At 36.3% G+C, this 61,995-nt stretch overlaps 5 protein-coding genes and 1 non-coding gene across 9 annotated transcripts; 1 reads left to right on the top strand and 5 right to left on the bottom strand.

The window, feature by feature from the left end:
- Nucleotides 1-15,251: 15,251 nt before the first annotated feature.
- On the bottom strand, nucleotides 15,252-25,811 carry LOC131645195 (F-box/FBD/LRR-repeat protein At5g44980-like). Of its 4 annotated transcripts, none has more exons than XM_058915860.1 (5): nucleotides 25,528-25,811; nucleotides 24,436-25,274; nucleotides 24,226-24,360; nucleotides 23,882-24,154; nucleotides 15,252-21,722 (listed from the first exon to the last, which is right to left on the bottom strand). In XM_058915860.1, the coding sequence occupies exons 2-4, from the start codon at nucleotides 25,261-25,263 to the stop codon at nucleotides 23,882-23,884; spliced, it is 1,236 nt and encodes a 411-aa protein (XP_058771843.1). In that variant the 5' UTR covers nucleotides 25,264-25,274; nucleotides 25,528-25,811; the 3' UTR covers nucleotides 15,252-21,722. The 4 variants fall into 4 exon arrangements, with proteins under 4 accessions (XP_058771843.1, XP_058771845.1, XP_058771842.1 ...); XM_058915862.1 differs by having other exon boundaries at nucleotides 15,254-21,331; XM_058915861.1 differs by lacking the exon at nucleotides 15,252-21,722 and adding an exon at nucleotides 21,756-22,271.
- Nucleotides 25,812-30,414: 4,603 nt separating this feature from the next.
- LOC131645194 (cleavage and polyadenylation specificity factor subunit 3-I-like) lies at nucleotides 30,415-33,956 on the bottom strand. Its single transcript, XM_058915858.1, has 2 exons — nucleotides 33,370-33,956; nucleotides 30,415-32,332 (listed from the first exon to the last, which is right to left on the bottom strand). Exons 1-2 carry the CDS (start codon nucleotides 33,805-33,807, stop codon nucleotides 30,662-30,664), a joined length of 2,109 nt encoding a protein of 702 aa, XP_058771841.1. The 5' UTR covers nucleotides 33,808-33,956; the 3' UTR covers nucleotides 30,415-30,661.
- Nucleotides 33,957-34,015: 59 nt separating this feature from the next.
- TRNAR-UCG (transfer RNA arginine (anticodon UCG)) lies at nucleotides 34,016-34,089 on the bottom strand. Its single transcript has one exon. It is a non-coding gene; the product is annotated as a tRNA-Arg (tRNA).
- A 5,127-nt stretch (nucleotides 34,090-39,216) lies between these two features.
- On the top strand, nucleotides 39,217-42,610 carry LOC131645192 (MLO-like protein 4). Its single transcript, XM_058915856.1, has 15 exons — nucleotides 39,217-39,548; nucleotides 39,636-39,693; nucleotides 39,789-40,015; nucleotides 40,121-40,237; nucleotides 40,325-40,388; nucleotides 40,476-40,567; nucleotides 40,667-40,741; nucleotides 40,813-40,898; nucleotides 40,998-41,047; nucleotides 41,139-41,179; nucleotides 41,281-41,451; nucleotides 41,553-41,588; nucleotides 41,689-41,756; nucleotides 41,865-41,925; nucleotides 42,012-42,610. Exons 1-15 carry the CDS (start codon nucleotides 39,423-39,425, stop codon nucleotides 42,372-42,374), a joined length of 1,635 nt encoding a protein of 544 aa, XP_058771839.1. The 5' UTR covers nucleotides 39,217-39,422; the 3' UTR covers nucleotides 42,375-42,610.
- Nucleotides 42,611-42,818: 208 nt separating this feature from the next.
- On the bottom strand, nucleotides 42,819-43,536 carry LOC131645193 (ferredoxin-1, chloroplastic). Its single transcript, XM_058915857.1, has one exon. The coding sequence runs from the start codon at nucleotides 43,424-43,426 to the stop codon at nucleotides 42,980-42,982; it is 447 nt and encodes a 148-aa protein (XP_058771840.1). The 5' UTR covers nucleotides 43,427-43,536; the 3' UTR covers nucleotides 42,819-42,979.
- A 10,278-nt stretch (nucleotides 43,537-53,814) lies between these two features.
- LOC131645191 (transmembrane 9 superfamily member 1) lies at nucleotides 53,815-60,207 on the bottom strand. Its single transcript, XM_058915855.1, has 12 exons — nucleotides 59,999-60,207; nucleotides 58,683-58,875; nucleotides 58,479-58,583; nucleotides 56,730-56,747; nucleotides 56,543-56,640; nucleotides 56,299-56,451; nucleotides 56,031-56,165; nucleotides 55,752-55,918; nucleotides 55,448-55,542; nucleotides 54,975-55,348; nucleotides 54,472-54,745; nucleotides 53,815-54,341 (listed from the first exon to the last, which is right to left on the bottom strand). Exons 1-12 carry the CDS (start codon nucleotides 60,068-60,070, stop codon nucleotides 54,274-54,276), a joined length of 1,752 nt encoding a protein of 583 aa, XP_058771838.1. The 5' UTR covers nucleotides 60,071-60,207; the 3' UTR covers nucleotides 53,815-54,273.
- Nucleotides 60,208-61,995: the final 1,788 nt, after the last annotated feature.

The following is a 61,995-nucleotide window of genomic DNA, read 5'->3' as shown; positions in this document are numbered from 1 at the left end:
TTCCGTCCACTTATATGGTTCACAAATTCTCGATCCAATACAAACTTTCTTCAATACTCATCCCCACATCGTTGTTTACTAGATAATTCCAATCTTTCACTTTGTGACACTCGCTTGCATAAAACGTACCACACTGATTGTTAATCTCATCTAATTCTAACTCAACCATCCCTCTTACCAAGCTACACAAGCTAATGGGCGACTATCTTCACGATAAAATATAGATATTCTTTCTACACTATTAAGACAACAAGACAAATCTATAACATCCAACACGAGTTTCGTCTACTATTAACAATAGATTGAGGGTGATCAGTTCCCCAATTTGCCAATTAGTATCCGACAACCTTAGTGGAGTATAAATCGTTGTTACATCAAAATAACGTCCTTTCCGAATTTCCACTTAAATCCGATAACACGACGTAATTCAATGATTCACTTTAGGTTTTTACAATTCCTACAACATCTTACCTTATCAATCGATCTTGTCAATGAGACACCGACGTCCAAACATAATACAAAAGTCTAATTCATAATCACTTAGCATCACACAATTTTTTTTTTTGAACCGAAGTCATCCTCACGATAAACTGGCGATAGAAATTCCATACAGTCCTTCTTTTATACACACCGCCACTTGGAATCAAACCAATCCCTGCAACAAAACAAACAAGTACGGACAGTGTTTCACACACGTGTCGTGTACTAAAGACTAAAACACTGTCAGCATTCAACTGTCGCACAACTCAACAGACTCGACAACTTGGCCGGACGGACCGACCTGCTCTGATACCACTAATGTAACACCCCATTTCTACCCGACAAATATATATAAATCAGAGTTTTCAAAAATTTCTCAATAAACAAATGAGGCGTCACATAATAAAAACAAAACAAGTCAACTCGTCGCATAAAGCGGATACATAGCACCTTTGAAACAGAATAACTTATTTTATTAAAACACAGCGGAATCGCTTAAGAATGTATTCAATAAAATATCCTCAGTTAACTTATCATTTTGTTCAACCAAGATAACACAATTAAACAACAACATCATGAATGACATAAATCGTTCCCCCCAGAGTGCTACGTATCAGAGCGACAACCGACTCGAGTAACGGCAACTAAATCTTCATACTTGAATACCTGCACGTTACCAATATAAAGGCAACGGCGAAACAAGAGAAAAGGGTGAGATATCAAATCATATAAGTGGGCATATGATAAATTGCATGCTAGGATTCAGACATATAAAATCATCACATCACAAGTATCAATAGCTACTATACACATCATATTTCTACAGTTCATTAATCTCACATACTTTTCATCACACAACAAGTCATAATCATGTAAATAGTATCATCTAATAAATTTCACATATTCAAGTAAGCACAAAATTCAATAGTATAATACTCAAAAGATTCAATACTATTATCCCAAATATATACACAATCCATCATTATCACATATTCACACGTTTAACCAATTATATATCCAAACATCACCAATTTCAATTATCACATCTCATGTACACATGACAATCACATAAATGCATATATTCAAAAATCACTTAACCTCAATGTGACTCAATGCAAGACATGTGACTCTATGCATGTGGTACCCAATGTGGACCCAAAGTTCCACCGCTTCCGATTCATATAGAATCTAGCCACGCTTCAGATCCGGACAAGATCAAAGCCACCAAATGTAAACATATAGTTTACCGCTTCCGATTCACTTTAGAATCTAAGCCTCGCTTATGTTTCAAAGCAAACCACCTTTGTTTCAAGGCATCCATGATATGAATGTATGTACAATGTTAATCAAACATATGCAATTAAGATCATCTCTACCATCTTAATATTTAGCATATCACAATAATTCAACTCGATGAATTATCCACCAATTGTACACAACATTCACAACACATACATATCATTCACATATAAAAGGTCAATTAATCAATTACGATTTACAAAGTCCAATTAACACTAGTAACCATACTATCTCATGTTAATTCTCATTTTGCAATTATATATGAACATACACATTTAAAATCAAGCAATTAATCATTAAAATTAATGCTATCCAACTAACCACAGAGAATCAATACTAGCACAATGTTGCACCCCAAAATTTGCCCTCTTTATTTGAGCTATAAGTTAATAATGACGTTTATTTCGTCATTCAAAAATTGAAGAAAAATAATAAAGAGTTTTCATGGGTTCAAGAAGAAAGGCGTGAAAAATGGTTTAAACAGTGGAAATACGAGAAAAAATTCGCAAGTCATATTTGGAAGGTGATATGAGCTTAGTTCCCGCGTTATCTTGACTGTTTCAACGATGTCTACAACTTTCGTGTTCGGCTCGGAAGCTAATTCTTTGAAGAAGGTCGTCAAATTTGCAAATTACTTGAGGTTTCGCAGTGAAAAACGGTGCTGAATGTAGGGTTTTCGGACAATAAAAAATTCATATCTCACAATCCGCTCGTCGGATTCGCTTGAAAATTTAACTGGAGCTCCGTGTCATCATTACCAAGATTTTATATGTTCGGACCGAAGACCAATTATGCACCAAAAATTCCCAGCATTTTGAAGAACGCCTTGATTTTTCAGTGAAAAATGTGTTTTCGAGCATGTCGCGCCGAGTTCGAAAATTCATAACTTCTTCGATTTTTATCGTATGAAGTCCATTCCGGCGGCATTCTCTCAGAAATTTCGTTAGCTTCGATTCTTCGTCACACATGCCTGTTCAGATTCTGAGCCGAAGATAGGTTTTTATCGAGTTCTTTGAGCGGTACTCACAAAATTTCGCACAGTCGCGCCAGATGAATCAACGTTTCTCGTCATTCAAACAGGCGTATTTTCTTCATCGCTTATCGGATTAAGGTGATTCTCGCGGCGACGGATCACAAATTTGGTCATCTTCATAATGGCATCGGTTTCGTTCCGGAATTCAGAGTCGAACCGAGTTTCCTTAAAAGCGAGCCAAATGAGACGCACCGAGGGCAATTTGGACATTTCGCGTTGACAATATATAAACATTTTGCTCTTCACAAATCAAGGGGGAGGACTCTCATAACTTCAATTCACCCAAAATAATCAAAAACACTTTCTCTCAATTCTCTCTCATTTCTCTCAAATCAAAACCACAAATTACACAAAACTTTCATCAATATTCATCAATCTTCTTCAAGAATAAAAAAAACATGGATTGAAAAGTGAAGATCGGATCGAAGTTTCTCCTCCTCTCTCCTATACACTTCGCGCGCGCCTCTCTCTCCCCTTGGGATTCACTTTTCGTCTTTGCTTCGCGTTTGCGTTCGTGTCGTGTTGGTGTTCGCGCGTCGGTTTAGATCTTCATCCGGTAAGCTTTCGGATCTTGAATTAAGTGCTTAATTGTTGATCATTATGTGAATTCAAATCTAGATTCATGCTTTGTTCTTGATTAATTGATGATGATGTTTGATTGCGGATGATGGATCTATGATAATTGATGATGATAATTGTTTGTTGATTGAATGATTCGTGTTGATCTTGATTATTTGATTGAATTCGAGATTTACCGGTGAATAGTTGTTGATGATATATTGATAATGCTCTATGAATTAAATATATGCACACAAAGTGTTTGATGATTTGATTAAGAGAATTGTGATGGTTTGATAATATTGAGTTGTTGTGAATTAAGGTGCATGTGGATGAATTTTAGAAGTAGGACTTGTTTGGTTCAATTTTAGAATGTGAATTTCAACTTAAGCATGATAATTGGTGTTGACATGAGAGGTTATAACCATGAGCATGATGCTGAATTTTTGAGGTTGATTCTTGTTGTTGTTGTGCTTGATGATAATGATTGAAGTTGAATATACTTGGTGCACAAATGTGAGTTTAATGTGGAGAATTGTAGTGATTACACTCTTGAAAATCATGATTCTATGTTATCTTCGCTCTTGCCAATAATATACTTTGAGCCAATTGCCATGAGTCATTTCTTGGTGTTTATGTGTGACTTCTATGAGTTGTTGGGGCTGTTTTAAAGGTAGCATAATGCAGAATTTTCTTGGCTTTGTATTGGTGTTGCATTTCATTATTTTCAACTCATGAAAACATAGTTTTTTTGAAGGATTTTTGTCTAAACTTTATTGTGTTGTTTGTTTGTTAATTCTAAGTGATAGTAGAGCTTTCTTGTGTGTTAATAAATGCCTCTAAGTGCTGGAACTTGCTGCTACACCATGCTATTTTCTTTCTTTCCGAATTTTTCCATAACTCGCGCGGTGTGTCGGCTTTACTTCAAAATGTCATAACTCTTGAACCGTGTTGAATTTTTGCGAATGTGAATAATGTTTCTTGAGTAGAATAATGCTTCCGGAGCTGATGGTGAGGTTTATTCTCGGTTTCGGACGACTTTTTTTATCGTTTTCGCTACTGTCCCGTTTCGGAAATCGTGCTTCCGAGCCGATTTAATAAATTCCGACCGCATATTTGAGTTCTTTGGCACGTTTCTAGCTTACCATAAAATTTTGGTTTAATTCCGACAAGTTTAGTTTTTTATCATTTTTACCCGGTTTCGCCGTTTCGGTGTACCGTTGTGCATGTAAATACTTGTGTTGGCTTCCGTAGTTTTAGTGTACATATTTGATTTGCTCTTGAATACTATCTCATGTTTCTTCTTGTTTGCTTTTGTTATGTTTTCACTTTCTATTCTGTTATCCATTTCCGGTTCAGCTTATAATTCAATAACGCAATTCCGATTGCGGTGTCTTGTTATCTCTAACGTGTGTGCTAGTATGCAAGGCAACATGGAGGCTCTGGTCGATGCCCGCTCTCGTGTTCCGCTTTATTTGCGGGACACGACATTTATCCTCTCTCTGATTCGCGTTTCTACACGCATCCTTTATCATTATACTTGCTTGTCCGGATTTCTGTTTCCCTTGCAGGTGTATGGTATTCGTTGTGCCCGATGCACACGTTAGCGCGTGATTTATTTTCATCGCGCCGATTCTTGATTGCTTATGCGGATTTTAATCGGAGTGCTGACATGTTTGCTGTTGCTTTTGCTAGCTCGCTCGCGGGATCCTAGTTTACTCGCTCTCTTCGTTTTAGTTTACGGATCATCATCCGTTTGGTATTGATTCCGTTTCATTTTACTTCTTTCTGTACTTTATCGCTTTCTCGCATCATCCTTTAACATGAGAAGTAGGACCTAGACATGCATCTGGCCAAGCCCTCGAAAGAGGCTCTGTTTTTGTTGGTGTGTTTACATTTGTGCTTTGCGGCAGGGAGTCACGGTGTAATAAGTCCTATATGGCACTCCGTTAAGTCCTCATGGAAGGCATGCGGTCAAGGGTTCGTAATCAACCCCCGCCTAGTCTCATCGAGTCTGTTCAGTATGCGCACGCCTCGCGTTGCTCGCTTCCGAACGTGCAAAAGATCTTGTTATCGAGTATGTCAGGAAAAGGGTTCATGTAGCCGGACCCCGCCTTTCCTATAGCTCATGTCACTCGACGTTGATGCTCGGTGTACACACGCACCGTTTTCCTTTACGATCCGTGACGGCTTGGTTGCTGAGAGGGGTCATCCCTCTTGTCTATGGCCCGATCATTTTCGCGAGGTCTAATGCTTGGTTGACTTGGGTTGAGCTGCTCCCCTTGGCTATGGCGGGACCGCTTTTCTACCATTCGGTCAGTACCGTTGGTTTTGTTTGCTTTACGAGCGGATGCTCGTTTGTGTGATATTATTGTGTGCTTCCCCTTTTTTCGCGTAGGTTGCTAGTTTAGCTTAGAGTTGTACCCTTTGTATGATAACATTAGGTAGCAAGCTTTCCCCCTTAGCTTAGGTCTTCCTCATGCATTCTTTAAAACACAAACCACACTCTTTGATTTTCTTTTCTTAAGAGCTTGTTATTTCCGCTCCATTCCCAGCATAAGTCTCCAAAGGTCGAGCAGCGGAGTGTGAATGTAACTTGTTCACCTAAAAAACACAAAACAAACAAAATTAGTTAGCCGAGCTACGGTAGCTCTGATTCTGCAAAACAGATACGTAGGCAGCGGGGTAGGGCCCGTGCGAGCATAACACTTTCTTTTCCCTACATTCTGCATTCATTTTAGTCCAGATTAGCGTAGATTTGTTACACACCCATAGATTTAGACACAAGCGTGGATACCATCGAGTACGATGGGCGCGTGGGGTGCTAACACCTTCCCCTCGCGTAACCGACTCCCTTACCCTTTTCTCTGGTCGTGAGACCGTTGTTTTGTTTTGTGGTTTGCTGGCATTCCCTTCCTTTTCAGGATAAATATGTTAGTGGCGACTCTGTTAATTTTCGCGGTAGCGACAGCTGGCGACTCTGCTGGGGACGTCTTGACCTGTTGCTGGTCCGGACCTAGCGAGTCGATCCTAGCGCTTGTGTGTTTATCTTTGGGTGTTTTTTACTGCTTTGCATATTTATCTGTTTGCATTGCATTCTATGTGCGCTTTTACTTTTCTGCATCATATTCTGGACTGGCTGGATCTCTGTCTGTTGGGTGGGTGTTTCAAGAGGTAAAAGGCCCAATACCCAGGCTATGTGTGAACCATAGGAACCCTAGGATAGAGTGGGAGCATGGTTTGTCTCGAGGTGTACGTCTCGGGATGGATTATGTGACCACGAGCAGAGTAGTGGTTTCAAACGGAGGTATTATCGTCACCCGCTTCCGCGCTGTGATGATGCTTACCTTCGGGCGGACCGTATACTGCGTTTCATGACCTTACCTTGGCCTAGATTTACCCGTGAGTGGGGCGGGAATCAATGATCATTTAACAGGTACATTGTTGGTGACCGCTGTTCTTGTTCGTGGATTACCGCTGTTCTTGTTCGTGGGTTACCGCTGTTCTTGTTCGTGGGTTACCGCTGTTCTTATTCGTGGGTTACCGCTGTTCTCGTTCGAGTGTACTATTGGTTCCTGTTCGTGGGGTACTATGGTTCTTGTTCGAGTGGCAATCTGTGTTCTATTCCAGTGTGTTATTGACTATGGGCTTTGGTTATGTGGATTGACATTCTATGTTCCGTGTGGTATACCATTTTGGGGCCGAACCTTTGGCTTTGTATTATGTGTGTTACCGGCAGTCCAGAATGCCTGGTGGGCGGCAACAAGCCCCACCACTTTGCATCATTGCATATTTACTTTCCAAAAAAATGATGTACAAAAAATAACTAGCATACATGTTCCTTCCATTTCAAAGGAATCATATCTTTAAGCCTCGTGTCGAGCTTTTCCATCTCTTGCTTGCTAAAAAAAATCAAAACACGAGGATTCCTTGGAAATTGAATGAACATGGCATTGCACTCATATCATGCATCTCATACATTCCATGCATAACAGGTGTTCAGGATCGAGGATTTCTTATTCAGACTTGGTACTTTCTCCAGACTCAGAGACTTGATTTATCCTTATTGTGTGTTAAAAGATTAGTCATGAAGCAACTTTGTGGGGTGACCAAGAGGAAAGCTTAGTTGGGGTTCTTTTTGAAGACTTATCTTATGCTCATTTGCTTCTATGCTTGCTTTATTTGCAACTGGTTAAGCTCCGTATTGTGTGGATATCTACAGATTCTATGCTTGATGACGATGACACTAGGTGTGAGTTCTATTCTGGGGCACCTGGTCGTGATGTTATGATCTGCAAGTATTTGAAGTTGCTTGGGGCTCCCGAACGAGGGATAAGCAAGACATTGTCTATCTTGAGCATTGCACCATTTGCATTGCTCGAATCCCTAAAGCACTTACAAAATTCTATGTGACTTCGCCAGAATTCTCCGATTCAGAGTGGGGCACCTGATAGTGCTGTGTCTTCCAAGGATGTGGAGGAATTATTGAGGATCATCAGGAGGTCTGATTACAAGGTTGTTGAGCAGTTGGGTCAGACCCAGTCAAAGATTTCCATCTTGCAACTACTGATGTGTTCAGAAGGTCATAGGGATGCTCTCTTGAGAATCCTGAATGGTGCTTACGTCCCGCATGAAATATCTGTGAATCAGTTAGAGGCGATAGCCAATAATATCTCCGCTGGGAACGGTTTGGGATTTACGGATCGTGATCTTCCTCCAGAAGGGAGAAACCATAACAAGGCTTTGCATATTTCGATTGAGTGTAAGGGGACGACTTTGTCCCGTGTTTTGGTTGATACTGGGTCTTCTTTGAACGTGCTTCCCAAATCAGCTCTAATGAGAATCGACTATGCTGGTGTTGAGTTGAGGCCCAGTGAGTTGGTGGTACGCGCTTTTGATGGTTCAAAGAGGTCTGTGTTCGGAGAGGTAGATCTACCAATCCAGATTGGTCCTCAGATCTTTACTACAACCTTTTATGTGATGGATATTCAACCTGCTTACTGTTGTCTGTTGGGACGACCGTGGATTCACAAGGCTGGTGCTGTGACATCCACTCTTCATCAGAAGTTGAAGTATCCGGTTGACGGTAAAGTAGTGACAGTTTGTGGTGAAGAAGATTATATCGTGAGTCACTTGTCCTCTTTCCGGTATGTGGAGATCGAAGGTGAAATACATGAGACGCCTTTCCAAGCGTTTGAAGCTGTAAATGCTGTGAGAACTCCTCCTTATGAGATAACGAAGCCAGAAGCGATTATGTCTTCTCTGAAAGACGCTCAGGTTGTTGTTGAGACTGGAAAGGTGGAAGGCTGGGGGCAAGTAATTGATGTGCGTCCCAAATTTGACAAGAATGGTCTTGGTTTCAGTCCTGGAAAGCGTATTGCATCGCCAAAGCCTAATATCCTTAGCCCGATCAAGTTTGTGAGTGGTGGTGTCATTCAAGATGGCCAGGTTAATGCCATTGTCAATGGCGAGGAGGTGGATAGTGACTGTGATTTTGATAGCTGGATTCGTCCAAGTATTCCTGGGGAGATGCCTCGCAACTGGACAATTGAAGATGTCGTTCTAGTCACACAAGCTCAGGAGTAAATTTCTTGTTTTTTACTTTTCTTATCATGCAATAATTCCTACGCTATGCCCAAGGCGTAGTGAATCATTTGTAGGGCCATGCAGTTCGCATTTTCAAAGTTAATCATGAAATAAAAGGACGTTTTTGCATTCAAATATTTTGCTCCTTGTCTTTCTTTTTAACTTTTTCCTTTAAATGGCGATGTTTTTGCACACACTCGCACATAGCTTAATAAAAATAAAACTAAAATAAAAACATCAATCATGCAGATGTTCCACTACCACGGATTTCATTGGTAACAGTTCCGCTATTGCTTATTATGATTTTGACAATCCGATCTACCAAGCCGAGGAGGAAGCTTATGAAGATTGTGATCTCCCCGATGAGTTGGCCAGATTGTTGAAACAAGAAAAGAAAGCGATTCAGCCGCATCAGGAGGAAATTGAGATGGTAAATGTTGGCACTAAAGAGCAAGTCCGAGAAGTCAAGATAGGGGCTGCGCTTGAGAATAGTGTGAAGCAGAGGCTTATTACTATGTTGAAAGAGTATGCGGATATCTTTGCTTGGTCCTATGAGGATATGCCTGGTCTCGATACAGATATTGTGGTACATCGTCTACCTCTCAAGGAAGATAGTCCTCCTGTCAAACAGAAGCTTCGAAGGACTCGCCCAGACATGTCTGAGAAGATTAAGAAAGAGGTTGAGAAACAATTTGATGCTGGCTTTCTACAAGTGGTGAATTACCCGCCTTGGGTTGCGAATATTGTTCCTGTACCTAAGAAGGACGGAAAGGTCAGGATGTGTGTGGACTACAGAGATCTTAATAGGGCGAGTCCAAAGGATGATTTTCCTCTTCCTCACATTGATGTGTTGGTGGATAATACTGCTCCTTTCAAAGTGTTTTCCTTCATGGATGGCTTCTCTGGGTACAATCAGATCAAGATGGCACCAGAAGACATGGAGAAAACAACGTTTATCACACCGTGGGGAACTTTCTGCTATAAAGTCATGCCTTTTGGGTTGAAAAACGCAGGGGCAACGTATCAGCGCGCCATGGTGACTCTTTTTCACGACATGATTCACAAAGAGATTGAAGTGTATGTTGACGACATGATTGCAAAGTCTCACACTGAAGAAGAGCATTTGGTTCACTTGCAGAAGTTGTTTGAAAGGCTTCGGGAATTCAGACTAAGGTTGAATCCAAACAAATTCACTTTCGGAGTGCGATCCGGAAAGTTGTTGGGCTTTGTTGTTAGCGGAAAAGGTATTGAGGTCGATCCTGCGAAAATAAAAGCTATACAAGAGATGCCTGAGCCGAAGACAGAAAAAGAGGTTCGTGGTCTCTTAGGGAGATTGAACTACATTGCTAGATTCATCTCTCATCTTACGGCCACTTGTGAACCAATATTCAAGTTGCTAAGAAAAGATCAGACGGCCAGGTGGAATAATGATTGTCAAAAAGCATTCGAAAAAGTGAAAGAGTATCTGCAAGAACCTCCGATACTAATGCCTCCAGTTCCAGGAAGGCCTCTGATTATGTACCTCACAGTTCTTGAAAATTCAATGGGATGTGTGCTGGGTCAACATGACGAGTCTGGCCGAAAAGAGCATGCAATATACTACCTTAGCAAAAAGTTTACCGACTGTGAATCCCGATACTCACTGCTCGAGAAAACTTGCTGTGCTTTGGTGTGGGCTGCTCGCCGGCTGAGGCAGTATATGTTGGTTCACACCACCTTGTTGATTTCCAAGATGGATCCTATCAAGTATGTTTTTTAGAAGCCCGCTCTTTCCGGAAGAGTAGCCAGGTGGCAAATGATCTTGACTGAATATGATATCCAATATACTACTCAGAAAGCCATCAAAGGTAGTGTGTTGGCAGATTATCTTGCGCACCAGCCGGTCGAAGATTATGAACCGATGAAGTTTGAATTCCCCGATGAGGATGTGTTGTACATCAGAGATTGTAACATTCCCGGACCGGAGGAAGGACCCGAACCAGGATCGCGATGGACGCTCGTGTTCGATGGTGCCTCTAATGCACTCGGGAATGGTGTTGGAGCTGTAATTACTTCTCCATCAGGTTTTCATATTCCGTTTACAGCCAGAATCTGTTTTGATTGCACTAATAACATGGCTGAGTATGAAGCCTGCATTTATGGTATCGAAGCTGCGATCGATTTGCGAATCAAATACTTGAAAGTTTATGGGGATTCCAATCTTGTCATTAGCCAGATCAATGGAGATTGGGAAACTCGCCATCAGAATCTGATTCCATACAGGGAGCATGTGATGAGACTCATTCCTTACTTTGATGAGATCACATTCGAGCATATTTCTAGAGAAGAGAACAATCTTGCTGATGCTCTCGCTACTTTGGCTTCCATGTTCAAAGTGAAATGGGCCAATGAAGCGCCTAACATCACCATCAACAGATTGGACGAACCAGCATTTTGCTTTGAGGCTGATGTTGAGTTGGATGGTAATCCCTGGTATCATGATATCAAAAAGTTCCTCGAAACTCAAGAGTATCCTCCCGAAGCGTCGGTGACTGATAAGAAGTTTCTGAGAAGGTTTGCAGCTAAGTTTTACCTCAACGGTGGTGTATTGTACAAGAGGCATCATGACGGTGTGTTGCTCCGATGTGTTGTGAAGGAAGAAGCTTCGAAAATCATAGAGGAAATGCACGAAGGTGAGTTTTGTACCCATTCAAGTGGGCATACAATGGCTAAGAAGATCTTGAGGGCTGGTTACTATTGGTCCACTATGGAAACTGATTGTCATAACCATGTCAGAATTTGTCACAAGTGCCAGATTTATGCTGACAAAGTGCACATGCCGCCTGTGCCTTTGAATGTTTTGACTTCTCCGTGGCCTTTTGCAATGTGGGGCATTGATATGATTGGAGAGATTAAGCCTACTGCTTCTAATGGACATCGCTTCATTTTGGTTGCCATCGATTACTTCACCAAGTGGGTTGAAGCCGCATCTTATGCGAATGTCACCAAGCAAGTGATTACTCGCTTTATCAAGCACAACATAATATGCCGTTATGGGATTCCTGAGAAGATCATTACTGATAATGGATCAAATCTCAATAACAAGTTGATGAAGGAGCTTTGTGAGTCCTTCAAGATTAAGCATCACAATTCTTCTCCGTATCGTCCAAAGATGAATGGCGCTGTTGAAGCGGCCAACAAGAACATTAAGAAGATTGTGCAGAAGATGGTAGTGTCCTACCGAGATTGGCACGAGATGTTGCCTTTCGCCTTGCATGGCTATCGCATCTCTGTGCGTACATCGACTGGGGCAACTCCTTTCTCACTGGTTTATGGTATGGAAGCAGTATTGCCAGTTGAAGTTGAGATTCCTTCCTTGAGGATTATGAAAGACGTCGAGCTTGACGAGTCAGAATGGGTACAAAATCGGATGGATCAGTTGAACCTCATCGATGAAAAACGCTTAGCGGCTATCGGACATGGTCAGGTGTACCAAAAGAAGATGAGGAAAGCTTTTGACAAGCGGGTGCGACCCCAAAGCTACAAGCCAGGTGATCTGGTACTCAAAAGAATCATTCTCCCTCAAGGAGATCCTCGAGGCAAGTGGACTCCGACGTATGAAGGCCCCTTTGTTGTGCAGAAAGTATTCTCTGGCGGCGCCATGATGCTTGCAACAATGGATGGCGAGAATTTTCCGCACCCTGTGAACGCAGATGTGGTCAAAAAATACTTCGCATAGACCTGATAAAGAAGAAAAAAAAAAGAAAGAAAAAAAAGAAGAAAGAAAAAAAAGAAAATGAATCAGGCAAAAGAATGAAAAAGAAACAAATATACCCGCTAAGTTGAAAACCCGAAAGGGCGGCTTAGGCAAAAAAAAAGGACAAAAGCGAAGGACTACATCTCGCATGCCACCTTGGCAATCACTCTTCATACATGCTTAGGGCTCCCGACCGAGGGATAAGCAAGACTCCGTGTTCTTGAGTTTGCACCTGGCAGCTCAAATCCCTAAAGCATTTTCTAATTCCAATCGTCGTGTTTAGGGCTCCCGACCGAGGGATAAGCAAGACTCCGTGTTCTTAAGTTTGCACCTAGCAGCTCAAATCCCTAAAGCATGCACAACATCCAATCACTTTGTTTAGGGCTCCCGGCCGAGGGATAAGCAAGACTCCGTGTTCTTGAGTTTGCATCGCTGGCAACTCAAATCCCTAAAGGCGCTCACAAACCCCGTCGGGTCCACAAGTTCGGTGATGTCACACCAATCAGTTGTTAAATCGGGCAGTGATCAATCTTAATGAGTACGGTCTTCCAAAGCAAGGAGATGAGAACGTCGAGGTTATAAAAGTGATGGCGGGATCAAAACCAATGGATATCCATTTCACATTGTCATTTCTCTTGTACTCAATAAATGTGTGGTTACCTCTTACTAGGAACTACTTCTGAAATGTGTTCGCCCTTCTATGAGCATTCCTTTTGCAATTAATAAAGATCTTTTTATCTTCAAAAGTTGTTTTCTTTTACTGTTTTGTTTGCATAAAACGTCCCGAGTTTGTGGTAAACTTTGCGTATGAAAATTGCATTGCATTTACAATACATGATTAGAAATGATAAAACCTTTGAATCTACTTCGAAGTCTTGTGTAACCAGGATGGCAGGACAAGATACCATGCTATATCCTGGGGCACGTTCATTTGTTTGTCTCGCAGGTACGTCCTTGCAAGCGCTTCATATCAGCATATCGACGGACCAAATCATGAGAGCTTCTCACTCCCCAGCTGAGTGCATTCAGATGAGGTTTTCTTTGCTTCAAGATTCTCATATCCTCAGTAAAGCACATTTCAATGCAATTCCCGTGCTTCAGAAGCCTTATTCCCGGCGGAATACTTTCTCCCCAGTTGAGTCATGATAGAATGGTATCCGATTCCCCAGCAAGCTCTTAATGAGGTTCCTTGCCTGAAGGCCTCATTTTCCCCAGTAGAGGGCTTTCTCTCCCCAACAGATTGACCTGTTTTCCCCAGGAGAGGTATCTCATTCCCCAGTGGAGTTATCTTAACAAAAGGTTCTTATGTCAAGTTCCTTATCCCCAGCGAATCTCTCGTATACTCAGCAGCTCGCTTTGCAGAAATATTCATCTTTCCCACTGAGTCACTCCTCAGCAGAATCTGTGTCCTTCAAGGATTTCCCCAGCGGAATGCGTTCTACACAAGCAAGTCGGTTACTCCCCATCAGAGTTATCTCCATGACTTGCTCTTATCTCCACATCCCCATTGTGTTGAGAATTTGCTTCTCCAGTGAAGTGGCCAGGGTATTCCCCAAGCAATTAAGTGGGATGTTCTTATCTTCAAGCAGGATTTATTCCCCAAGCAGAGCTCGCGTCTAGATTTGATCATCTCCAGCAGATTTCTGGTCCATCTTTGCCAGCTCGCAGTTAGTGACATCTGGTCACTCATCTTGTCCTCCCCGCAGAGTTCCATGCTCTCTTCAGGACTGCTTCAGCAATTCAGTGCTCCTCCGCTGTTTCTACAAGCAGCGTCCGAATCACACATCATTTGCATAGCATTCTCAAAAGCGTGTAACGTCTTCCTTCGACGGAACGTTATTCCATAAACATTCATACATGCATCATGCATAAATCATATCATATTTGTTTCTTTCTACAGGAAAGTTATCAAGTTTCAAAATGCCTCCCAAAGAGCAACTCGCCTAATCATTACAGGCGCTTATCCTGATGTCCAAATCAGAAGAAGTTTGTCTCATTATCTTGACACCGTCAGATTACGTGAAGGCTTACTTATTCCCGATGTCCCCATATCGGTTGAAGATATTTGTTCCTATCCTGATTCCAGTTCAGTTGAAGGAACCGCCTCCGGATCTCCAAGATCTTCCTAAGTAGCAAGCCTACTGATGCCTTAGATCAGTTGGAAATATCTACGTCCTGACGATTTATTTTCGTTCAGAAGAAGAACTCATCTGCCCAGTCCTGATGCTTACTATCAGTTGAAGATGTTTTCTTTCCCGGCGCACACAGTTCGGAAGAGATATCCGTTCCTATTCCTGATAAATCAGACTTTCAGTTGAGGGAACCACCTCCGGATCTCGTCGATCTTACGAAGGAGCGAGCCACTGATACCCAGATCAGATGGAGATATCTGCCTGATTGACTTTTTTTAATCAGAAGAGGATTGTTCTACTTATTTTCTGGCATCGCGCCCAGATCAGTTTAAAGACTTCCTTTCCCGGCGTACACAGTTCGGAAGAGATATCTGTTCCTATTCCTGATAAATCAGACTTTCAGTTGAGGGAACCGCCTCCGGATCTCGTCGATCTTACAAAGGAGCAAGCCACTGATACCCAGATCAGATGGAGATATCTACCTGATTGACTTTGTCATTCAGAAGAGGATTGTTCTACTTATTTTCTAGCATCGAGCCTAGATCAGTTAAAGACTTCCTTTCCCGGCGTACACAGTTCGGAAGAGATATTGTTCCTATTCCTGATAAACCAGACTTTCGGTTGAGGGAACCGCCTCCGGATCTCGTCGATCTTACGAAGGAGCAAGCCGCTGATACCCAGATCAGTTGGAATATCTGCCTGATGATTTAATTGCATCAGATGGAGATGTCGCCTTGGTGCCCAGACCAGAGATATTTACTACCCGTTGATGCCCAGATCAGCCGGAATATCTCATTTCGATCCCTAGATCGACTTAGACATCTATCCCCGATTCCTGTTCGGAAGACATCTGCTACGCCTGATGCCCAGATCAGCCGAGATGTTACTTCTTTTGATGCCCAGATCAATTGAAGTCTTTTCCCCTGCCTGTGGGGTTATCTGTTCCTTCTTATCGCAAGTTGGAGCTTATTTAATTATTCAGGTCAATTGAAGTTTTTTCTCCCTGCTTGCGGGGTGGTACATTCCTTCTTATCACAAGACGGAATCTTTTATTGATCAAGAGCGCAAATTTTCGAGTTCATTCTGGTATTCAATCTCCTTCCACCTCAACGGTTCGAAACTTTCGTTTCTCGCTCGTCAGGTTCAAGAAGTTTGAATAGGGGCAGCTGTTGCACCCCAAAATTTGCCCTCTTTATTTGAGCTATAAGTTAATAATGACGTTTATTTCGTCATTCAAAAATTGAAGAAAAATAATAAAGAGTTTTCATGGGTTCAAGAAGAAAGGCGTGAAAAATGGTTTAAACAGTGGAAATACGAGAAAAAATTCGCAAGTCATATTTGGAAGGTGATATGAGCTTAGTTCCCGCGTTATCTTGACTGTTTCGACGATGTCTACAACTTTCGTGTTCGGCTCGGAAGCTAATTCTTTGAAGAAGGTCGTCAAATTTGCAAATTACTTGAGGTTTCGCAGTGAAAAACGGTGCTGAATGTAGGGTTTTCGGACAATAAAAAATTCATATCTCACAATCCGCTCGTCGGATTCGCTTGAAAATTTAACTGGAGCTCCGTGTCATCATTACCAAGATTTTATATGTTCGGACCGAAGACCAATTATGCACCAAAAATTCCCAGCATTTTGAAGAACGCCTTGATTTTTCAGTGAAAAGTGTGTTTTCGAGCATGTCGCGCCGAGTTCGAAAATTCATAACTTCTTCGATTTTTATCGTATGAAGTCCATTCCGGCGGCATTCTCTCAGAAATTTCGTTAGCTTCGATTCTTCGTCACACATGCCTGTTCAGATTCTGAGCCGAAGATAGGTTTTTATCGAGTTCTTTGAGCGGTACTCACAAAATTTCGCACAGTCGCGCCAGATGAATCAACGTTTCTCGTCATTCAAACAGGCGTATTTTCTTCATCGCTTATCGGATTAAGGTGATTCTCGCGGCGACGGATCACAAATTTGGTCATCTTCATAATGGCATCGGTTTCGTTCCGGAATTCAGAGCCGAACCGAGTTTCCTTAAAAGCGAGCCAAATGAGACGCACCGAGGGCAATTTGGACATTTCGCGTTGACAATATATAAACATTTTGCTCTTCACAAATCAAGGGGGAGGACTCTCATAACTTCAATTCACCCAAAATAATCAAAAACACTTTCTCTCAATTCTCTCTCATTTCTCTCAAATCAAAACCACAAATTACACAAAACTTTCATCAATATTCATCAATCTTCTTCAAGAATAAAAAACAACATGGATTGAAAAGTGAAGATCGGATCGAAGTTTCTCCTCCTCTCTCCTATACACTTCGCGCGCGCCTCTCTCTCCCCTTGGGATTCACTTTTCGTCTTTGCTTCGCGTTTGCGTTCGTGTCGTGTTGGTGTTCGCGCGTCGGTTTAGATCTTCATCCGGTAAGCTTTCGGATCTTGAATTAAGTGCTTAATTGTTGATCATTATGTGAATTCAAATCTAGATTCATGCTTTGTTCTTGATTAATTGATGATGATGTTTGATTGCGGATGATGGATCTATGATAATTGATGATGATAATTGTTTGTTGATTGAATGATTCGTGTTGATCTTGATTATTTGATTGAATTCGAGATTTACCGGTGAATAGTTGTTGATGATATATTGATAATGCTCTATGAATTAAATATATGCACACAAAGTGTTTGATGATTTGATTAAGAGAATTGTGATGGTTTGATAATATTGAGTTGTTGTGAATTAAGGTGCATGTGGATGAATTTTAGAAGTAGGACTTGTTTGGTTCAATTTTAGAATGTGAATTTCAACTTAAGCATGATAATTGGTGTTGACATGAGAGGTTATAACCATGAGCATGATGCTGAATTTTTGAGGTTGATTCTTGTTGTTGTTGTGCTTGATGATAATGATTGAAGTTGAATATACTTGGTGCACAAATGTGAGTTTAATGTGGAGAATTGTAGTGATTACACTCTTGAAAATCATGATTCTATGTTATCTTCGCTCTTGCCAATAATATACTTTGAGCCAATTGCCATGAGTCATTTCTTGGTGTTTATGTGTGACTTCTATGAGTTGTTGGGGCTGTTTTAAAGGTAGCATAATGCAGAATTTTCTTGGCTTTGTATTGGTGTTGCATTTCATTATTTTCAACTCATGAAAACATAGTTTTTTTGAAGGATTTTTGTCTAAACTTTATTGTGTTGTTTGTTTGTTAATTCTAAGTGATAGTAGAGCTTTCTTGTGTGTTAATAAATGCCTCTAAGTGCTGGAACTTGCTGCTACACCATGCTATTTTCTTTCTTTCCGAATTTTTCCATAACTCGCGCGGTGTGTCGGCTTTACTTCAAAATGTCATAACTCTTGAACCGTGTTGAATTTTTGCGAATGTGAATAATGTTTCTTGAGTAGAATAATGCTTCCAGAGCTGATGGTGAGGTTTATTCTCGGTTTCGGACGACTTTTTTTATCGTTTTCGCTACTGTCCCGTTTCGGAAATCGTGCTTCCGAGCCGATTTAATAAATTCCGACCGCATATTTGAGTTCTTTGGCACGTTTCTAGCTTACCATAAAATTTTGGTTTAATTCCGACAAGTTTAGTTTTTTATCATTTTTACCCGGTTTCGACGTTTCGGTGTACCGTTGTGCATGTAAATACTTGTGTTGGCTTCCGTAGTTTTAGTGTACATATTTGATTTGCTCTTGAATACTATCTCATGTTTCTTCTTGTTTGCTTTTGTTATGTTTTCACTTTCTATTCTGTTATCCATTTCCGGTTCAGCTTATAATTCAATAACGCAATTCCGATTGCGGTGTCTTGTTATCTCTAACGTGTGTGCTAGTATGCAAGGCAACATGGAGGCTCTGGTCGATGCCCGCTCTCGTGTTCCGCTTTATTTGCGGGACACGACATTTATCCTCTCTCTGATTCGCGTTTCTACACGCATCCTTTATCATTATACTTGCTTGTCCGGACTTCTGTTTCCCTTGCAGGTGTATGGTATTCGTTGTGCCCGATGCACACGTTGGCGCGTGATTTATTTTCATCGCGCCGATTCTTGATTGCTTATGCGGATTTTAATCGGAGTGCTGACATGTTTGCTGTTGCTTTTGCTAGCTCGCTCGCGGGATCCTAGTTTACTCGCTCTCTTCGTTTTAGTTTACGGATCATCATCCGTTTGGTATTGATTCCGTTTCATTTTACTTCTTTCTGTACTTTATCGCTTTCTCGCATCATCCTTTAACATGAGAAGTAGGACCTAGACATGCATCTGGCCAAGCCCTCGAAAGAGGCTCTGTTTTTGTTGGTGTGTTTACATTTGTGCTTTGCGGCAGGGAGTCACGGTGTAATAAGTCCTATATGGCACTCCGTTAAGTCCTCATGGAAGGCATGCGGTCAAGGGTTCGTAATCAACCCCCGCCTAGTCTCATCGAGTCTGTTCAGTATGCGCACGCCTCGCGTTGCTCGCTTCCGAACGTGCAAAAGATCTTGTTATCGAGTATGTCAGGAAAAGGGTTCATGTAGCCGGACCCCCGCCTTTCCTATAGCTCATGTCACTCGACGTTGATGCTCGGTGTACACACGCACCGTTTTCCTTTACGATCCGTGACGGCTTGGTTGCTGAGAGGGGTCCGCCCTCTTGTCTATGGCCCGATCATTTTCGCGAGGTCTAATGCTTGGTTGACTTGGGTTGAGCTGCTCCCCTTGGCTATGGCGGGACCGCTTTTCTACCATTCGGTCAGTACCGTTGGTTTTGTTTGCTTTACGAGCGGATGCTCGTTTGTGTGATATTATTGTGTGCTTCCCCTTTTTTCGCGTAGGTTGCTAGTTTAGCTTAGACTTGTACCCTTTGTATGATAACATTAGGTAGCAAGCTTTCCCCCTTAGCTTAGGTCTTCCTCATGCATTCTTTAAAACACAAACCACACTCTTTGATTTTCTTTTCTTAAGAGCTTGTTATTTCCGCTCCATTCCCAGCATAAGTCTCCAAAGGTCGAGCAGCGGAGTGTGAATGTAACTTGTTCACCTAAAAAACACAAAACAAACAAAATTAGTTAGCCGAGCTACGGTAGCTCTGATTCTGCAAAACAGATACGTAGGCAGCGGGGTAGGGCCCGTGCGAGCATAACACTTTCTTTTCCCTACATTCTGCATTCATTTTAGTCCAGATTAGCGTAGATTTGTTACACACCCATAGATTTAGACACAAGCGTGGATACCATCGAGTACGATGGGCGCGTGGGGTGCTAACACCTTCCCCTCGCGTAACCGACTCCCTTACCCTTTTCTCTGGTCGTGAGACCGTTGTTTTGTTTTGTGGTTTGCTGGCATTCCCTTCCTTTTCAGGATAAATATGTTAGTGGCGACTCTGTTAATTTTCGCGGTAGCGACACACAACATCATGACATATACATATATTATTCTCAACATACATATTCAAGTCAAAACACAATTACGGACGAATCCTCAAAATACCGTAATTTACCGACAAACCGAATGATTGATCCAACTTCAAGTATATTCCAATCAATTAAACTCATTGCAATTAATTTAACTATTAATTTAACCAATTAATATCAAACTATATTAATTTAATTCACTTCAATTTCTACTCCATTTCCAATTTCTAGCATTCTATTGCTCAAAACCATTTTTATTGAAAAGAATATCACGCTAGCTTTCTAACGCCTCGAACGAAGACTCAAACGGAGTTACGGTTCAAAAGATATGAATTGTTAAAGTTCCAATAAAAAAACAAACACCGACGTTATACACTGACAACTCTAAACATGTCAGAATTACTCAAAACAAATAAAAATATGACTCTTAATAATTCAAAACAACTCTGACAACTTATTGTCGACTCTAACAACTCTATTGACAACTCTAACAACTCTATTGACAATTCTATTAAATTATTATAATTTATTTATAAAGAATATTTAAACCAAATACAATTTCAGTCGATTCGTAAAATATCACAATTTCAACAAAATAACACCACCATGTTAATCTACTAATTAAATTTAGCTACCACGTCGATTTTCATCAAATTCCGGTCATCTAATCATACCGCTTAATTCGACTATTTTGATCAAACGGAACTATTTATTAATTCTATAATTACTAATGTTAACTAGGAATTTGTTCTATTCACTATACATACTTCACCATTCTTTAATTCTACTGGTTTCCAATTTATTGTCTCTACTGTTCAATTATATTTCCATTTCGTAATGGCCATATCCATTATATATATTAGTTAACATTGGAAGCAAGCTCATAACAGGCTTATATATATTCTAACACATTCAATCATTAATTAATTAACATAATAAAAGCAAGCACATAAGAGGGCTCATATATATTCTAACAAATTCAATCATTGGTTTAATAGCTAATACAGTAGGCAACCAGCAAGAAAACATTATGCAGCACTTATCAAAATTGCATAAAACAAAATGGAGTAATAGTCTAATGGGAGAGTCACTCGGCAAACCCACGTTAACAGCACCTGAGCAACAAACAGAATCATACAAAGGCATAGTAGTTTTAGAACCATTCATATATTGATATGTACAGCAACGACATAATTTCAATTTCCAGAAAAACAGTCAACACAACAATTTCAAACAACACCCATAAACAGATTCAACACAATAAATGAATAACCTAAATCCCTAATCCCCAACATACAATTGTTCATGAGCCCCATTATAGGAAGAGAATCCCACCCTTACCTTATTCAATGGAAGCAACTTAATGGGTCTCTAATTGCATCTTCAATTGACACCATGGATGAAAATCTTCAAGCTCCTTCTTCTTTTCCATAGTCTTGCCTCTTTCTCTTCAAATCTTGTTTTCTCCCAAAAATGACAACACTACTCTTTCTCATCTCTAAAACCCTAATATAAAATCATTTGGGCTTAGTGTTTAAATCCTCTCTTTATTTAATATCCTCCAAAATCAATTTAGGCCCAATAAGAGATATAACTCAAATAATTAATTATATCACTTATAATAATAATTCCTTCAATATAATAATTCCGACTTATAAATAATATTATTCTTAATATTATTTTCCGACTATCCGACTTCAATTTATATAATTCCAAATACGCCCTTAAATAATACCGACAATCCAAATTCGACTAAATCAAATATTTAAATCCTTCAATAATTTAATTAACCAATTTAATTAAATTCGGGGTGTTACAGAAGACATTCAATCTGAAATGAAATTCTGGGAAAATGCATTAATCATGTATGTATTAGAGGGGGATTTATCCATGACTGCTGTGAAGAAGTTCATGATGACTACTTGGAACTTTGTTTCTCTCCCAGAACTCTATTATAATGAAGAAGGATGCTTCATTGTTCGGATGAAGTCAAAGACTGATAAAGATGAAATCCTTATGCGAGGGCCTTACACAATTTTCCGCAAACCTGTGTTCCTGCACAAATGGAAGCCAATCGGCTTTTATTCCAGGTAAGGTGATTCAAGACAACATCCTTATGGCTCAAGAATTATTACGCGATACAGTCGTAAACAGGTGTCGCCTAGATGTGCTATCCAAATGGATATTCAAAAGGCATATGACACACTCGAGTGGCAAGCCTTAGAGCAGATTATGCGGGAAATGAGTTTCCCAATGGAATTCATTACTTGGATACTGTTGTGTGTGAAAACCGTGACGTACAGGTACGCTATAAATGGTCAGGTTACCAACATGCTGACGGCCAAACGTGGGTTGCAACAGGGGGATCCTATTTCCCCCTTACTATTTGTCCTGGTTATTGAATATATGCATCGCTGTTTGAAAAATCTGGAGCAGTGGACTGAGTTCCAGTATCACCCTCGATGCAAGAAGCTAGGAATCACAAATGTGAGCTTTGCTGATGATGTGATGTTGTTCACCAGGGGTGACAAAAGTTCTGTGCAGCTCATATTACAGGAAATAAGCAGATTTTCTTTGGCCACGGGTCTAAAAGCTCACCCATCAAAATGCAAACTATACTTTGGAGGAGTGCCTAGACATGTCAGAGAGGAGATTATGCAATTCACAGGTTTTGCATAAGGAAAAATACCATTCAAATACCTTGGAGTTCCTTTAGAAAGTAAGAAACTATCAGCCCAGCATTTCAGACCTTTGATTGATAAGATTATGGCGAGAATTACACATTGGTCGGCCCGGTTGTTAAGTTATGCAGGCCGTTGTCAACTGATTAACAGTACATTGTTTGCCATCTCAGCCTACTGGATGCAAGTTTTCTATTTCCCTAAAAAAAGTCATCAAGCAAATCGAGGCGTTATGTCGGAATTACTTGTGGAGTGGGACTATGATGAGCAAGAAGGCACCGATAGCTTGGGAAAGCGTTTGTTTGCCCAAATCAGCGGGGGGACTAAATATGGGGAAGCTCTTGTGGAATATACACAAAAAAGCGGACAAACTATGGATTCGTTGGTTGGATAGTTACTTCTTTAAAAACCAGGATGTGATGCAATGGCAAGTGAAGCAGAGTAGTTCTTGGATGGTGAGAAAATTATGTAGCCTGCGTGAGACTATGACAAATACACCATACTGGGAACAAGCGGAGGTTAGTGATAAATTCAAGACATCCGACATGTACAAAGCAATTATGGGAGATGTTAACCATGTTGAGTGGAAGAAGATGATTGTTGATAACTATGCGAGACCAAGAACCATATTCGTGCTTTGGATGACCCTTAAAGGTAGATTGCCCACAAAGGATAGATTATGTAAGTTTGGGATCCTAACGGAGAATAGATGTTGTTTTTGCCAAGGTGAAGAATCGGTTGAGCACTTGTTTTTTGCGTGTGAGGAAACAAAGAAGATTTGGAAAAATGTCTTGGAATGGCTTCACATCGATAGGAACCCAAGGGGATGGAAGGAAGAGAGCATGTGGCTCATTAGTGAAACAAGGAAGAAAGGATGGAAAAGAAAAATCCTAAAAGTGGCTATTACGGAAACGATATATGAAGTGTGGAATTCCAAAAAAAAATAAAGGAAAATCATAAATTCAAAAGATATAAAAAACTTACTTAAGAGAATGTAACTTCACAGATTCTAGATGCTTTCCATGTGTCTGACAGATCTTTTTCTGAAATGCTTTTTGATTTTCCTTTTTCAATACCAATATCTAAGGTTCGGAGGTTCACTGCGTTCCCCAAAAGGTAGTTAAGCAATGACATATCTCTAGTTGTTATGATAGATTGTACAATACAGTTTGTGATGGATGACATGCATTTTGGAATATTGTCTGGTTTCACAAAATTTCCGTCATCCTCCCCGTTCCATTCAGTGGCAAAGCTATCCTGTTCACCAAATATAAACTATAAACTTAAATAAACAAGTGAAATAAAAAATAAATAAAATATATTCAAACCTGAGTGAAAATTAAAATCTGAAGGTTGGGGCTGCAACTTAAGATTTGTAGCACAGAGTCCCTCGTCCCTTTGAAATTCAAAGACTTCAAACGTTCAAATGTTGGAATTTGTAAAAACGCCATTGCGCTTCCGTCCTATTTAACCGGTATTATCAACTTAGTAACTAATAAGCATGTATGGAATAGCTGTATATCATTACAAGGCATTACCTCAATGAGTTTGTATGGATTAAAGTCTTCACATGAAAAATGGAGGGATTCCGAAAGGGCTAGTAGTTGAAATGGAAAGTTGTGAAGCGAACATTCTGAAAAAACTGCGCTATTTAATTTTGGCAGTGGATCAATGCTGAAGTCTTCGGTACTGTCTTTCTCAAAAGACTTGTCTTTCTCAAAAGACAAGTCTATGCCAATTAATTTGAGTTTTTTAACAGCTTTACATTTAGCAAGGAATGCTAAAAAACTTTTTGAGTCAAACAAAACTAGTTTCAAGACCAGATTTTGCAGCAACGAAAACTCAATACCGTCAAATGAAAAGCCTACTAAACTAAAATGAACTAGTTCGAGGTCAACTAACCCCTTGCAACCAGACACCGCCATAGGCAACATAGGATATATCACATTATAACAAGATATGCTCTTCATATGTAATCGAAGATTTTGGAGATTTTTTTTTATCGAGATAGTTAACCAACTTGCCAAGTGGCTAAGTCCTAATGCCATATCCCTCGCAAAGTATTTAACTTCAAAGCAAAAAGATTTGATGGGATGAAATTCCCCAGGAGCTGCCTCTTCTCTTTTTTCCATAACATGGTCGATAAATCTTTTAAGACGATGGTCAGATATATGGTCCGAGACATATTCTCCCATAACAACAATGCTTTCCACGTTTAACCATACACCGCGGAATCTTTTGGCCAATAAAGAAGTGCCTATAGCACTTCTGGTGGTTAGAAAAGACAGAATATGTGTGAGAACTTCATCAGGAATTTCACTTATTCTATCCTGCCTTCTGCTAAGCCGACTACTCCGACGAAGCATTTTTTAATGACCTGCAAAAGATAATGAAAAAACAGTCCTTTTAAGTCCTTAGTAATAGCTACAGAATATTAAAAGGGGAACAATTAAAGGGACAAGCATTAGGCAAGGTATCCAACACGCATCATTTCATTTCAATATCAAGACTTTGTGTCAAAACTAAGGCCTATGTCAAAATATATTGGGTTAAAATCTATGAGAGAATTAATCAAATACATAGAGTGCTACAATTTCATCTCAAAAATCTACATTACATCCTAATTATACCTATTGGAGAAGAGAGTGAGAAGGAACGCGTTGCGGTGAGAGAGGGCGGCGGAGAGATATCGCTGACGGAGTTGGTTGCTCAGAGGGAGGAGGCGTTGATTCTTGGTGAGAGGAGAAAGAGGTGAGAGTCTTCAATCTTGTTTCTCTTGTGTTCAAGATGAAGATGAGGACGAGCTTCGTGACTTTTCGTTGCGAGAGTTTTCGGATTCTTGGGATTTTTTGTCTTGAGAGGATCCGATTGATGATTTTTTTTGTTGTTGTTGTTGTTGTTATGTGCACTATCTCATGTCTCATGTCTCATGCCATGTGCCTTAAGCCAAAAGGTCCACCTTTAGTAGACTTTGACCAAGATCATGCCTTTTGTCCATGTGCCTTAATCTTTTGATGATTCAATGATACACCAAGTAAATACAACTAAATCCGCACCACATGACTTATAACTCCATGTCTTGATCAATGACTTCTAATATAATCCACTTAGATGAATTAAAATAATAACTTGTATTGGAAGAAACCCCGAATTCATGTTGCACGGGAAGAAATTTACTCAGAAGAATCAATGCCCCAAAGTATTTCCTTTGAAAGTGAGAATCAAACTATTGCTTGGAGGGATTCTAGAAGTGCTGCAACTATCTTGGACATCTTCAAGGAGCTTCAAGGAAGCTTTTGGAATGCTTAGAATGCCTTAATCACCTCTGCACCTTCAAGGAGACAGAAAGAGCTCAGACAAAGTGTCGTTAAGCTGACCAAGAATGTTCCTACCACTTCTACTGATGCGATCCCAAAATCCATGGAGATTCCTATTAGGGAGATTTCTAAGGTGGTGGACGATCACCACACTGTCATTGACCTTGAGCAAGACCTTACTTCTGATGTGGCTGAAACTGCTAGAATGTATCGTGCTTTTGAGGAGCGTCTCAAGGCCATCGAGGCTACCAAGACTTCCAGTTTCAATATGTTAGGGACCAAATAGTAGTAAATTTCACATCTTTTATTGGTCCCTTTTAACCAATTCCTATTCAAATCATATGTTTTTAATCACACAATAGGCAAAAATGCAATTATTCTTGTTCTAACTCTAGTTGAGTAGGTATTTCACTCTGTTTGCTAGTTTGTAGAGTTTTTGCTTCAAGAAGTTGGAGATTTGAATCACAAAGAATGAGCCGAGCAAGAGTACCAAGAAACCAAGCCAAGAAGTGGAAATCCACTCTATTCGCGCCGCGTCCCCATGTTTGCGCCGCGAACTGAAGAAAATCCTACCAGCGTGTTTTAGTTCCAATTCCTACTTTTGAGTGGCATGTTTGCAAGGTGGCGTGAAAGACAGCAAAAAAGCACTTTTTGGAGCTATTGGTTTCTATTGGTCACTTAAGGAGGCAAGAGGAATAACAATCTTTTTTTTTTGTCTTATTGAAAAGAAAAACTTTGTGTAATTTGAGAGATCTCCATCACTTAGGATTTTTATTATTCATTATTGATATTTTGAAAAGAGAATAGAGAGAAAATAGGAAAGAAAGCCAAAAACAAAATTCATCATTTTTGTGAGCTTGCTACTATAGGCGGGACCCTCTGGATTGCTTTGTAATACATTGTATTTTAGTTATATAATCTCTTTATTTCCAAAAAAAAAAAAAAGATGACTTAGATCTGCCATAAAAAAAAATGATGACTTAGATCAAAATGATATTTTTTTCAAGCATTAAATTGTACTTGTTTTAGTTGTCAAATTATCTAATCTTTAGATATATTTTTCAAGCATATTGTATTTGTTTTAGATGACAAGTTTATATGAGAAAATTGAGTCTGAGATTTCTTGTTTATCTTTCATATTTGACCCTATTGAAACAGTTACTCTTTCTTGAGGAATTTGCATAAATCATGATTTTAGATATTTGTGTCAAAATTTAAAGACACCAAAATATATATATTTTTTTAAAAAAATTCAACTGAAGCGAAGCATAGAAACAAACTCTGATGTCTATGGAATGCTAAATTCAATTAATTTCTAATGTTCAGGACTATTCATAAATTTTTCAATAAGATAGTGACATGTACTAAATAAATAATATACATAAAAAATAATATTAGCATGAATTTTTTATTGACATGTACTTTGCTCACAAAATCAATTAAAAAACCATTTAAAGCTCCATTATAAACCATGAAGACGCCTAAAAAGTTTGTCCACTTAGAATTCAATTTTTTTAAAAGCAAAATGATATTCTTAACCTATATTCATCTATACCCATTAGTACAACATTATAATAATAATAAACTTTCTTTTAATATTATTAATTAACTCTATAACTCTTAAAAATCTGAATGTTTATTAATCAAATTTATAATTTTATTAACCAACATTGTACTAATCAATTTTGTTTTATTGTTAAAAATTATTTTTAATATCCGAACATTTATTAATCAATTCACCATTCTATTAATTAATTTTTTTATATTATATTAACCAACTTTAATTTATTACTAAAAATCACTATTCATATACTATCTATATGGACACTTATCATATAGCACTATTTATAGGTTTATTTTTTATTTTAAAAAATATTGTTCAAGTATTTAGTGTAAAAAATTGTGTAAATATAGCACTGTTGTTTTTAAAATAACAAACAAATTCTGTTAATAAAATATAACTACTGTAAGCCATTTTTATGTCATTTATGCCATCATCCTTTGATTTTTATTCCCAAGAAACATGACACGAGCAGTATCACTATAACGTATCTTAGGAAACAAAATTCAAAATTTTGAAAATAACAAATATGATGGAATTCAATTTATAAATCATTTTAAAACATAATATAAACAATAGCATTGCATAAATTATTCTAACTCATCCTTACAAAATTGGTTGGTAAAATGATGAGTGTCTTTCTATATATAATCTTAATACACCCACTCACGCCCAGCACTCTTTTGGGCTTGGTGCGTGGATATTAATTTGTGACGTCCAACACTATTTTGGGCTTGGTGCGTACCATATTAGAATTTGACCTAACTCATCTTTACAAAATTGATTGGTAAGATGAGGGGTGTCCCTCTATATATACAATTTCAATACTCTAACTAATGTGGGACTTTAGGATCTTCTTAATAAAAACATAACAGTTGGTTTTTTATAACTTCAACTGCTAAATAGTTTCAGTAGATTGTTCAATTTCTCAAAAGCATCTAATTTCAAAGGCTCTTTAATCACATCAACTTGTTTCACCCTTGGTGAATGTCATTTTCTCCTTATAACTCCACAACCTTATTGTGAAGGTATGCAAAAGACACTAAATTAGTTTAAAGTATAATAACATTTAAATGAATAAATCATTACAAATTTTAAAAACTCACCCTGAATTATCTTCTCTGAATTTTTAAAATGATCAAAATCATTTTTGTTGAATTTGAAGCCAAAAGTATATAGCCAATTTGAGTGCAGATGAGTGCTTCAGTCATTTTAGGAGACGAAGAACTAAGATAAATATCAAGAACACGTCCATTAGTGCTGAAGCATGACTCAAACACCACGGTGGAAACTTGAACATCAAATACATCACGAGCTATGGCAAAAAGAACTCTGAATTTTGAAGAATTGATCTTCCACCAATCCAAAATGTTAAAAGTCAACATTATCATCCAAAATGAGTATTTTCGCAACACTGTCAAAGAGGTAAACACCGCTAAAATCATCCAAATCGATACTCGAAACAGAATTGCACTGCAATCAGCCGAAGCTCGAGAAATTTGGCGACTACATTATTGAATAATAAAATCAAGAAATTTGGTGAGAAGGACCGGCATAGGAATGCACATCCACTACAGAACCAAGAGTAATGGCAATTCCATGCTGCTACCTCAACACCAACACCACGGTCGAGACAACCAATCTTCCTTAACACAAAATGTTGCAATCTCCATCAATAGAAACATATAGTTTCAGTTAGGATCAACTTCGTTCTAACGATGACAAGACCAACCATCCGAACTTTGACAGTGTTCCACGCCCAAGATCAACAAATTGTTTGCGACCTACCAGAACTTCGGAACGGAAAGCCAGAGCCCCAACCTGCACTGATACCAAAACCATCCCAACTCACGCAACAGTCACTTCTACACACTAAGGACTGGAATCTCCGTGCTATCCCGAATTATGACAGATCCCGCAGCAGACCACCGATCACCAGTTAGCTCTGCGAAGTATACTGATACTAGTTCCAAGTGTTGAACTAACCACTGCCTCGCAAACCATCTCCTACCAAATAGTCGCGGATAAGCCTTGGAAATATTAAACCCAGCCAACCATAAAGCTAACAAAACCTCTGAGCTCTATCAGTTCGACCAAAACCCAACAATAAACTCTTAATCACTCAGCCATTTGGATATTGTCACCACATAGCTATGTTATGTTTGATGTTGTTAGACTTACTTTTCAGCCAATTCCGAGTATTAAGTTTCACATTCTCCAACATCCTATCCAGACACACTTCCTTATTACGAAAATCCTTGCCGTTTCTAGCCTTCTAAATATTCCTTACGCAAGCGAACCAGATTACATTGACAATCATTGCTAAGAATATGAATTGAAAAATATTGTCAGAATATTAAATGATATCCTGAAGTGTGCAAATTTCACTTATCCGAGGAGGTTTACTTATATAAGGATCTCTTAACTTAAAAATTAAAAGGATTTATTATAATGGCTGTTAGTAATTAGTTCAAAACTGAGCGAATCACAAGCGATTGAATTGAACATGCGGAAGTTCAACTTTAATTTGGTTAATAAAGTTTTTTGTTTTATTTAAACTCAAATTGTTAAATGATGAAATGATTAACTTGCATAAATTTAGTAAGAGCGCACTGCATGTTTGTGACCTTGTGATTCTAAACATGTTTCTTTATTGAACATCACAAATCCTGGGAGACTTCACAAAGACGAATCTGTATCTACCAAAACTTAATCATATTTAAATTAAAAGAAGCTGGATGCTAAATGCAAATGAAGTAAAATTGGAGCGAAAAAATGTTGTGCCGAAGTTCATGTTACAGACCAATAAGTACATGTCATGATAAATCTCTTGCATGTTAGTGGAGCATCAGAACTAGTATTTCTTAGTGGTTATAATGTCACAACCTATGATGGTGAAAGAGGAATCGGCTTCACAGAACTTTGAATTCCTGAAAGAGGAATCGGCTTTACGGAACTTTGAATTCGCTTGAACGTTGTTCTTACTCTTTCTTTGAGGGCTTCATTTTGACTCTCGACTTCACCACTTTCTTTGTCAAGTTCTGCCACGTTGCCATCAATGTTAATTATCAGCTTCCCATTTTCTCCAACCTTCACATCTCCAAAGAGTGACTTGAGGAGAGCATGCATAACCTTCTCTATCTTCTTCTCATTTGCTTCCTCAATTTTTGTAGCATCTGATTCAGCTATTACTTTTGGAAGATCGCGGTTAATATTTAAAACTAGAGCAACAACTGAATCTGATACCATATCACTAATGGGGTCTGCTGTCCAATGCAAGGAGACATGCTTCTCAGACTCATGCTTCACTGTCACACGTTCATGAACTAACAACGTTGGAACTCCAGATTCTTCATCCACTGACGGCTCAACACTCTCATATATTTGTCTCAGTCTATGTTGTATGACACTAAAGGCACCTGGATAAGGGATGGTAATTCTCTGAGTAACGTTTGCTGTTGATAGCTGGGAGAAGACATGGAGATCATCGGGTGCCATTATTTGATATGTGAAGCCTTTTTTAACTAGCAAACCACTGACGGTTTCACCCACCTGTGGTGTTTTCTCTGCCAGCTTCCCAATGGTTTTTGCCATTTTCTGTGAATTGAAATACATCTCAACAGACTGACAGTTTTTGGGAGTGAGGATCTTAGTGTTACGATCAGCAAACTGAGTCACAAGTTTCTGTTTGAGCCTCCCCATCTCATTAGCTTCTCCATGAACAAGAATTATGTTAGGCGGGTTGAGCTCTTCCAAGAAAGCACTTGTTTGAGCAGAGTCAGCATGGGCAGAAAAGGAAATGTAGTGAACCTGCATGTTGAGAGGTGCAGAGAGACCATTCATGAGAGTAACTTCCTTAGGTTCATTAATGATAGTTTTTGCTAATGTCCCCTCAACAACATACCCAGGTATAACACAAGAATTTTTCTTATCAGAGCACCACATATCGAATAATTGTCGTGACAACCCACTCTGAAGTCCACCAGGGCTCGCCATCACCACAGACGGCCCTACGTCTTTGAAAACATCAATGCTGCTCAATGCTGAGATGTGCTTAAAGGAAAACGGATTTGACTTTGCATTTTGAATCCTATCATTCATTGAAAGGGTGTAAGTCTCATAAACAGTCAAACATTTTTTAGCAAGAGGAGAAGCATAATAGATAGGTATATTCTGGAGTTCCGGATGATTTTGCCAATACTCATCAAGGATCAACAGTAGCTCTTGCGCACGACCAAGAGCAAAAGCTGGAATCAACACACGACCCCCTTGAGAAATGGTCGAATGAATAACATCAGTGAACCGCTTTTCTCGTGTGTGCCGGGGCTGATGGTGTTGTACACCATAGGTGGATTCTATAATGCAGACATCAGGCGAAAACTGTGGGGTCTCTGCAGCTCGAAGATGCCGGTCTTCCTCACGTGAATAGTCTCCTGTATACAAGACTCGAACACCGGCAATGTCAACCATAAACATAGCAGCACCAAGGACATGGCCCGCAGTGTAACACCAGAATCTAATACCATTCACTTCAAGTGTTTGATGGAAATCAATAACCTGCAACCATCAATTAAAACTACTGTTTAACATATACATTGAAATGTTGAAGCTACAAACATACACATTATGGTAATTACATGCCCTCCAAGGAAAAATAAAACCCTAAATCTAATCCCATTCACTCCAAGAGTTTGATGGAAATCAATTAACCTGCAAACCACTAACTAAAACTACTGTTTAACATATTACATTGAAATGTTGAAGCTAAAAGTACACATTACTGTAATAAGATGCCTCCAAGGAAAAATAAAACCCTAAATCTAATACCATTCACTACAAGAGTTTGATGGAAATCAGTAACCAGCAACCACCAATTAAAACTACTGTTTGACATATATAAATTTAAGCTTTGAAGCTACAAACATAAACATTATTGTAATTACATACATGTCTCCAAAGAAAAATACAACAACAACGACAACAACCAAGTCTTATACCACTAAGTTGGGGCAGCTACATGGACTAAATTCCAACACAATGTTCTACCCAATACCATGCTTCTATCCAATTTGTTTATCTCGGAATCTTTCTTAACAATTTCTTTAAATCTTCCTCTATCTCTAGTTGTTGGCCTCCTCTCCATTTTATCCCTCAAATATACTCTCCTTACAACAAAATCTACATCTCTTCTCGCTACATACTGAAACCACCTAAGCCCATTTTCCATCATCTTACCCCAACCCTCTCTCTAGTATTGTCATTTTTAATCTTATAACATCTAGTCTTACCATCCATCCAATGCAACATCCTCATATCTGTTATATTTACTTTATTCTCCTGATGATTTTTAACCACATGAAAACCCTAAGGCTCTCGTCCATTTCAGCCATTCAACTTGAATTCGATGGTTACAAACCCTTCTATTTCACCAAAGAAATAAAACCCTAAATCTAATGAATTAGAATTGAATAACCCATAGTGTCCCCAATTACTACTACAATCAACAAATACATTCAAAATCCAACTCTAAAAACACACAAAAAAAACCCTAAACTAAATCCAATCAATTTAATCATCATAAATCAAACACTAACCTCAATTTTATCCATGGAGCGATTAATATCCTGTTCATCAAAAAGCATATCTTCAATAGAAACCTTACTGACTTTAACATAATCAGACAGCAAAAGCTTATAAATCGCCTTCGTCGCGTACGTCATGAAAACCCGACCTTTGAACGTAGTTTTCTCGAGAAAATAAGGAAGCGACGCGGCGTGATCCAGATGAAAATGAGTGATGAGAAGTACGTCGACGGTCGACGGATCGATCTCGTCGAAGTACGGCAGCGCCGCCATGCCGGAGTAAGCTGGATGAATACCGCAGTCGAATAAAACGGTTTTGCCTTTGTAGGTCATGTAGACGCAAGAACGACCGACTTCATTGCCGGCTCCTAGTGGTGTTACGATCAATTGATCTTCGGCTTCTCTGTTGTTGGTTGCTACGTTCGGTTCGCGTTTCTTCAAAGAACTCATGTTTCCGATTCCGATACCGATTCAAGAATTGAAATTTGTGTTTACTCTTCTCTCTGCAACAAACAAGGAACAACGGTGATTGTGTGAATGTAAACGGTGTCGTTTTGTTACAGAAAAATGATGAAGGACGCTAGGTTTTGGTGATTGTGTGAATTAAAACGATGCCGTTTTGTGTCACAAAAATGATGAAGTTGAAATAAAAAATAAACGACCACAGTGGGAGTCGAACCCACGACCTTCTGATCCGAAGTCAGACGCGCTAATCCACTGCGCTATGCGGTCCTTGGTGATAAGTTTTTCTCTTAAATAATAATAATACTAATAATTTAATATGACAAATGTTGCAAATTAAATATAAAAGAAACTGTATTACATTTTATTGTTGGAGAAAAAGAACATATAGTGAAGATTAAACTTTTTCTTTTACATTTTATTGTTGGAGAAAAAGAACATATAGTGAAGATTAAACTTTTTCTTTTAAGAAACTGGACATATATAAATGAGTTGAAGTATATGATGAACAATTTGAAATTCAACCACAACGGATAAAAGATAATGTGAGTTTAGTGAAATAGCAGAAATTATAAACTTGTCTAAAAATAGCCATAAAATTAATGTCACGCTTCACATGAAAAAGTATATGAAATAAATTATTTTTTTTAATTTTTTAATTTTTTAAAAATTTGAAAATCATAAAATTTTTGTTTGAATTTAGTTATGGACATGCAACCGTGTTAAATTTCTTGAAAGAGAGTTTTGTTGTCTATTATGATATTCTTCAACTCGAAGGTTAGTCTCTACAGTTGCGCGCAGAGAATATCTGATTTATATAAGAAAATAAATAAATTTATCACTATCTCGTGAGTTAGTATAGTCAAGTTATAGATGAAGTTTAAATCAAGAATGAATCAAGTAAGGAACCTTGAAGTTTCAAGGGTGAAGTTTCAAGGGTGTGAATGAAAGTGTCAAAGATCGTCAAATTTTGTGTCTGAGTGATCAATGAAATATAAAAGGATAAGAGTACTAAGGTAGCTAATAGACACATACAAACACCCTCGAAATGTTTTTTGAACCCCTCAAATTACTAAAACACATATAAAACCTTTGGAATAACTATCAGACTAAGTCCAATCAATTGGAGCAATACAAAAGAATCCTTAATCCATTAGAAATACTCTTAATCGGTTAAGTTACAAAACTGTTATAGGGTTTTCTCTTTTAGATTAGTTTCGTCGTCTTTTAAAAGCTCTTAATCAATTAATAACTAAGATTAATTGATTAAGTCATTAAAAAGGTTTGTGGAACTTTTTTTTTAGCCAATTTTTTTCCTAGAGGGCTTGTCATAATTGCATTTTTAAATCAGAAATCAAATTCGTAACTATTATTTCTAGTTTCTACTCTCTTTTATTTCATCTTTTTTCATTTCTCGCCGAATTTGCTTTAATTCTTTGAGAGTGAAAAACATCTCTGAGATTTTGTTGTTATGGTATTGTGGTATTATTATAATTTACTAAAAAAGATGTTGTCTATTGTGTAATATTTTTTTTAAAAAAAAGTTGTTTGGTTCTTGAGATCAACTAAATAAAATATTTGTTTGGTTCCTAAAACCAACTAGTTAAAAGCTCTTGTTTTTTGTTTTGAGATTAGCCTATTAAAATCTCTCGTTTGATTTAAAGATTAGTCTGTTAAAATTTTTTGTTTGGTTTAGAGATTATTCTATTAAAATTCCATGTTTGGTTCCTATGATTAGTCCGTTAAAATCTATATTTGGTTGTAAGAAGGTTTATGGACATACCTTGTGAAAAGCTCACATCTTTAGTGGAACTATCAAGAGGAAACTCTCCAGAGCAAGAGTATGCTAAGAGGCTAGACTAAGCTTGTATAAATTGCAGGTGCATGCTCTATTTCTCCTATTTATTTACTTTCCACTACTTTATTTTCTACATGCTTTATTAATTTCTCCACATATTTCCATCAGTTTTCTTACTTCTACTTTGCTGCTTAATTTCTATTTGCATAGTAAAATTAACTTTAAAAAATTTATAAATTAAACTTGTGTAATTAGACAATGTCTTTTGAACTAACACAATTCACCCTCCCCCTCTTGTGTTTTGAGTCATTTGGTCAATAAATGGTATTAAAACTTAACTTTTATTATAAGAATAATCGACTCAGGAAGAAACATAATGATTTCAAATACTTATTCTATTTTTAACAAGGGAATTTTCTTGAACACGCCTCCATTATTTGGTGGTGAAAATTTTATATATGGAAATAAAGAATTAAAAAATTTGATTAACTTGATTGTGATTTTTGGAATTTTGTTTTACACAACCCTTTTGTCACTTTCATTTTAAAAATAATAAATTAGTAGACAAACCAAATTATGTGTGGATCATAGAAGAAAAGAAAAAAAAAGTGCAGCTTGGATTTCAAGTTAAGTATTTGATTATTAGTGCGTTAAGTACTAGAGAGTTCCTTGTGCTTTTAATTGTATCGTAGATAAAAAAATTGTGGGACACTCTTTATGAAATATGTGAAATTCCAACTGAGATGTCAAGTACCTATAAATGATGGTACTCAAATATCAATTTTAATCTCATAAAATTTATTTCTAACATATATCTAAGACTCCAAAATTGAAATATGATTCAATACTTGACTTTAAGGATATATATTATTTTGATGAATTTCAAAAACGAACAAACAAAAAGGAAATCATCATGAAGCTGGGAGAAGTGATTAAAATCCTTAAGGGTCTATTTGGTTCAAATGAGAGAAATGGGAGGTATTTTAATGGAGGGGATGGAATGGGAGGGGAGGTGAGGGGATTTTTTTAATTCGATAGGTGTTTGGTTCAAACGAGAGGATGAGAGGGGGAAGGGAGAGATTTTAATTAAAAATATGTTTGGTTCAGAAGGGGAGGGGAGGGGTTTTATTAATAATTTACATTTTTATCCTTATTATCTTATATAAGTGATACAATATGATATTCAAATGTGAAAATTTATACATATTTTTTTGTTAGTAAAATTTCTAATATCGAGTGACTAAAAAGTTATAATTTACTACATAATGTTAAAAAATTTAGTTCACTTAATTCAAATAAAATATTCAAAAACAAATTAAACTATATGTTGATAACAACTTTTAAATCGTAATGAATTATTTAACACATCAAATACATAAAATAATTTATTATTAAATATAAATGGTTTAAATCTTTTAATAAAATTAAAAAAAAATTAAAATGAAAGATTTAAAGTTTGATATAAAAGAACATAGGATAGGATACATAACAAAATTAGAAGAAAAAATATAAATAAACATAAAAGAGTTATAAAAAATATAAAAAAATTACAATGATTATGATTTATATTAAGGACAAATATTTTTAAATAATTTGAAGGTGGAGAATAATTATAATAAGTTGATAGAAGCAATCGAGAAAAATCACACAGAAGAAGGCAGTAATACAAAAGAAAATGAATAATTTTGAAATATTAAAATAAAACTGAGGATATTATAATAATTATAATAAGTTTTAAAATATTAATGTTCAGATTTCCTCCCCTACCCTCCAAATCCCCCCGATTTGGGGGGACGCAAAAATTGTGTTTTGGAGGGGTTTTGCTCCCGTCCCCTTCCCTCATAAATTTGAACCAAACACATTTAATTATAAATATTCCCTCCCCTCTCATCCATCTATCCCGAACCAAACACACCCTAAGGGTTAAGAAAGGAACTTAAATACATCCAATGTATCTTCGTCATCCGTAAAAGAAGATTTTGAAAAGTCATCACCAAAAGTATCATATGGAAGAACAATCACCATATATGAAGGGTCTTCTCAGGAGTCATCATAAAAAACAAAAAAAAAAAACATGACATTGGCCACGTGGGAAGCAAGAGCATTTAATTCAGTGGAAGATAGAGTAAATACTTGTCCAAAAGCATGAGGAGTAGCTTAGCGCAACAATTGTTTACTAACTAATTCATAGTTAGAAATAGTGGATCCCGATAAAAATATGGTTAGGTACAGAATCGAGTTCTGGTGGCAGTCCGTAAGTCTCATGATCATGAAAAACTTGTTGCATTGTTGTTCATGAGATGTTGCACTATTCGTAAATGACACATTAGGGTTGAAAAATTATCCTTCTACAAATCAAACTTACTCAGATACGTGTGCATATCCATATTCTTCAATTTCAAAGAGTTGAGATTAAGGATGATACTGTAGAGATAGTGGACATCATTCGAGAAAATTTTCTTAGCATTTCCCCAAACCTCATAGCAAGTGTTAAAGACTTGATATGGCGCTTGAAGATTAGGCACTATCGAAAACCACAATACGATGCATAGAGAGACATTGATTTGCTTCTATTTAGTGCGATGAATCCAAGAAAGGACTATACATATGTAGTTCATCAAAGAATGTATCAATTGGTCAAGAAACATCACAAGCTTCAATTCCTTATGTACTTATTGGAAAAAAAAATCTACAAGTTCATGTTGAAATCACTTCTAAATATTTTGTGATTGATCCTGACATTGTAGCTGCAATACTTCTCAAAAACCACACTAATGTTATACTTGATATTGAGTATTAGGCAGTTAATGTTATTCTTAAAACTATTGTAGTTAAATCTACCGGTGTTAAGACTTTGTTGTTGTTAGATCTACTTTTATTAATTGTGTTGCATCAAAAGCTCCAATTGATGTTAAGTCTACTATAGTCAAATCATCTGATAATGATCTTGTGAGTGCATGATTTTGCATATACATATTTATTTGTTAATGTGTGCATTTGATCTGAATAATAGAAAGAAAACAAAATAATCAAATCCGGTTAAATCTAGAAAAGTGATAAATTAAGAACATTCAAGACACATAATATTTTTCTTTTATAAAAATTAAATATCCTCTGTGCGCAACTATAGAGATTAATCCCTGAAGTTTTATAGAATTATAATACACGATAATTCAAAACAAACCTCTTTAAGAAAAAGTTTTTCCATGTTATGACCATTATAAGTTACACAAGAAAGCAATACAAATTATGTCCTTTACCAATGAAAAAGAATTAACATTTCCCACATTACTCAACTCCTTTTCTATTTCCTTTTGTTGTCTTTGTCACAGAACTGAATACTTTTCCTCACTTTACTACATATACACACAAATTAATTAATCATAAAGCCATACCTGTTTTCTTTATAGGGGACCTTTGGTCCCATTGCAACTTACCATCTAAAAGTTGTTAGTAACAAGAACCTTGGACAATGAGAAACTCTCCATGTGCATGGTTTGTGTAGAATGTGTGTGTCATAGCCAATAACATTAAACAAAGAGTCTCGTATATTAAATATGATGATGAAATCAAAAAGTGAGTAGGATCTATACTGCATCTGCAATATTATAATATACTCTCTCCACATGCATCACATAAAACAAAAACACTCTCTTAGCTTAGATACTTCTCTTTTCCTTCCTCTTGATCCCATCTATCAGAAGAGTGATTCTTCTATGTTTTAAGGTTTCATCTTTTTTGGATTAGAACTAAAGGATTATGTTATGTTATGCTGTGTTATGTTGTGTTGATGTAAGAACAGAAAATGGAGCATGTTATGCAGCAAGGTCGTTCTCTTGCTGAAACGCCTACATACTCGGTTGCATCTGTTGTTACTGTCATGGTTTTTGTTTGCTTCTTGGTCGAGCGTTCTATATACCGTTTCGGAAAGGTGAACAGCATATGAATGTAACTTCGACCAGTAAAAGCAACTAGTTTCTTAAATCTGATGAAACTTGTTTTTTTCTTGGCTGTGCAGTGGTTGAAGAAGACGAGAAGGAAGGCGCTTTTTGCTTCGCTCGAGAAAATTAAAGAAGGTAATTAAGCATGATGTTCTTTATAACTCAAGAATGCAGAATCTTCAGTTTTTTATCAGAATTTTTAACTAGTTTGTACTGATTCTTCTTGATAGAGCTGATGCTGCTTGGGCTTATCTCGTTGTTGTTGGCACAAAGCGCGAGATGGATCTCTGAGATTTGTGTAAATTCATCGCTATTCAGCAGCCGATTCTATACTTGTGCGCAACCTGACCTTGGCGTGATTGAGAATGTCGTGATTAAACACTCTTCATCTTTCTCCAATGAAACTAGTAGTATTCCGAAGGGACTAAATAGGGTTGCACTTCATCAATGTGGAGAGGTAACATAACATAGTTCAATTGTAAAATGCAGAATGTTATGTTATCTTCTGTTAAACGAACCGAAATGAAATGCTGTTTCTTAAAATACTAATTGATGAATGCAGGGTCATGAACCATTTGTTTCATACGAGGGTCTTGAGCAGTTGCATCGGTTTTTATTTGTTCTCGGGATCACTCATGTTCTGTATAGTGTTTTGGCGGTTGGTTTAGCGATGAGCAAGGTCGGTCATCACAATTGTATCGACGCTCTTGTAAATACTAATATCTAGATAAGTAGTTTAGTTTTTGTTTGTTGTATGTATTTGTAGATCTATAGTTGGTGCAGATGGGAAAATCAGGCTACAATGGCTATTATCGATGGAAACGTGCCAGGTAAGCAACAAATAAATAGAATGGCGCCGAGTCTTCGTTGCTTCTTTCGAATATAGTAATGATTTTTGGCATAGTTTTGTTCTGCAGGAAAGAAAAACAAGGTGATGAGGCGGCAAACAACGTTTGTTTTCCATCACACGTCTCATCCGTGGAGCAGGAATCCAATACTAATCTGGATGGTGAAGTTTCGTCGATATTATTCCTTTTACTTCTTAAATTTCTTAGAGTCGGCCTAATGCGCGTTTAGAATGATGACAATGTGTGATCTGATATCGCAGCTATGTTTTCTGCGTCAGTTTAGAAGTTCTATACAAAAATCGGATTACCTTGCACTCCGTCTCGGTTTCATCACTGTAAGTTTTGTATTTCTTCTTTCGATTTAATCTTCCTCGCCGATGTGATATTCTATATTACCACTTTGCAGGAACATAAATTGCCATTATCATACGATTTTCATAAATATATGGTTCGAAGCATGGAAGATGAATTTCATGGCATTCTAGGAATAAGGTATGAACTCTTTTGAAAATCAGTGTAAGTTTTCAACAATGATGAACTCGAACTCGAACTCTATCTATGATCTGAAAATTACCTGTTTCGAATTCGCAGCTGGCCGCTTTGGATTTATACTATCGTCTGCATCTTCGTAAACATCCACGGTAACTTTCATTTTTTCGTGATAGAACACGTGTCGATTGAAAGAAGTGTTTTCGTTGATTTTTTCGGATAATCGAGTTTCTAAATTTGCAGGGTTGAATATATACTTCTGGTTCTCCTTTATACCTGCAATTGTAAGTATAACAATCTGTTTCATTTTTTCGACAAATCAAAATGAATACTAGTCCATCGAAAATTATTTCAGTTTAACATGTGATTTCGCTACGCGTAAAAGCTTGTGATGGTAATAGGTACAAAACTTCAACATGTTGTATCCACTTTAGCACTTGAAGTCTGGCAGCACCAGGGTCCATCTGCCAGTACACAAGTAAAGCCGCGCGACGGCCTTTTTTGGTTCAATAAACCGGATATACTTCTATGGCTGATACAATTTGTGATATTTCAGGTAAACTATGTAATGTATTTTGTAATATTTTGTAGTCGCGCCATTCTTCTTAGTTGTTTTATTTTGATTTTCTGTTCTTATTTTCTCTATTCTTCACGCAGAATGCTTTTGAAATGGCTTCGTTTATTTGGACATTGGTAAGGTTTAAAATTTTTCGAGAATTTATCGATGCTTATATCTATGCTATTACTTGAACTAAATCTTCTCGACGCATTCTTTGATCATTTTTTTTCGTAGTGGGGATTTAAAGAACAGTCATGCTTCATGAGACATCATTACATGATCATCATTCGGTTGACATCAGGGTCGGTTTCATCTCGCTCTCAAAATTTATACATTCTATACTTTATCGACTAATTCTCGAGATTCTACGATACTTCGTTTTCTTGATTCTAAACTTTCATTCTTTGCAGAGTTCTTGTTCAATTCTGGTGTAGCTATATGACAGTACCCCTCAATATAGTAGTTTCACAGGTTGGCTTAAACTTTCTCTGCATAAATTTCGGTCGAAACCAATCATGTTCGAACAAAAATGTGACAGGTATTTTTTGTTTCTGTAGATGGGATCGCGATGTAAGAAGGCGCTAGTGACCGAAAGTGTAAGAGAGTCTTTACACAGTTGGTGTAAGAGAGTAAAACAGAAGTCGAAGCACGATCATTCACTTCGTTCGCATACAGCAAGATCAATATGTTCCCTAGAATCAACAATCGACGAGAGGGACGAGATAACAGTCGTATCGGGGACGCTAACTCGAACAACTTCCTTAGACTTAGAGTCTTTGAATCAGATGACAGTAACTTCAGTAGACCAGCTGAATTTTATGACTTCTATCAACAACCTCCATGATTCGCATCACAACGATGTTGGCGACAGAGACGAGACTAAAGTCGAAACTCTTCTAGATTTGTTTCACAAAACATGACAATTTTATGTTTCATATATATTCGAAATTCTACTGCATAACAAGCTAGAATCCTATTTAGTTTAGTATAGATAATGCAAATCATTCTTGAACTCTATCAAACATAGATGTATATTATATATCACACTACTAGAACCAGGTCAAATTTTGGATCATATGCAATTGTCTGCCTTGCGTTCCCTCAAAGACGGCCCTAACCATAATCACGGTCATGGTTTATGGTTGAGCGTGTTATGTATTTTATGAGACCCTATTTAGTCACAGATTAACCCTGTCAAATTTTGGACATGTACGATAGTCTGTCTTGTATTCCCTCAGAGACGGCCCTAACGATAATCATACATGAACTACTTGAGAGACATGAAAATCTATATTCAAGAGACAAAAACACTAGATGAAAAATATCAAAATTCATATAATATTGTGAGAAAAAAACAAGAAAAATGACAGAAACATAAACATTATTAACTTCACATGTTACTACAAACAAGTGAAGGAATTAATAGAGTTACTACTCATTGTAGAGACACAAAATGTAAAAATTCAAGAAACATACATAACATGATATCATATCATATCATAGTAGCAACATGAGAGTTGAAAAATTAAGCAGTGAGTGCTTCTTCCTTGTGAGTCTCAATAACAACATCAGACTTAGCATAAGCAACACAGGTAAGAACAAAGCCACCTTCAATCTGTTCGTCATCAAGGAAAGAGCCATCAGATTGATCAACTTCACCATTGACAACTACACCAGCACATGAAGAGCAAGAGCCAGCTCTGCATGAGTAAGGGAGGTCAATTCCAACTTCCTCAGCATGGTCAAGAATGTAAACATCATCTGGACATTCAAACTCTTGAGTGCCTTCTGGTGTGACTAGTTTCACTTTGTAAGAAGCCATGGCAACTGCAAGATCTCCACGTTTGAGAGTGGTTTTTAAGCCAACAAAGCCATTGGAAAAGGCTTTTGTTGTGGCTGACATTGGTTTTGGCTGAGTCCTGAGGAAGGAGGTGCTGACAGCAGTTCCATACAAAGCTGGTGTGGTTGCCATTACTACTATGGTTTCAAAACAAACACTGATTTGTGTTTGTGTTGATGGAAATGAGAAGATAGAGAATGAATGAATGAATGAAATATAGGAGCTTGTGGAGATAGTGTGGTTGGAACAAGCTGCTATATGAACTACATGCAACCCTATCTGCCATGTGGCATTGTTTTATGCCTCACTTTATCTATCTCTTTTATCACCACATATTGTTGGTGAATCCTTGTTGGCAACATCTTCACCTTATAGTAATTTTTACTTCTTACTAGTATTATAAAAAGATTTCAATGCATAGAAAGTAAATAAATTTTAAAATTTAAAATAGGGTAGTTTATATTTGTTCTTAACTAATACAGTTTCAAAACTATTTCATCAAATAAAAATTTTGATCAAAAATAGTGTTTGCAAGATCATTTGCATAAGTATTTTTATATATGAAAGACCTTAAAAATGAAAGTCTCTAATTAAATAAAAGTAATTAGACCATTTAGTTTGGAGTTTTAATTGAATAATTTCTTAATTATAAAAAGTTTAATAAACAATCATCTTTTTTTTTTTTGGTTACAAAGATTAAACAATCTTTTGTCATGAACAATCTTTATTGGATAAATTATTGTAGAAATTCTGTATTTTGTATTTAGTTTGTACATTATATGAATAATCTTAGAAGTACAAGTAAGGAAAGAAACTAATTAAATTCTAATTAACTCGAAGTAATTCCTATATATAAGGTTAGGTAAATACATATAAATGTATTCATATAATACAACTATAAAACTTGTATTATTGTCTCTTATTAATGGTTGCATAAATGTGTCTTAATGGCTGCAGATCACCAACTAATAGATTGGCAACCAACACTCCCCCTCAAATTGGGTCATAGATGTCTATCATATGCCCAATTTGAATCTTAAGTTTTCATAGTTGGCTCTACGAAGTGTCTTGGTCAAGATATCGACTATTTGATGACTTGAGGGTGTGTACTGAAGAGAAATTGATCAATTTTCAATCTTCTCCTTGATAAAATGCCTATTAATTTCTACATGCTTTGTCATGTCGTGTTGCACATGATTTTTAGCAATACTTATGGCAGCTTTATTGTCACACAATAGACTTACTTCATGGTAAGTATGAACATGTAGTTCCGCAAGCATCCTTTGGAACCATGTCCCTTCGCAAATCCCATGAGCCATCGACCTAAATTCTACTTTAGCACTGTTTCTTGCAACCACGTATTGTTTCTTGTTTTTCCGTGTCACTAAATTGCCCTAGACAAATAAGTAATACCCAATGGTTGATCTTCTATCAGTTACTGAGTCAGCCCAATTTACATCTGTGAATATTTTGAAATGCAGCTCCTTCCCTGGTGCCTTTTTGAGATACTATATAATACAGTTAACTACTTTCATGCGAGTCTCTTTGGGATCGTTCATGAACCGGCTAACCATGTTGACAGAAAAACAAATATCTAGTCGTGTATGGGTTAGTTAGATAAGTCTGCTACCTAGTCTTTTATACATCTCTTTATCAATTGGTGGACTCTCTTTTTCCTCTCATATTTTCATATTAGATTCCATAGGAGTGTATGTTAGCCGACATCCTAACATCTTCGCTTCTTGAAGTAAATAAAGAGTATATTTCCTTTTAGACAAATAAATTCCTAACTTTGATTGTGTCACTTCCATTCCAAGAAAATACAGTAATTGTCCAAGGTCTTTGACTTCAAATTCCTTAGCTAGTAACAATTTTAACCCTTCAATTCTAATATAGTCATCACATATAATAATAATGTCATTTACGTAAACAATGAAGATGGTTACCTTGCCTTCCTCTGAATGCTTTAAGATTATTGTGTGGTCTGTTTGCCATTTGAGAGAAACCACGCATCCTAACCACTCATGTAAGCCTATCAAACCAAGCCCGTGGAGATTGCTTAAGTCTGTATGGTGATCTTTTGAACTTACATACCTTGCCTAACTTTTATGATGTCTCAAGTCCTAATGGTATTCCCATGTAAACAGCTTCATTAAGTTCACCATTTAGGAAAATACTTTTTAGATCAAGCTGATGAAATGGCCGATCCAAATTTATTGTTAAGGAAAGGAGAACACTGACGAAGTTTAATTTTGCTACAGGTGCAAAGGTCTCATCATAGTCCACCCCATAAGACTGAGTGAATCCTTTTAACACCAATCAAGCTTTATACATGTTCACACTCTCGTCCACATTATATTTCACCGAGAATATCCATTTGCATCCAAATGGCTTCTTTCCATCTGGAAGGTGACAGAGCTGTCATGTACTATTTTTCCCTGGTGCTTTGATTTCTTCCACAACTACAACGTTCGACTTTGGAACTAGGATAGCTTCATGGAAACTTTGAGGAATGTGGGTGTTGTCCACTAAGTTGATGAAATTATTGTACTCCTACGAAATTTTTAAACTAGAAACATAGTTCCCAATTTGGAATTTGCTACAAGACCTCATTCCCTTTCTTATAGAAATAGGTAAGTTTAAGTTATGGTCATAAGTTAGAATATGAGTCAATGCATGGTAATTTACCTTTGTGAGTAAGTTCAAAATCTGAAATTTTGGCAAAATCTTGGTTGTGTTATGTTTCTACTTCCATAAGAGTTTGAAGGTTGTTTTTCTTCCTTGTGTATAAATGTAGTTTTTTTCCTCCATTTGTTGTCTTGGTAACCTCAAGAGTGGTTGCTTACTGGTCTAATTCCATAGTTTGGTCTAACTCATCCTTATGAAATCAATTTGTAAAGTGAAGGGTGTCACTATATATCTAACCAATGTGAGAATTTAGGATCTTCTTAATACACCCCCTCACGTCCAACACTATTTTGAGCTTGATGCGTCGATATTAACGATGGACGGTCCATGATCTGATCGATAGGCTCTGATACCATATAAAAAATTGTATTTCTTATTGAGTTTGTACATAATAGAATAGGATATAAATAGCCTAAAGGGTACAAGAAATTAAAGAAACTAATTAAATCCTAATTAACTCAAATGAATTCATATTTACAATAAGTTAAATATTCTATATGTTTGTGTAAATAAGTATAAATGTATTCTTATAATACATTTATAAAGTCTGGATGGATGTTCCTTATTAATGGTTGCATAATTGTCCCTTAGTGGTTGCAGATCAGCAACTAATAGATCAACAACCAATAATTATTAATTTCGCATAAAAAGAGTTATAGACCCTAAGGTAATTAGTAAAGCTCTCATAAAAGAGCCTATCAACACTAGTGGTGAGTCTTGGAGAACCAGATTCATTATATGCATCATTCGTGTTGCATTAAAATAATACTTAGGTGGAACAATTCAGTTAACTTGTGTTGACCAGATGATTCCAAACGTAAGAGATGGGTGAATTGTGATATTTGAAATTGGCAATTAATTTATAAAAAAAAAGTTTGAAATCTTGAATATTGAGAGATATAAATAAACAGAGAAATAATAGCATAAAGGTAGAAAGAAGATGGATATGAAAAGAGATAAACATAGTGAAGAAAATAAATAACATAAAATAAAGAGAGAAGAGATAAAAAGAGTGCACCAAATAATTATACATGTTTGGTATAATTACTTGACTTACTCTTGTCCCCCAAGAGTTACTCTTAAGAGTTCCAACAAAATCACACTTGAGCTGTTATAGGATCATCCCACAAACATTCAGCAACAAACAGATAGAGCTTTTACATAGGCTTAACTCAAGAACCTTCACCTAAGATTTTATTTCTAGGTATAACTTGCAACCTTAAAATCTTTTACAAAGATAATTCACAACCTTAAAATATTTTACAAAGATAATTCACAAGAAAATTGCACTCTTGAATAAAACAAAATAAACATGTCACCAGTTACAACAGAACTCTTAGATTAATGACTTTTGAGTCTTTCAACACTATGACAGAAGAATTATAAAGAGGTTTATATCCATAAATTTGGTGTAAAATAAAATAAAGAGAAACCTTCTTTATATAGAAATTATTTTAGCTCAAAAAGAAAATGATCAATGGGTCAAATTAAATTATTTATTCGATTAACACATATTTTAATCGATTAAAACACCTCAAAAGGTGGCAATCCTAATCGAGAAAAAGAATTCCTAAAATGGCTATATGAATTAATCAACTAATAGTTTTTCTAATCAATTAGAAGGTCTTTCTCCTTACTTTAATCAACTTGACCAAATACTTAATTGATTAGGAAGTGTGTTAGCTTTTTTAATTGATTAGAAACACACCTTAATCAAGTTAATACATGCTTTGATAAGTTTTTAAGAAGTTTTAATAAAAATAGAGAGGGGTTGAAAAGATTTTATGGGTGTATGTGATTTCCTTAGTACTTCAAGACTAACTGTTGTCCTTTTAGAATTTAAATTTATCACTTTAAGATGCTAAGCATAGAACCAGACGAGTTTTTACACTTTCTTATTTTCAGACTTCAATCTTCTACTTGATTCAACGATTGATGACCACTTCAACTGAATCATTTGAATTATCTGACTAATGAAGCTTGAGGTATCTTCATCTTGATCTGAAGTCATCATCAAGAACTACTAGGCAGTTATATTTAACTCCCCTTTTGACAAATGTCACAAAGAACTCTTAAAAATGGCTATCAAAATCTAAAAATCGTTTGACTTATGGAGCTATCATCTATAATAGTTGTTTGACAATTGTCATTAGATTTTATCATAAAAATCAATCGATAATTATACTTGCACAACACATAAATTCACAACTTGTGTGCTTTTAGATTGAGAAACTCACTTTGTTTATGTAAAAATAGATGTACCAATTAATGTTAATAATTGTTGATAGTATTAAAGCTTTAAGTTGTGAGCTTCAATTTCTATTCATTATAAAAAGGAGATTGTGCATCAAAGTGAGGTCCAAGGACCTCTCAGTTATGATTGAAAATCAGTTTCAAATTTGCAATGCAAAAGAGCCCTCATAGAAGAGATAGTGAATGTCTTCAAAAGTATTAGTGGATTAGTTGTAACATGACACCATGGTGAATGTCTTCAAAGCATTAGTGAATCCTTTTGAGATTATCACCGGAGCATTATAATTTTTTTTTCCAAATTACAGAGTTTTGGTAGGAAAATCACATTAGACCAAATTTTCTCCACTTATCTAACAAGTTGATTGGGAGCTAAATTGATGGCATAAACATCTTTAAAAAATAGCTCTTCTAAGATAGAGGATAGGGATGGCAACGGGTCGGATGCGAGTTTCACACTATTTAAATCCGCACTCGAAATCGACACCAATAGCTCTTCCAAGTTGATTTGCTGAAATAAGTCATTTATTCATTTTTAGTTTCAAATTAGTCCTTTTTTTCATGTCGAGGTAGTCCTTTATCTTATGGATCAAGTCTTGGAAATGCAGGTACGTCTGGTGGCTTCAAATAGGATAGGAAGCCAGATAATTGAAACTGAGCATGGAAAAAGTGAAATAAAGTTTTATGGAAACTCCTTCATAGTAGGTAATTTGACTGAACTGTTTCCTTTTCAGAATGAAAACAAATGTTACTCTTTAACCATTGATAAAAGACTTTTCTTTCAGCAAACAGGGCCTACCGGAGAAATTGTTTCATATTCTGTGATGATAAAGAGGAAGCAGATCTTATTGCTGAATTTGATTTGGACAAAATCAAATCCACGAGGCATTGTTGGGGGGGTATTCCGTAATCGACGTCCAGATCTATATAAGGTGCTTTTAACATTAGACGGAAAGAATCATGTTCTTTGATATATAAACATTTTACTTTGTCAATGTTGTATATAAAATTGTTGTAGATAAACATTTTACTACATCATCCTACATCATAATAAACTGCAATTTTTTTGTCTGTGTTGTTTTTTTCATGTGTTATCCTAGGTACCCTCATGAGCTCATATCTGATCTTTTCAACTGAAAGTATGTGTTATGATAGGCTTAAGAATGGTTATGGTACAGGTACATTGTGCATGGTTGGGTTGGTGTACTTTTACAGTTTAATCATCTCTTATGTTAAGCATATGATGTTTCTAATTATTGGTGTCTGATATTTCTTTTCAACTTTTCCTCTGTTTACAGTGTTATACCTCAGTGGAACAAGATGTTGGAAAGCATGTTCTTTAGGGGTTCCTACAATTGTTTATGTTTGGTCAGGGCTGCTTTCCATTACTATTGCTTTGCTTTGGATTTCGATTGATCCTCCAACTGGGACTGGTGGGGGAGGAAATATTGAAATACGATTGCATTCGAAGTATATTCATCATGCATACATATACCGATTCGGAAGCCTAGAACATTTCTTCTGATTGACATAAGGATTTTGTTCATGAAGTTGCTATAAGTGTTTCTGTATCATATATAAGAATGTTGAAATGTGACAAGAAATAGAAGTGATAAATGGATTGTGTGTTTTTTTCAACTTTATAGATAGATAGATATTTGCAAAACAAAGCATGGTGGGAGGATAAGAAAGTGAAGAATGTACAGAGAAATAAGAAGAGAGTTATTTAACATTAATATTGATATGTAGAAATATTTTGTATATTAAATTATTTATAAAGTTTTAGATTTTATTATATACCTCCATACTATTCTTATCATACAGAATTCATAAAGAGAAATTTCAAAACCTCATTTGCATGTGATCCTTCCAATAATGCTGCAAGAACATACACAGTCCAAGACTTAATCACTCACCTTTAAATTTTAAGAATGGACTTAAGTGAAATCATTGAACTCCAGCATTTTTCTATTCATATGCAAAGGCTCTTTCTATAAATTTGTATCTACATTCTTCATACAAATATCCTTCTTTCCTTGCTTTATAATTTAGTGTCAAAATATTGATATAAAACTTCTCATAGAAAAATGTTCTAATCTATCAACTTTATACTGCCCATAATTGGATCACAAAAAGTGAGCATAACTTAACACAATAACAAGCAATATTTCAAATTCTCAATTTCACGGGTCACTATCACTATTTTTTACAAAATCAAGTGTCATAAACACAGAGTCTATATTTCAGAGGTCACTATCAACATAATATTGTTTTTAATTTAACCGATCATTATCTTAATTTAAGAGACAAAATTCTTATTTTTAAATGTTTTTTCTCCCGTAATATTATTTAATACACTTAAATCTATATGATTATTATTCAATTTACAATTAAGTATATTATTTCATATTTTTCATTTATATTTAAAATTTTACATTTGTATTTGTTAATTTTTTTCTCCAACTCACATGTCCTTTATTTAATGGGCCATGTTATAAAATTTTATTTTTTTCCAACTCACATGTCCTTTAAATCTGTATTTTTTGAAATATATAATGGATCATGTTATCCTCTATTGTTGTTAAGTCGTCAATTATTTAATTCAATGTTTGACCCTATTTTGCTACTGTGTTCTTGACCTATCTTAAACTTTTTTATATGGATCATTATTTTAACTTAAAACCTAATTTTTTTACTATTAATATCTTCTGAGTATTTTTTTTTAAATTGTTAATTTCTATATGTAAATTGGTCAAACTTCATTACTTCATATTTTTCGTATTATTAAAAAAATATTACACCACAAATAATATACCCGGGCGACAGCACGGGTCTCTGACTAGTTATGATTATGCAAAAGAGCCCTCATAGAAGAGATAGTGAATGTCTTCAAAAGTATTAGTGGAGTAGTTGTAACATGACACCATGGTGAATGTCTTCAAAGCATTAGTGAATCCTTTTGAGATTATCACCGGAGCATTATAATTTTTTTTTCCAAATTACAGAGTTTTGGTAGGAAAATCACATTAGACCAAATTTTCTTCACTTATCTAACAAGTTGATTGGGAGCTAAATTGATGGCATAAACATCTTTAAAAAATAGCTCTTCCAAGATAGAGGATAAGGATGGCAACGGGTCGGATGCGAGTTTCACACTATTTAAATCCGCACTCGAAATCGACACCAAAACTCAACCACAAATATTGTTCGGGTAACAAAATAACACTCACGCCCACATTCATTGGGTTCGGGTTTTTTCACACAAATCCTAACCCGCAGTAAAATAGATTTTTTCTACAACTTTCCAATATATATATATATATATATATATATATATATATATATATATATATATATGAGGAGGGATCAAATTACACCCGAAGAATTACACCACGAGTTACACTCGTTCAATAATTACATTTATATATATATATATATATATATATATATATATATATATATATATATATATATATATATATATATATATATATATATATATATATATATATATATATATATATATATATATATATGAGGAGGGATCAAATTACACCCGAAGAGTTACACCACGAGTTACACTCGTTCAATAACTACATCTCGAATTAATATTTTTTAAATTCAACCGTTGGATTGAAACATAATATCATATAGATCATACCTATAAATTTTGAGCTTAATCTATAATGATTTACTATATCATCAAGATATCCAAAGATTAACGTCAAAAAGAGCTTTCATATAACGTTAATTTTAATGTAATTCAATGACATAGTAAATCATTATAGATTAAGCTCAAACTTTATAGGTATGATCTATATGATATTATGTTTCAATCCAACGGTTGAATTTATAAAATATTAATTCGAGATGTAGTTATTGAACGAGTGTAACTCGTGGTGTAACTCTTCGGGTGTAATTTGATCCCTCCTCTATATATATATATATATATATATATATATATATATATATATATATATATATATATATATATATATATATATATATATATATATATATATATATATATATATATATAATATTGTGGAAAGTTGTAGAAAAAATGTATTTTACTGTGAGTTCGAGTTTGTGTGAAAAAACCCGATATTTATATATATATATATATATATATATATATATATATATATATATATAAAAGCGGGTGTAATTTCGGATGCAGATTTCACAGTACCCAAACTCGCACCCGTGACACCCGAACCCAAATCCAATCAATTCAAATTCGGGTGCGGATCTACTTGCCTTCTCTAATAGAGTGGTCTCAAATCAATTGGTCTTTATCAAATGTCAGGCGAATAATACAATCCTTGATTTTATTTATAAGAGTGGATTGGGTAGTGATTAATCAATATGAAAAGTAGCAAAAGTGATTATGAATGAAATTACAAAGTAGTCAAATTACTCCACACATAATGTTCAAATCATTAGCAATCACTTTATAAGTCCAACATTGAACTTGAATACTTTTAAAATATGTTTAGTGGACATAATTAAAATAATTTTAGTGGACATTATTATTGATAATTATTGGATGCATGAGATCAATATGAATGACATTGATAAATAATATTTTAGTATATCATATTTGATACACATCTCATAATAATATACTAATAAATATATATTATATTCAAATAATAAGATTACCTTTTTAAAAAAAATGTTTTTAAAATTAACTTTAATATTTTTAAATTTTTTATATCAACCTAAAAACTAAAAAATAAGTAAGTATATAAATGTATAATCTTTTTAAAAAATTTACCAATACTATTAAATAAAAATATTCAATCAATCATGAATATATACTATAATTAAATGGAAAAACTAGTCTTGAAAGCAAAATACATTTAATGTTAAAAAACTTTAAATTAATATCCGTATATTTGTAAATTTTAATAATTTAATAAAAATATTCTAATACTAAAAAAATTACTTTGTATTTTTTTAAATTAATATCAATTTTTTGTTTATTTATATTTTAATTGAATTTATTTATTATTATATTTTATAAGAATAATTTATTTCTAACCCAACTCATATTCAAAATTAATGTATCTAGTGAAATAGAATATGATAAATTTCATAATTACTAAATTGAAATCATATATTAAATTTATGTTATCCACCAAATGAGCCCTTAATAAATTCCACTCTAACAAAATTTCCTTAACCACCACTTGATTTCTAATTCACATGTTTAAAATTAAAAATAAAATAAAAAAGGCAGTTGTGAAATGGTTAATTTAATTTAATTTAATAGATTTATTAATTTATGTCAAATTCTAATACAAGATAATATTTGCTGCTCAAGACTTGAAAGTTGAAAGAGGGGCAAAATGCTATTCTTTAGTCCATTCAATGTTTATCCTCCTTGCAGTGTTGCATTTTTAAACCCCATATATATTGTATGGAAACATCCAAATATAGCCAAAAATGATTTAAACAAGGATAAGAAGCTGAGCAGGCAGCAACACAGATTGTTTATCTATTCTAATTGCATTCCTTACAAGCAGACAAGAGACACTGTAAGTACTCACATCCTCAGAAACAATACAAGACAAAACTGAAAAATTGTCCATGATTTAAGATTAAAACATGAAGGAATGTGTGGAGGAAGTAGTTAGAACAGATTTGATACAAAATTCATAGACTTCATCCCCTCATCGTACAATAGATAAACCGCGGGGAATCAGACATCAGTTCGTCGATTGAGCAATCTATTTTGTAATAAAAAGAAACCACAAGAGTCTTATATTTTGCTAGCTACTTACTATCTGAATTATGAATTATATAATAAAGATCAATCCCTGCAGCATGCTAAATCAAGGCTTTCAATTACAGCCAGGGGAAAAAATCTCGGGGCTTCCCTGATATAGAGAAAGAATACATTCCCATCCTCAGAAACCCATCATACTACCTATAAACATTGCTTGGTCACCACACATGGCCAGAAGCTTCCTCCAAGAATTAATTTCTCCAGCAATAAACATATGGAATTGCTCTGGTCTCGACGCAGAGAAGCCTTAGTCACACTTGATATTCCGGTAGATCCTCCTCACGAATAAATTCGAACCAAGATGACCCACAGCTCCTGCACATTTGAAGAACACGTCAACAATTATTGTTATAACATATTCAACATGTGATTAAGGAATCCTACATCCCTTCTGCAGAGTGGATACGTGATTCCAACGAAGAATGAAATTAAACTGAAGACTTACCACAGAGAATTCCCAGTCCAAGACAAAACATCATAGTATATCCAAAATAGAAGCTAGTTTGGAAGAAGCCTGACATCTTTGTCTTCACATAGTAGTAGTATATTGAGTAAAAATATACATAAACACCAGTTGAGGCTGCTGAAAGAAAAGAAGTCCATTGCCAGTTGTAGTTCTCAGCATTTAATAAAAAGTATGTCCCCACAATTGTCACACATACGGTAACAACAATGAGAATCAGAAAAACTAGTAGCATGAATCCATAGACGTAGTACACCTGTTGGCCACAAAGTGGAAGGAAAAAACAAGTAAGATAGTGCGTGTGTTTACTCAGCTTTGACATGAATAAGTGTTGCTACTTGAAAAATCATCATATAGAAAAATCTCCATGATAAATAACTATTGGCTCTGCTCTGATAAAGTGCAAGTAAATCTTCACAAGAACGATAAGAATTGAAGAAAAAATTTAACTTTCTGCTCAAATAAGTTATTGCATTGTAATTCACCTTGTAATTCCAGAAGGAAGTAAATACAAAATACATCTCGATGAATATACTGCCAAAAGGAAGCAGTCCACCCATCAGAGAAACTACGGAGGGTGTGAGGTACCACTTCTTTTCAGGAATAGGACGAGGAATGGTCTTGACGCGACAGGGATTATTTGGAGCACCACTCCAATTTCTTCCAACAACTGTGCCAAGAAGTGCTAGAGGGAAAGAGATGAAAGCCCAAATAACAAAGACAACCACCATTGTACCGAAGGGGATTGCTGCTAGAGATCCATAGAATATAGCAACGGTATTTAAGATAAATCCAATTCCAAAGCACAAGAATGGGAACAGAGACGCTGTAAGGATCATGGATTTAATCCAACTTTTACCTGAAAAGATGAGCATAGTCATGACAATCGAAAAAGAGGGGCGAGTCACCCAAACAAACTTGAAGAGAACATACAGGAGAGGTCAATGCAAAGTCTTACCCCCATTACGCGAGTACATCCCCCCACTTACATAACCAGAAATAACTGATGTGAGAGCATAACATACAATGAAAGTTGTGACAATGGCTCCTCGGCTGCATTTTAAAGGAAATTTACATAAAAATGAAGGAAGAAAAAATGAGCAAACAAAATACATTCAACAGGAAAACTATAGCAATGGATCACTCAATGATAGTCAAAACATACACCTACAAGTAGAAGATAACACGTGCATGTAACGTACACAATCATTGATCAAATCATTCAAAGTAACATTATATCTATTTTAAGGTCAAGTACTTACCCAACATACAACATCCCAACAATAGCTAACAAGATGACAAGAAGAATCAACAATGCAAGCTGAGCACCTGTACCAACTACAGCTGAAAGAAGTGCAAGATTGCGAGGAGGCCGAAAAACATCACCATGCACAAGTTTCCAACCAGATTCTTCACTGACATCTCTTTCCTAAAAAAAATTCAGTGTTGACAAAGAATTGATCATCAGAATCACAATGGAAATTCCATATATATATATTCCACAAATACATGGAAAAAAACAAAAGTTAACAAAGCCTTACCAGAGTTTCCAAATCATCATCTTCCCGAGCATACTTTGCATAGTCATTTCTCAGTGTTCGCATCAATATCATAGACACCAATCCAGTTAGGAATATAACCATCATAAAAGAGTTAAAAATGGAAAACCAATGAATCTACAAAAAGCCAGAGAAGCAGAGTTTGATCAGTGGCATGGCCACAACACAAGAATGAGAACATTGCATGTAAACAATGGCAATAATAAGCACCAATTCAAGCTAAATACAACAGGCAGAATTTATTTTTCACCTGATGCTCAAAGAATGGATAATCCAGATATACATCAAACCGGTGTCTAAAAGTGACATTAGTGGGAATCCATTTGACAGAATATGTCATGTCCAACGATCTTCCTACTTCCAAAGATTTTGGGTCATCATGGGTAAGGTTCACATGAATGATCTGCAAATGAAAAAAGAGGATTTTAATATGGCACCTCATGAACCCCAAAACAGCTAACAAAGTAGCAAAGATATCCCAACAGTTATCTTACCTGATCATTATTGTATTTAACAATGATGTTCTTGTGTGTGTAAAGGACATGCTTGCCACTATCACTGTTCTTATCAGGATGCAGCTCCCCAACATACCCTTAAACATGAATAAGAGACCCTTCAATAATGAACAAATGAAATGCAAAACGATAACAGCTGGGGAGAAAAAGGAAGTTGTAGGCATACCCCATAATGGAAGATCATCTGAACTTGTGTTTAGCGCATTGAAGATCAACATATGTAACAACCAAAGAAAGAAACAATGGCAAGAGTAAGTTATTCAGCAATTTTAGAAAATAAATAAGTAAAAATGAAAACAAATAATAAGAACCAACACAAAGAACGAATTCTCATTCACATTGTTATACTTAACAAAAAAAAACATAATTTCAGTTCCCCAATAATCCATATGGCTAGGTATTGAAAAATGCTCGATACAGAACTTTAAACTAATCATCTTTATACTTTTGAAGGGAAGTCTATATGTGTGGGGTGTGGCTTGCTCTCAAATTGATGTCTTTCTGACAAGGGAATCGGAAAGAAAAGTTTGCAACTTTGCATAAACTGCAAAGTCATGCCAAGACAGTAATACTAGAACTGGCAAAATGGGTTGGGCCGGCCCAAAAAAACCCACAATGACTGGGCTAGGACAGCTTTTTAAGCATGTTTCTCAAGTCAGGTTTTCCGGCCCACATTGTTGAAGCTCAAACTCTAATCAGAGTACCCCACTTATTATATATATAAAAAAAAAAACAGCAAATACATTGCCCATTGCCCAACCCACACACAAAAAGTAAAAAACACTAGGCCCATTATTTATGATATACCACCAAAAAAAGCAGTATCTGTGTATTGTTATTTCAAGTAGTTATATACCTCTGGGCTGGGTAGTGGCTTCCCCTCAATTATTTAAAACTATCATGCTTCCTTTTTAATGTAATTGGGAGTGTTGACTACTGCTGCACATCTATGTTGCTGAAGATCCATTTTTAGGTACGGATGTTGCTGAATAGACATTTTTTCAACGTATTTTAAATCAGTTTTTTAGGTAAAAATTAAAAGTTTCGTTTAAGCTGGGCTGGCCCCAAAAACCTGTAACCCGCAGAGGGCCAGGTAGCAGCTTTGCCTGCTTCATATAACCACCCAGCAGAGTATTGGTTATGGAAGTACGGTTTGAGAGGAAAGTTAATAGAAATAAACGAGTTAACAACCCTGGTATAAAATGGTGACTATTGAGGGTTTAAAAAAAATACTCCTTCAAAGAGATATTTTTTGGGTGGTTTTGAGGAGATCCAAGGAAATGTTAATGTGTGAAAGGGATGATAAAGGAGATTAGAAAGGTAATCAAATAGGATGTTAGCATGGAATGTAAAAAAGATTAAGATTAAAAAAGATAATGTTACAAAACATGGTCTGTGGGCCCAACACATAGAAGAAGCTCTGTAGGACCTGGTGCCATTATAATACCAGTTAAGAATGCCTAGCAGGAAATGACTACACATAAAAGTTTCTAATGGCTTGTTTGGTTTTCGAAAGAAAAAAATTCTTATTCTCAACTTTAGAAGCACCACTTTGTTTTCATTTTCTTTCCTGTTTTAAAAGACATGTTAAAACACTGTTGGCCTTTTCCAATGGCACCTCATTGAAGTTGAATCAAAGCATCTGATTGGATAGACATGACAGTAATTCTTTCAACAACAAAAAAACCATCCCGTGCTTTTTGAGTAGTTTGTCTATACTGGGTTCTAAGAGCCAGCCAATATTTTCTGCCTAAGATATTATTTACCCCACCGTTTTCATATTATAGAAGAACAAAGACAAACAAATACATCTAGCTTCTAAATAGTTATAAACTTTCTTACTACCCCCATAAGTACATTTCTTTTATCAATTCGCAGAGTAATAGGAAAAGAAAAGAAACAACGCATAACATACCCATGAAGAATTCAAACCAGTAATTATTTTCTATTGCATCCTTGAACTGTTTAACCTTTGCATCATCAAGATTCAAGCGGCAAAAAGTGGTCCTTTCCACATTCCCTAAAAAAAGAGAAAAAAAAAAGCTATTAAAGCCTGTCTGCCTACTGATAGAGTGATAGGTCATCTAGGAAATAAATAGGGCATAATAAGCCAGCATACCTAGGTACTTTATCTCAATTTGGCTATCAATAAGTTCATTGCCTCCAAGGACCTCGCCTAGACCACCCCACTTGTGAGGAGCATCACCGGGTGGACGGCAAAATGGGAGGCTGTAATAGTTGTATGTTTCTTGTGGATTATTATAAGGACCTACTTTGTTCACCCAAAGGGTAACTGTGTCATCTTTTTGATACTGCAAAAAAATTAAACAAACCACATGCTTTAAAGAGATGAATATTACCCGCAAGAAGCTACATATAAAAAGACCCGTAATTAATCATTACAATAAGCTCAAGAAAAGGAGAGTAGGTCTAAGAATCACAGATACAATCTATGAAGCACGGAGACAAACACAAATACCAAATACAATACAGATACCAAATACAATACCAAATACAATATTGACACTGCCTCGTAGACACAGACACAGGTAAAAAATTGAGGAAATGAAAGTGATTAAATGTAACTACATGTGTCAGTCATATGCCTTTAATCTGTTGTGCCTATGCTAAATAGGCTACAATTGCTTGAAGACATTTACTAGTACATTCTAGATATTAATTATTTTGTGTAATCATGAATCAATTTAAGATACATGGTTCATGCATAACACACCTACAGCATGCAAACACCGTCCAGATGAAGCGAGACCCGACACTAGTAACTAATAAGTTCCTATGAAATGGAAGACTGACACCTAAGCACCGCTATGCATAGGTATGTCATAGGTGTACCATTTCAACATTTGGAATAATAAAAATATACCCAACAGACATAAGAAAATACTAAGCTAATAACTCTAAAACCCACCCTCTTGCAATTTTCAACAAATCAAGACTAAATAAAGGAACCAAACAACAATGAATTTCCTTTAATGTTGAATATCAACCAATGCCTCCAAGCGTTACAACAGTAGAATAACAGGTATCTATTAAAGTAAACAAGCTAGTTAATCACTCTAGTATTACAAAAACAATGAATAATTGCACACTCTAATCTAACAAACACAAAAGCAAGTGAATTTACATGTTTGCGTAATTTCAAACAAATCAAATATCATGAATTGAAATTGAAATTGAAATTGAAATCAATGTTGAATGGGAATGGCAATCATCTAAAAATCCAAATCAAAGGCACAAACAAAAAGCGTGCATGATGAAATGGAGTGAGCAAAGAGTTGAGATCTGACACCAAAACATTCAACTATGCAACTCGGATTTATCACAGAAACGAAAACAAAATCACAAAGCTGAGAAAATTGAAAGGTGGATCTAATTCGTAAAATCAGATCGAGGAGGGGAATCGTGAAATCTGACCTTGTGATCTGACTCAGAAGCGAAGGCCGGAGAGAGGAGGAGAAGCAGGAGGAGAGAGAATCGGAGGAGCATGGTGGTGGTTGTGGTGGAGGAGATGGATCTCCAACGATGATGAGAGAGAAAGAGAAATGTAGAGAGAGAAACAAAAAAGAGGACTTAACCTTGAAGAATTTGAGACTCTATTATCTCACTGCCCCCATTTCTCTTCTCAACTCAACTTAACCTTGTTTTTTTAATGTAAGTTGTAGTATTATTTTTAGGATTTTTTTACATAAAAGGGGGGTGTTATTTATGATTAAAATTTAATTTATTTTATTAAAGTTTTTTTTTTTAAATATAAGAGGGAAATTAGCCCAAGCTATAAATGAAAAAAAAAAAGTATGTCTAAACTTGAGTTATGAAGTCCTATAAGTTCTTATCGAAATCTTTACCATATATTGGGTTGTGTATGTGATCCCACCCAGTGTAAATTTTAAATGTTAATTTTTAAGTTGTGTCTACACACTTGTTACCTTCTCTATAAGTATGAGTACCATAAGATTATTTGACTTTAGGTCAAGAATGTAATTGTCTATTTTAATACTTATCTTTTCTAAGAAATTAAATTGGCTTTGAGATGGCTTTAACCACTAGCATGGAGTTGGATTATGAACCAAAAAAACCAGTCATTTGGAAGTGATAGCATGTTTCATTCTAATGATTGCACCCATGAGCTCTGCAAATAATGCATTTTCAGACTGAGAAAGCAAGAAGAATTGCCCACGTGGTTGGCATTATGGTCCCTAAACATGGCAACATAAACAATCGTGTTGCGGGTTCTAATTCAGACCCCGTCAATGTTTCCTTTTATCTAGTTAGTAAGAGAATGGCAACATAAAACCTTTTGATGTAAAGATGAGCTGCATGAGATATGTGAACTCTAACAGCTTTTAGAAGCATGAAATCCCTTAAAGAAAGGTTGGTTGACGCCTTGAGGAATCTGCCTGAGAGGAAAACCTGAGAGAATATAACACCTATGGTTGATTTCTTTTTCTTTTTTTTTTTAATACAAAAAAGGGCCTTAGCCCAAAAGAAAACTACAACACAACCACACGAGGGGTGACAGCACCCAGCTTATCCAAGGAAAGCAAAGGAAAAAAACTAACAGGACATAACTCAAAGACCCGGAGACCAGGCTCGAGAGGCGAACTAAGATTAGCCATAGCATCAGCACACTTATTTGCCTCACGGAAAATAGGATGGAAGGATATTTGAATATCATCTTTGAGGAGACATCGAATATTTCTCAGCAGTTCACTGACTGCTCCACTTTGACTCTGCATACCATTAAGCTTCGCAACAATAGATTTGTTGTCTGATTGAAGCTCAATGCAATTGAAACCTTTACCAATAACAAACTTGATACCTTCCAACACTGCCCACAACTCTGCCTCTTCAATACTACAAAAACCAATATACTTAGAGAAACCCCCTAGCCAACATCCTTGATCTTCGCGAATAATCCCACCACACGAAGCTACCTGATTATTCGAAACAGCACCTTCTACATTAATCCTTACCCAGCCATGCACAGGAGGGAGCCACTTGACTTCAATAGAAATGGGATGGGGGGAATTGAAAGACCGATGGCACGCTGCACTAGCAACATACTCTCTGGCTTTCGCAATTACCTGCTCATGTATATTACTCGGGAGCACAAACTCAGCGTCGTGGATCCGTTTGTTTCTCCTGTGGTTGATTTCCAGATTGAGAGAAATGGCAATAATTGACTTCATGATGGTTTTATAGATGTTAAAGGTTTTGGCATCAATCTTGGACCATCAATCATCCAGAGAGGTGATCACATAATGCAGGGAAAAGAGATTGGCGATTCAAATTTACATGCTCCAAGTAAAAGAACATTAAAATAAGGTGTTCCACAGTTCCGGATTTGACCATAGAGAGGTTGCAAACATATGTCAAGTGCATTCCCCTAAGGATTAATGTGTCGTCGGTTG

Source organism: Vicia villosa, linkage group LG1, assembly GCF_029867415.1.
Source record: "Vicia villosa cultivar HV-30 ecotype Madison, WI linkage group LG1, Vvil1.0, whole genome shotgun sequence".
NCBI lineage: Eukaryota > Viridiplantae > Streptophyta > Magnoliopsida > Fabales > Fabaceae > Vicia > Vicia villosa.
This window is presented reverse-complemented; position numbering and strand designations above follow the sequence as displayed.

Bases quoted from the DNA above. Each gene is read 5' to 3' on its own strand.
- LOC131645195 (XM_058915860.1), bottom strand. From the start codon at position 25,263: ATGCTTCGTCGGAGTAGTCGGCTTAGCAGAAGGCAGGATAGAATAAGT. The intron at 24,361-24,435 runs GTAATGCCTTGT...CCGGTTAAATAG, and splicing joins ATCCATACAAACTCATTGAG to GACGGAAGCGCAATGGCGTT. The intron at 24,155-24,225 runs GTTTGAATATAT...TTTGGTGAACAG, and splicing joins AGATTTTAATTTTCACTCAG to GATAGCTTTGCCACTGAATG.
- LOC131645194 (XM_058915858.1), bottom strand. From the start codon at position 33,807: ATGAGTTCTTTGAAGAAACGCGAACCGAACGTAGCAACCAACAACAGA. The intron at 32,333-33,369 runs GTTAGTGTTTGA...TGATGGTTGCAG, and splicing joins GCTCCATGGATAAAATTGAG to GTTATTGATTTCCATCAAAC.
- LOC131645192 (XM_058915856.1), top strand. From the start codon at position 39,423: ATGGAGCATGTTATGCAGCAAGGTCGTTCTCTTGCTGAAACGCCTACA. The intron at 41,048-41,138 runs GTAACTTTCATT...CTAAATTTGCAG, and splicing joins CATCTTCGTAAACATCCACG to GGTTGAATATATACTTCTGG. The intron at 41,926-42,011 runs GTTGGCTTAAAC...TTGTTTCTGTAG, and splicing joins TCAATATAGTAGTTTCACAG to ATGGGATCGCGATGTAAGAA.
- LOC131645193 (XM_058915857.1), bottom strand. From the start codon at position 43,426: ATGGCAACCACACCAGCTTTGTATGGAACTGCTGTCAGCACCTCCTTC.
- LOC131645191 (XM_058915855.1), bottom strand. From the start codon at position 60,070: ATGCTCCTCCGATTCTCTCTCCTCCTGCTTCTCCTCCTCTCTCCGGCC. The intron at 58,876-59,998 runs GTCAGATTTCAC...ATTTTTTTGCAG, and splicing joins CTTCTGAGTCAGATCACAAG to TATCAAAAAGATGACACAGT. The intron at 55,919-56,030 runs GTAAGGCTTTGT...AATTTTTTTTAG, and splicing joins ATGATGATTTGGAAACTCTG to GAAAGAGATGTCAGTGAAGA.